General features: G+C 52.1%; 3 protein-coding genes and 1 non-coding gene across 9 annotated transcripts; 2 read left to right on the top strand and 2 right to left on the bottom strand.

Moving 5' to 3' along the window:
• Positions 1-5,415: 5,415 nt before the first annotated feature.
• ISCU (iron-sulfur cluster assembly enzyme) lies at positions 5,416-11,612 on the bottom strand. The gene is made up of 5 exons (XM_045846451.1): positions 11,455-11,612; positions 9,791-9,904; positions 8,629-8,739; positions 6,846-6,924; positions 5,416-5,934 (listed from the first exon to the last, which is right to left on the bottom strand). The coding sequence occupies exons 1-5, from the start codon at positions 11,566-11,568 to the stop codon at positions 5,849-5,851; spliced, it is 504 nt and encodes a 167-aa protein (XP_045702407.1). The 5' UTR covers positions 11,569-11,612; the 3' UTR covers positions 5,416-5,848.
• Positions 11,613-12,699: 1,087 nt separating this feature from the next.
• Positions 12,700-41,649, top strand: SART3 (spliceosome associated factor 3, U4/U6 recycling protein). Of its 4 annotated transcripts, none has more exons than XM_045841679.1 (19): positions 12,700-13,311; positions 18,035-18,161; positions 18,480-18,584; positions 21,982-22,166; positions 23,193-23,298; positions 24,702-24,826; positions 28,564-28,719; positions 29,425-29,563; positions 30,008-30,115; positions 30,833-30,910; positions 31,036-31,094; positions 31,597-31,706; positions 33,363-33,475; positions 35,117-35,193; positions 35,864-36,038; positions 37,882-38,336; positions 38,853-39,005; positions 39,837-40,027; positions 40,694-41,649. In XM_045841679.1, the coding sequence occupies exons 1-19, from the start codon at positions 13,000-13,002 to the stop codon at positions 40,869-40,871; spliced, it is 2,952 nt and encodes a 983-aa protein (XP_045697635.1). In that variant the 5' UTR covers positions 12,700-12,999; the 3' UTR covers positions 40,872-41,649. The 4 variants fall into 4 exon arrangements, with proteins under 4 accessions (XP_045697635.1, XP_045697651.1, XP_045697642.1 ...); XM_045841695.1 differs by having other exon boundaries at positions 12,907-13,311; positions 23,247-23,298; XM_045841686.1 differs by having other exon boundaries at positions 12,909-13,311; positions 35,864-36,032.
• A 1,597-nt stretch (positions 41,650-43,246) lies between these two features.
• Positions 43,247-51,159, bottom strand: FICD (FIC domain protein adenylyltransferase). 3 transcript variants are annotated; one of them, XM_045841720.1, is made up of 3 exons: positions 51,055-51,159; positions 49,182-49,540; positions 43,247-46,105 (listed from the first exon to the last, which is right to left on the bottom strand). In XM_045841720.1, exons 2-3 carry the CDS (start codon positions 49,480-49,482, stop codon positions 45,030-45,032), a joined length of 1,377 nt encoding a protein of 458 aa, XP_045697676.1. In that variant the 5' UTR covers positions 49,483-49,540; positions 51,055-51,159; the 3' UTR covers positions 43,247-45,029. The 3 variants fall into 3 exon arrangements, with proteins under 3 accessions (XP_045697676.1, XP_045697670.1, XP_045697681.1); XM_045841714.1 differs by having other exon boundaries at positions 51,037-51,125; XM_045841725.1 differs by having other exon boundaries at positions 51,040-51,125.
• A 2,761-nt stretch (positions 51,160-53,920) lies between these two features.
• LOC123823762 lies at positions 53,921-54,050 on the top strand. Its single transcript, XR_006786589.1, has one exon. It is a non-coding gene; the product is annotated as a small nucleolar RNA SNORA33 (small nucleolar RNA).
• The last annotated feature ends 14,191 nt before the right edge of the window (positions 54,051-68,241 follow it).

The raw sequence follows: 68,241 nt of genomic DNA, 5'->3' as shown, positions 1-68,241 counted from the left end.
GTGATGTTGATGGTGGTAGTGATGGTGATGATGGTGGTGGCGGTGATGTTGATGGCAATCACCATGACAGCCCTACGGCGACGGTGGTGAAAGCTAACATATATTGAGCACTTACTGTGTGCCTGGCACTGTGCTTTTTTATTTTTACTCTACATTTGATAATTCATTTTATCCTCACAATAATTCCATGACTTAGGAGCTAGTGTGCTGCCAATTTTCCAGAAAGGGAAACCAAGGCTCAAAGCAGTGAAGCACCTGCTTCCGGCCACACGCAGAGATCACGGCTGAGCCGGGACCGGAACGCAAGCCCAGAGCCCCCCATCCAAGGCTGTCCCCTCACGTCCTGAGGTCCTGCACAAAGGCGGCAGTGACACAGCGCTGCATGTGGGGTTTGGGCGGAGGGAGGTCCAGCCCCAGCCTTTGACCCATTGGCCAGGAAGGTCCCCGGGCCAGGAAGGGAGGCCCCTGGAAACTCTTTGGTACCAAAGCCCCAGGGGAGTAAGTGCCTTCCCTGCAGGGCGTGGGTGGGCTGCTGGGGTTATTCTGAGAGCCGCGGCTCTGAAGTGCCGCCAGCGGTGGGAGTGTCCAATGTGACCTTTCCGAAGATAGCTGGGCGGGGTGCTGCTGGCGGCATTTGAGGCTGGGCCCGGGAAACAGCCGTGCCCTGTGGTTGGCCAAGTACTGTGGAGCGAGCTTGCCTGTCAAGCCATGTGTGACAGAAGTCATGCCTGTGTGTCTCCTGCAAGGGTACAGGGGGACCACAGCTTTGCTTAATGTTGGAGCCCTTGCCCGGGGGGCTGGCCCCATGGCAAAGAAAACCAGGTTGGAAGCTTGGAGGTCACCTGTATTTAAAAAAATAGCAACAGTAGTACTACCACTAGTAACAACAACAGTAAGAGTAACAGTAGTTAGTATTAGCAGTGATGCTAATAGTACCGGTCCTACTAATAACCGTGATAACGGCAGGACAGAAAAGAGTGGTGGTGCCCTTGGCCTAGAATCCTGCTTCCACCACCTCCCGGCTGCGTGAGCTTGGACACATTACTGTACCTTTCTGGGTCTTCATCTGTAACCCGAGACAATCGTGGCACTGTGGATCGGAGCGCTGTGCCGGGGAAGGAGGCCCTAGCAACTGGGCCCGGGAGGTGGGGCTGAGGTTTAGCAGCTGCTGTGATGACCCTGGGCTTCCTCCCTGCCGCCATGTGCTTTATACGCACAGTCTCAGGTGGTCGTCCCATCAACCCGACCAGGTAGCACTGGTACCTTTTCCAGTGTGCAGAGGGATACGCTGAGGCTTGGGGTGGCTGAAGGCTCCTGTGTATCTGACTCCAGTGCTCCGGGCTCACGCTGCTCTGTCCTGGCGCCGCCTCCCTGTGGGGAGGTGGTCGTCTCCAGGAGGTGGCTTTTTGATGTCATCTTGGAGGGTGGAGCAAGCAAGCGGACAGGCCAGGAAGAGCCATTGATGAGGTCCACATCCATCGTCTGGTTAGGGCTTGAACACACGTTCAAGTCTCAGTGGGGCCTAGAAGTTGTCTGTGCTGTCACGAGGATGGACACACAGTCCTTACTCTTTTCTTTAAAAAAGCTTTATTATTATTATTATTACCGATCTTGGGCAGAGAGACAGAAGCACGTATTTGTTGTTTCCACCCATTGATGCGTTCCTTGGTTGCTGCTTGTAGGTGCCCTGACCAGGGATTGAACCTGCGACCTTGATGTATTGAGACGATGCTTTATCACTGAGCTACTCAGCCGGGGCCCAGAGTCTTCACTTTTGCCTCAAGTTCAAGGGGCCTAAATCATCAAGCGCTGCCTCCTCATTTGCTTGGCTCTTTAAGAGGGTTCCATGATAAGTAAGGCTAGTTTTGAGAGGATAATGCTTAAAGTGAGGTTCTAAAACTGCATTTTTATGTGGTCTCAAGTGGTCAAAATCCAGGGATAACATGTAGGAAAGGTTAGAGGCATGGTCAGAGCTGCGGTGTGGTGCTTGGAGGGGGGTGGGGGTGGGCAGGGCATCTCAGCGAGGACTTGAACCCGCCGCTTCCTGGCTGTGCCATCTGGGGCAGTCCCTCTCACCTCCCCCAGCCTGTTTCTGCACCCCCGTCCATCCGCCTCCCACCCACACGCCCACGACCATGGACCCATCCATCTACCCACCCACCCATCCACGCACACACCCAACCGCCCATCGACCCACCTACCCACAAACCCACCCATCCATCCATCTGTCCATCCACCCGGCTCCTCCATAAGCATTCATGGAGCCCCAAGTAAGTCGAGAACTGTCAGATGCTGGGCTCTCTAATGTAGACATTGGCATTCAACCACCTTCCACGATCACCAGCAGAAGACTGACTGACAGACCACCGCACACAGATGCCTCGCTCATAACAACGAGGCAGGTGTGCAGGAATTGATACGGAGAAATATGCTCAAGCGGAAAATAAGATGCAGAAGTATGAGAAGTACACTACCGTTTGTGTAAAATAAAAAAGGAACGGTCTGTTTCTCCATATACGTACCTGGATGTGCCTAGAACGGTTTCAGAAGGACACTTGAAAAATGTGCATCAGAGCCTGCCTTTGAGGAAGGAATTAGGGTGGGCAGGAAACGAATCACGCTGTTCTGTTTCAGGCTGTTTGCATTTTTTTTTGTAAAAAATACTGCATTATCTGTTTAAAATTGGAAAAATAATTTATATATAAAAAAGAAGACTCAGTCTCTGGGGAATGGTATAGGAAGAGAAGAAAACAGTAAATTATAATGCCGCCCATGATTCATGTGTGATTAGGAAAGGGTGGCGGAGGTTGGGGAGCACTGAGGGGCGGCTGACTCAGCCTGGCGGAATCAGGGCAGGCTTCCCAGAGGAGGTGCTGCCTGAGATGAGGTTCCCAGGCCCAGTGGAGGTGAAGGACAGACGCTTGGTGAGGGCATTCCCGGCAGCAGGAACAGCGTGAGGTCTGCAGTCACGGTTCAGTGTGGCTGGAACAAAGCAACCGGTGTGGTAGGAGGTTTGGAATTTGTCCCAAGGGCAGCAGCAAGTCATGGGTGGGTTTTAAGAAGAGAAGTGAGAGGGTCAGAGTTTTGCTGGGAAAGACCCCTCTGGCAGCCACGTGGGGAGCGGTCCCAGCAGTGAGGCCGGAGGCAGGGAGGTGGATGGGGAGGCCAGGGCAGAGGGGATGGAGACGTAGACTAAGGCAGATCAGATGTGGGCAGTGGTGGGCGGGGCAGAGAGGAAGGGGGATTCAAGAGTTCTTTGCGGGTGGGAGGTGACGCGTTCTCACAACTGTAAGCATCCTTCAGAATAACTTGAGCAAACTGCTTTGCTAAGTGCACAGCGCTTCATGGTGGTTCCCACCCATGAGGGCACGTTGGAGGCCCCTGGGGCGCTTCTAAAGAACCCCAGTGCCCAGGCTGCTCCCCTACCACGCCGATGGAACCGGGCTCCGCGATGGCTCAAGTGCACAGGCCCGGTGAGGGCTGCGCCGTGTGGTGGTGGGTTGGCCGAATGAAGGAGCTGGGCCCATCCTATAGGTTCACCTTCTTCATGTGCATGCTCAGGGCTCAGGCGAGCCTCTGATGCGCGGTCAGAACCCGCGGTGTGTTCTGCCAGAGGGAAACCAGGCAGGAGAAGCGTGGGCTTTCGGGTCACCCCCCCCAAGTGAGCTGCCTTGAGTCAGTTGACCCCTTGAGCCAAGTGTCCTCGTCTGAAACCGACCCCAGTGGGTTGTCATGAGAACGAGCAGGGTCACAGGTGTCAGGGCCCCTCACAGAGAGAGCGCAGGTGCCTGGTGGAGGCATCAAGATCCCCGCGGAAGAGTTTGAGACCCACCTGGAGAGGAGGAAACCCTAGGCTTCAGCTATCGAAAGGCGCACGACGCCCCCGTGTGGTGCAAGCTGGATTTGCCGGGAAACGGGAGCGCTTTAACGTCAATTTGAAAAACTGCTCTTTTATCTGCACCACCACATAGTTTGAGGTTCGGGCTATTCCGGTGATACTGTTTTGGTTGTTTATACGAGTAAGTGGCGTCTGATGTGTCCAGTTCAGCTTCAGCTCTCAGAGGGCGTTCACCAGGACAAAAACATCTCATTTAAAAAAATCCTAAAGGAATGTGGTGGGGAATTGTAGGGTTGTCACCTATAATAAAGAAGGGAGAGACCAGCAGCCTGGAGGGACCGTGAATTAAACAGTAGGCATGCCACACAGGACAACGCGGTGCGGCTCACCCGGGGGCTCTAATTCGAGATTCTCATAAAGGTCTGCTCTGTGGTCTCCATAGGCTGTGTGTGGAGGGAGCTGCCTTTGAAGTTCCCTGCCCTCCCGGGAACCCAGAGGACTTAAAAAAAAAAGTCCTGGCTGGTGTAGTTCAGTGGATTGAGCTCGGGCTGTGAACCAAAGGGTCACCAGTTCAATTCCCAGTCCGGGTACGTGCTTGGGTTGCAGGCCAGGTCCCCAGTGAGGGCCAGGTGAGAGACAACCACACATTGATGTTTCTCTCCCTCTCTTTCTCCCTCCCTTCCCCTCTCTCTAAAAATAAATAAATAAAATCTTAAAAAATATATATATATACACACATACATATATTTTAAAGGAGGTATCTTTAAGAGAAGAGAGAAGAGGCAGCTAGCTCATGACTGAGCAAAAAAGCCACATCAGAAAAGACACATCTTACTTTGGGAGAGTTGAGACTTCAGACTGCTCGCTAGAATTTCAGTGTCGTGTTTTCATGAGAAAATCAGGCCTCTTGTGGTGGACTTGGGTGCCTCAGAAGGCTCCAGCCCGCCCGTCAGCCCCAGGGGGTGGGGGGAGGGGGGCGGGGGCAGTGATCAGTGCCCAGTAATGGAGCCTGCACGGGGGAGGGATGTTTCCAGCTCCAGCTCGCTGTGCACACCCGCACAGCTCGGAATGGATGGTAAGGACACCGCACCTGCACAGGGCAGAGAATGGGGCAGAGGAGCTCCTCCCGTGGCTGGCCCACTGCGTGGGAGAGGCACCTGCCCAGACCCACGCCACCACCCTGGGCCTGGAATTCTGTGTCTTCAACTCACTCCCCGGCAGCCCTTGACTGTATTTGGTCCACAGCTTTGCAGCATCGTCTAAGCCGGCATCCGCCAGATGTCAGGACTTCAAAAGCTAGTGAAATTACACAAAGAATCTTCTGCTTTCCCCTTGAGTTGTCGATCTGTTATTATTTTGCAAAGAGCGAACAAGAGCGATGGCCGTCTCCTTTGGCCTTCACCCTCGCCCCCTGGAACGGGACATCAGCTTCGTACAGGTCTCCACACGCAGCCTCCCGCCCACCCCCACCGTGTGTGCAGGGGTGTGTGGCCACGGCCCAGCACTTGGGAACCCCAGGGGCTCTGGGCAGCACTTCGGGGTGCAGTATCCGAGAGACATGGCCTAACAGAGGGAAACATTGTCTGACTTTCTTTTATTTATTATATATATGCAGATCTGTTTTATGTACAACACTTGGTTCTGTCAAATAATCACTCCAAGCCATTCTGTCCGTAATCTCCCCAAACAGATTCAGGTAAAACACGTCTCTGAGCACTTCAAGGATGAGCGAGGCTTGAGACGTCACTACTGATGGCAGTTTTGAGGCCACACGCACAGTCCCAATTAAACATAAACCGGACCGAGGCGACAAAGGGGCTGAAAGAAAGCACAGGATTCCGAACGGTTAAACGGTGTATTTTTCTTGCATTACAGCCACAATGGGAACAGCAAGGCTGCGTGCGGCAGGGCACAGCTCTGCCTAGGAGCGCTCTGGGGGCTGCGTGGCGGTGGGCGGGCGGGCCGGCGGCTGAAGCGAAGTGTCCGGTGGGCAGCTCCACCACTGAGGGCTCACTTGCTCTCCGCATCCCCTTTCTTGGGTTCTTGTTTCAGTTTGTAATCGGCCAGGGCGGCCTTGATCGCATCTTCGGCCAGCACTGGAAGGAAAGAAAAAGGAAGGAAAGACAGCCTCAGTTATGGAATTTCTGGGGCCCTGAGGGCAGTGGGGTGGCTCTGGGCAGTGCTGGAGCAGGCCCGAGATCCCCCGGCGGTGGCTATGGAGACGGAGTGGGGGCAGAGTCCCTGGGGTTCCAGGTTAGTTTCTGAGTCTCTGCGGATCTACTTTCTCTTCTGTGAAAATGGACAACTGTGCTCTTCTTGCTGGGTCTGTGTGAGGACGTGCATGGCGTGGCTGGCACACAGTAGGGACACAACAAGTGTTAGTTCTCACGGGGAAGACTGGAGTGGATGCAGTGGATGCTGGTTAAGCTGGCTGACGTCCCTCCCCAGTGACCCTACAGGTGAACGCTCACGTGGGAGCGGGGCTGCGGAGGAAGCTCAGAGTCGGGGGAGCCGGAACAACGGCCCAAGGCCAGCGGACAGCCCGAGCTCAGGGCCCTGGCCGAGAAGGCCGGGCTTTGTCTGACGCCGCATGAAGACGCCTGCAAGCTAAGCCCTTTGTTCACGGGCGCTCGGAACTCCAGCTCCAGGGGAAAGGACTTGGGGTTGAGCGGACTCCTTGAGGACTGAGTGAGCCTGTCCCTGTCCCGGCACTCGGTTCTTCCGTGAGCCCTCCCCTGGCCAGAGGCCTGGCTCTGGGTTGCTTTTTACCTGATCTGGTCGGTAACCTCCATCAGCCTGTTAAGGTGCCGGGAAGCGCTCAGACCGAGGCCCGGCGCACACCGCCTCCCGCACGCTCCCCCACAGGAGGTGTGGCACCGGGGGCGCGAGCCCTCGGGAGGTCAGAGGGACAGAGTCCTGACTACAGAGGATCCGCCATCACTCCGCCACCGCAGCGGGGTGACTCCGGCACGAGCCCCCCGGCCCACACCCCGGAGGGCAGACTCACTGGAGCAGTGCAGCTTCACCGGCGGGAGGCACAGCTCCTTGGCGATGTCTGTGTTCTTGATGGTCAAGGCTTCCTCCACCTGAGGCGGGTGGGGAAGAGAAGTGGTTAGTGGTGCTCTGTCTGGGGAGACAGATGATGAGAAAGCCCCTCAGGGTAGGGAGTCAGGGGATGGTTTCTGCTAATAACCCCCAACGAAGGTGGAGGACCTCCTCAGGACCCCCACTTGTGTGTCAAGGCTGCGGGGGTGGGGGGTCTCAGGTGGGAGGTGTACACAGCTGCGCGGCCTGGCAGGGCCGGCAGGGCCGCTTCTGAGAGCCAGGAAGAGACCCCGTGAGAAGTCTCCCAGGAATCGGATTTGCCGGGAGCCGGTGACTTCCTGTGCTGCTTTTGTGAATATCGGCTTCTCCGAGGTCCTTATGTCAAATGTTTAGAATGAGCCCCTTCCACTAGCAGTGCTGGTGGCACTGGGAGGTCGCCGAAGCGTTGCTCCAGCACGGGACGGTGGCCCAGGGAGGCCCGGGCTGAGGGCTCTGTGTAGGCTCTTCCTCTGTGCACCCGAGGGAGAAGGCGCCTGGGGTGTGGTCGGGCCCAGGGCAGAGCGAGAGGCGGGAGGTTCCTCGCCCTTGGGGAACAGGGGCCCGCCAGCTTAAGAAAAGCCGATTTCCCCATCTTTCTGTTCCCCTAATCGGACAGTTCTGCTAACTCCACTGAATTATGACTTCAGTTCTCTTTCTGGAAACTCAGATGGGAGGATCTCAAGGTCAGAGGAAGGCCACCTCCCTCCATTTTCTGATCGCAACTCAAAGGCCCCTCAGGGCCAGGTCCCGGGAGCACGGGTGCGCCGTCTCCTCTTTGCCCCTCTCCCTGCAGACAGCCGATGACAGAGCACTGCGGAGCCTCCTCCTGCCAGGACAGGTCAGGTGTGTGCCGCCTGGGCCCGAGGGAGCTCACCAGCCAGCAGGCCCGGGGCCACAGGAGGCAGGTGGCGCTTGGCGCAGCAAACCGCTCCCATCGTGGCACTGCCCAGCGCCACACGCACTCTTCTGCGTGACTCCGCTCCTCACATGTGCGTCCTTGGGGCTCCAAGGACGAGCGGCCTGCAGCTGGGCTTTTCCGGGAGGGTTTAATGACGACTGGAGTTTGGAAAGCACGGCTCTGCACTGGGCTCGGGCCTTTACTCCCGCAGCTGCTGGGGAACGAGGCCCCGGCAAAGACGAGGATGGAGAAGACGTCCTGCCTTTCTCCCTCCGCCCGCACCCCTGTCCGCCTGTGCTTGTTCGCTCTGCCCCCACCCGCCGCGTGCTTTGGGTTCTTCGGTCCCTCTTTCCACAGGCCCGTTTCTCGTTCCCAGAACCCTTAGAAGCCCCTGCTGTCCTTCCTGAGCACACGGCAGAAAACAAACCGCTGTACAACTCCCCCTGGCCTGACTGAGATTCCTGAGAAGTTGTCACACCGGCAACCGCGGAGAACGCCCGAGATTCCTTCTGAGTTCTATTTTGTTAGATGGAGAGGTTGAGGATCTTTTTTTATATTAGAAACAAAACACCACAGAAACCCCCAAGTGAAAGTGATGAACAACGCCCCCCCCCCCGACTAAAAAACATTAATAAAATTATTCACTGTTCCCAAGGCGGAGAGGAATTTAATACAAATCTGGGCAGGGGAAATCAAAAGCCCTAGTTACTGTTCTCCCCCCGCCCCCCCCCAGGCCCTCCCCTCCCACAGCTGAGCGCCGAGCTGTGGAGCACGGGAGCGAGCTCTCCGGGTCTGCAGGCAGCCTTACCGTCTTCCCTTTCACCCACTCGGTGGCCAGCGAGCTGGAGGCGATTGCAGAACCGCAGCCAAACGTCTTGAACCTGGCGTCCACGATCTTCCCCTTCTCGTCCACTTGAATCTAGCAGAGAGACGGGGTGGGCCACTCACGGAGGCCTGCTGGGGCTCTCCCCAGCAGCTCTGGTGTGGCTTTCCCCGCTTTCAGCTTTGGCATTAACTACCGAGTTTGCTTTGAAGAGTGCAGTGATGGGATGTCAAACACAAGAGTGATTATATAGAATTATATAGGCCCAGCTGGTGGAGAGCAGCTGAAAAATGTGCCCCCCTCACAGCTTTGTGACCATAGCCTGCTTCTGGCTGCGCAGTTCTCATGGCTGTGATGTCAGACCGCCTCTGAAGACGTGGGGCGAGTCCCACTCACGGCTCTGGCTAATGCCATTCTCTCCACCGCCGTTAGTGGCTGCGGCACCTCGTTTCTGTTTTCTAAGATAGGCCCCGAGACTCTGGCGAGCCGCCCACCCACCGTGAAGGAGACTGTGGACAACGCCACGGTTTACCCACAGTGCTAGTCTCTACCTTCCTGTTGTCGTCTTCAGTTTAGGGGGGGTTTGATTTACTGGGTTTCTTCTCTCGCTGGGGACTGCTAGCTCACCAGTTGTGGTTTCCCTTTGGTCAGTGACATTCACAGGGCCTTTTACTAAACTGATGCTGGAATTTAAGCTGATTCAGTGGGTAGAACAGTGCAATCAGTTTACTGTATCAGAAAGGGTCGCCCTGGCTGGCATAGCTCAGTGGATTGAGCGTGGGCTGCGAACCAAAGTGTTGCAGGTTCGATTCCCAGTCAGGGCACATGCCTGGGTTGCAGGCCATGACCCCCAGCAACCCCACATTGATGTTTCTCTCTCTCTCTCTTTCTCCTTCCCTTCCCTCTCTAAAAATAAATAAATAAAATATTTAAAAAATATATATCATCCCATCTATTAAAAAAAAAGAAAGAAAGAAAGGGTCAGCGCAGTGTGCCAGAACTAGGATGCAGGCTCGGCTCTGACTGTCTGTAACATTGACTCATCCCCATTCACCGGCATCAAAGTGGAGAGCAAATAAAACGGTCCGTAAGCCGTGGAAGCACACACAGCACCACTGTTACCACCAACGACGAAAACCAGCTGTACCTGCAATTTCATTACATCCCCACACGCTGGAGCCCCCACCAATCCGGTTCCAACATTCTTAGCGGTCTTGTCAAGAGACCCCACGTTCCTGGGATTTTCGTAATGATCAACCACCTGAAATGAGAGCATTAGGAGAAATCACATCACTCCTTTTTGGTGCCGATTTGATGGTGAGCGCAACGCCAGCAACGCGGAGCTTGGCGGGCAGTCACTGAGTACCAGATGTCACCTCTTGTCAGTGAGAACGTTTGTGACCCAAAGCCTTTTTGCATGTCCTCTCCAATTACCTTGAGGTTTGTGATACTGGAGGAAAATCATGTTTTAGTTCCAAAGGGTTTTTAACTGTATGTAATTATTTGACCTTTACCCACCTAAATCACCAGATCTGGGCTCCAATGACACTTTTGTTATTTCCAAATAAAACTGTTCTCAAAGGATAATTTCTACTCAAAAACTCTAAAAGCAACTATGGTCCATAAATTGAAGGCTTTCCTAGAAGCCTCAAGGAGACTGTTACAGAGGAACAATGCTATGAAAGCGCCCAATTCTGTCTGATGATAAACTCAGTTCCATCACGATTTCAGGGCCCTGAAATCGCCCCGGTGCAGCAGCGCACCCTGGTGGCTAGAAGGCTGCCAGCCTGAACGCATTCGGCGTGCACTGTCAACAAAACACACCCCTGGGTGGGGGAGGAGCAAAGGCCTTGGAGAGGAACTGAAGCCAAAACATAATAAATGTCTACTCAAACTGGCGCACAGAAGGCTCTACTAGCCTTGAGGTTTTTAACCAGCCAGCCGTAAGTATACTGGTCGTCCATCCCTCTTCCGCCACCGATCCGGCACGGACGTTGACTCCAAGCCCTCGCACCTACAAGATAATATACAGTCGGGAGTTTTTGCCCCATGTTGACTTACTGCATTCTTTCGTTAATTGTTTTCCGAGTGCTAGAGTCTCCTGTCTAGGGGATTTTACGCCCCCGGAAGGCAAGGGCTGCAAATTACATACCTATCCCTATCCCCCCCACCCCAAACGAAACGTGAAAATGAAAACAGGACTGTTGGCTTCGCGTGTGACTCCACTCGGAGGCTATGAGCTCCTACAAGAACAACAGCGGCACCATAAATGGTCTCCACGGGTTAGGCACGAGTATCTTGTGTAAGGGGCTGCTAAGTAAGATATCCATCTTACAAATGGGGAAACAGGTTCAGCGAAGGGCAGCGACTTTCCCAAGGTCACCTGGCCAGGGCAGGGGCCTGGCTGAAGCCAGAGCCCGCCCGGGTGTGTGTGTTTTCCAGGAGTCGGGCTGGCAGGCCCTAACGGGACCCTCTTTTCTGGGGTGTTCAGGTGTTTAAAGGCTGGGATGCACGACGGCAGCCAACAGCAGGACCCGCGGACAGCTTTTGTTTCCTGCGTGGTTAGTGTCACTGCGCAGCGAGGGAAGTTGAGGCAAATTTGCGCGAGGGTGCGGCCCCTCTATCCTGAGCCGGGGGCCGTTGTTACCCTGGGCGTTGGCAGGGGATCCCCAAGCGGCGCAGAATCCCGAGGCCACTCCTCTCTAGAATGGGCCTCGGTCCAGCGCCGGCACGCACAAGTCTCCTTGGCGACCCTAGTACTCCTGGCCCCCGATCGCTGCGGACCCCACGCACCCCCTTGCCCACCCCTACCTTCTTGTGATAGAGCCGTGCCGGAGCTGATAGCTCCCGGGCGGGCAGGCGCGGTCTCTGGAGCAACAGGGCCGACGCCGCTCGCCTTAGACGGCCCACTCCAGCCGCCGCCATCTTGCGGCCTTGCGCCTGCGCAGGCCAAGAGCGAGACTAGGGGGCGGGGCGCTCCTGCTAGCCGACTCCGAGTTTAGTGCGCGCGGCCTCTAGGACGTCACCGCGATTTAGGACCTGCATCCTCCCGCTGCGTGCACGTGTCGGCGTTCGACCACGCCCCTCGGGGGAAAGCGGGTCGCAGAGCGGGAAAGTCTGAAGTCGCCTGAGGGCTCGTCCTCCGCGCTGGGGTGTGGATGTAAGAGGGTAGATCTCAGGCTGCGGTGCGGGACCCAAGTTTACATCCGCAAAGCCCACCGCGGAGGATCAACCAGTCCACCTTTCTTAACCCCAAAATGCAGCTAAAGACATTCAGGTTCAGAATGGCTTAGTAACTTGTCCAAGGTTGCTCAGAAAGTTAGGTTCATTTGGGATTCAAATTTGGACAATAGTGAATGAGCATCCTGGTTTTGCACCTTCCAGGTTATGTGACCCTAGGAAAATGACGTGAGCTCTTTAAGCTTCGGTCTTTTGTAATACGTAATTCAAGGACAATTCATTCATAGTCATGTATGTGTTGAATGCCCACCATGAGTCAAGATGCCGTACTAGGCCTTGGGGATCCAACGGAAAGAAAAACACGTAATTCCTGCCTCACCAAGCTTGCTCGTGAAGGAGCAAGGGAACAAATAAACACACCTATAGTTTCATGCCTCAAAATGGGAATGTTAAAAGATTAAAAAAGGAACGAGCTCCATGTCCTGATTTAGAAACATTTTTTTCTGTATAAATAACAGTAAACTCAAATTTTATGACAATACCTGGCAATTCAGAATTTCTAGTTAAATGCTTGTAGTGTAATTTATTATATTGGTTTGCAGAATATAAGCTTATACAACGAGGAAACTCACACGTGTATTTAAAATGCCTACTAGGCACCAGGCAAAACATAAAAGGGAGAATTCTCTTTGGGAAATGGGTTTTTCTCATGAATGGTGCAATCGATCCCCGAAGAGTTCGGGTTTTCTCTGCGTTTGAGGCTCACTTGATGGGAATACTTGAACCACACGCCAAGTCAGATGTAAGGCATTTATTTATTCTCACAATCATTTTGACCTTCTCAAGATGGCGCCAAACCCTTAACTACAGTCATCACGCTCCCACCGCGACTTCCTCTAATGGCCTCCACTTCCGGTCCAAAGACCCAACTCCGTCCGAAGTTGAGACAGAACAGATGCCGTATTTGTGAGACTTTTTTTTCTCACGAGAACTTCCACAAAAGTAATGAAAACAAAATCAGTTGAGTGTACTGAGATATTTCCTCATCATCCGAGGCTCACCTTTTCCCTTCCAGTGGCAAGAGAGCGAAGTTTCAGACAGGCGCGCGCCGCGGGCAGCTTGTACGCCGGCGGGTCCTCGGCGGCGGAGTGAAAACCCGGGAGTCACTAGCGCAAGATGGCGACGGCAGCCGCAGCCTCGGCTTCAGAACCCGAGGCCGAGCCTAAGGCGGGGCCCGAGGTGGAGGGCGAGGAGGATGAGGTTAAGGCTGCGAGGACCAGGAGAAAGGTGTTATCGCGGGCGGTGGCCTCTGCGACGTACAAGACTATGGGGCCAGCGTGGGACCAGCAGGAGGAAGGCGTGAGTGAGAGCGACGGAGACGAGGAGTACCCCACGGCTTCCTCCGCGAGCTCCCCGGGCGAGTACGAGTGGGAGTACGACGAGGAGGAGGAGAAGAACCAGCTGGAGATCGAGCGGCTGGAGGAGCAGGTGCGCCCGGGGGCGGGCAGCGGACGCCTTCCCTCAGGTCCCCAGGCCCCGGCCCTCCTCCACGGTCCTGAGCGGTCTTGCAGCCGCTGGGGCCGCCGAGCCTCTATTAATCACGGTAACGCCCATCTCTGGGCGTAACGCCCAGCACTGCTCGCCTGGGGCTTTGCCCGCGTCTTCCCCGTGAACCCTCGCCGCGGCACGGTGAGGCTGTAGTGCGGTCCCCGCGAAGGGAACTTGCTCGCTCAAGGTTATACTTCCTGCAAGTGGGGGAGTCAGGCTTTGAACTTGGGGGTCGATTTCACAACTCCCGCCCCTGAGTGCACCGTTCGGCTGTTCCCCGCAGCTGCGATGAAATTCTCGTGGTGTGGTAGGGAGTACCGGTGATCAGGAGGATGATACTGGAAATGGATAAGGAGAGAGTTCAGCGGGTGGAGGCTGAGACCCGCTGTGGGTGTTGCACACCTGCGTGCACCTGGGAGGATTTCACGTCTTCTGAGTTTAGCTTCTTCGTCTATAAATTGGGAGTAACAGTTCCTTCGCCATGTAGTTGTCCTAACAGCAGTTAATTGTCACTTGTTAGGTGCTTTCTCGTCTGTTAACGCCTGTGTAATCCAGGGTCCCATCGGGAAATGGTGGCACTTTCAAATTAGGGTGATTTGAGCAAAGATTATTGGAGGGACTGCCGTGTTTATTAAAAGGCTGGGCAGGGAAATTGGGGGAAGGTTGGTGTCCCAGGGCTAGTCCCAGCGGGACCTGTGCTCACCCTAAGGCCCGAAGAGGTTAGGGGCGTGGCCGGTTTTTCAAAAGGTTGTGTGGCTAGGGCGCCCGAGAGCAGCGGAGACCTATGGTCAAAGGGAGCGGCCCGTTTCTTATCTGGGAGAAATACCTTGACCTGCCTCTTCCTCCTCTTTCTCTCTCCAAACATCTGCTGATGTCTTCTCTTGGGCAAACCCCGCTGGGAGCAAGAGAACCGGAGACCCCGTCTATGGGGTCCACACAGCAGGGCGGAGGGGAGCTTGGGGGGGGGCGGGGTTTGGAGGGACAAACAGATGAAGCACATTCTTGATCACTGACAGCCGAGAGAGCAGGTTCAGAACAGGCTCAGAACGAATGATAACATTTGTTCGAAGTCATTCATAAGGGTGAACTTTCCAAGGCTGTGGACCTGATGCTGCACTGGATGTGAAATCCTTCGCCTGGGTCGCTCAGCCTTGCTGGGTGGGAGGAGTCCTTGTGATGTCTTCTCTGGTAGTGGTACTGTCGTTCGGTTGTGAAATGGTGATATCCCCCTCCGTGGTCGTAGCTCAGCGATTTTCAGCTGGTGTGCCGCAAAGAGTTTTTAAAACATGGGATACCTGACTGTTCAGTGGGGGGCACTGACCTCTGTTTCCTTATAGTCAAGTAAAATGACATCAGCTGACGCAACAATAGCTGTCCGGTGTGAATGAATCAAAATACCACCTTTTTTTTTTTGTCAGATTGGCACATTGTACTCATGTGCATTTTCTAGTGTGCTGCAGGTTCTGCTCTTAGTGGTCTGTGTGTGCTGTGAGATGAAAAAGGCTGAACATGGCTGGTGTAGCTTGTCCCACTTAACTGCATCTGGGTGTCAAAGGGACCGGCTTGGGTGGGCAGGTCGTTGCCGTTTCTGCTGTCTATAAAGTAGATAACCCGCGTTCAGTCGGTCTCTTGTTCGTGCAGCAAACGCACTGCGGTGCCCGGTGCCAGGCTGGCTGTGTGTCCCTGGAGACTTCTAGCCTTGGGCCTTTCAAGGAGCCCCTGGACTGACGTGGTTCTTACTGTCCGGTGAGGACGGGGAGGAGGGCTATCTGTTCTAGTGGAAGGGGAGGCTTGGAAGTGGAGAGGTGAATCCCGGCGGAGGGTGCCCCGCTGACTGGAGAGGAGGGAGCATCAGCGTGGAGGTCGCTGGGGCACTGGTGCTCTGCAGTTAGTTGCTGCCCTACCTCAGGCCACGGGGGGTGGGATGGAGCTCAGAAGGTGACCACCCAGGACGGGATCTGCTTTATCTGTCCTCTTTGTCCTGGGGCCTAGAAATGGACTTTTCCAGACCTCCGCCTCTCCTCATTCTAATCCCACAGCCTCCCGTTGCTGCTGTAACTGCCCTCATGGTGGAGCGTAATGTTGAGCAACCCCAGAGAGGCCCGTGAAAGACCCAGGTGGCATGTATGCGATTTCCGGTTCTCGTCCCCCGGTGTGTTTCACGAAAGCCCTCAGTTAGCTGTGGTGCCCGTCCACGTTACAAAGGCGGCGCCTTCTGTCATTTGTGTCTGTCCTGAGGCTGCAAGTGGCACAGCGTGGATTCTCGCAGCCACCTCAGCGCTTGGGCCTGTGCTGTCGGTCCCTGGTGGTAAAATGGGGCCTCCCCCACAGCGCCTCCCCCACAGGGCTGTTGTGGACTTTGGGGACACCGTGTGTGCGAAGCTGCTGGCAGAGTTGGCACGTAGTAGGTGCCATGCCAAGGCCTGCTCCCCTCTCCTTTCCCTGCCTTGCCCCTGGTGGCGGCACGTGGCTTCCCACAGGCCTCTGTGACTTCTCCACCCCACTCCAGGTCGGGCTGTTGGGGCTGGGGACTCGGCGGGTCCCTTTGTGCACTAGGCCTCGCCGCCTCTTCGTTTGATGCACCCTCTGTTGTTCCTGACCTGAGGCCAGAACAGACCAGCGAGTGGGCTCGCTCACTCGTCAGTGCCGACTGAGCTCTGTGGGAATGTCTCTTTTAAGTGCATCAGCGTGCGTTTATGTGCAGACTTTCAGAGCACTGCCCATATATATATATCATCTTCATTGTTTTGGCCTAAAAATCAGAAATTTAGACCGAAAGTCATCTTAGAGGTAGTTCTCTACTTCAGTGACTTTTATCCCTTTTTCTCCTGACCCACGCACGGTGTTCCTGTGAAGGGCACTTGCAGAGATGCTCCTTGTACTCACTGGTGAGCACCCTCCCACCCCCCTTCACGCCCAGAAAACACGTTCAGACCCAGGTGAGTGGGAGGTGGTGGGTGACAGGGAGAACCTAGAGTGTTCTTTAATGAGGAAAGGACATCTTTCAGAACTTAATTTCTTTGTTGTTAGTTGTGTGACACACTTCACAGTCAGTTTTGAAACACGGGTGTGTCGTGAGAGCCCACGTGAGAGCCAGAGGTTTCGCTCCAGCTCCCCAGGTGCAAGTGTGGACGCCGAGAACCAGGGGGGGTTGGAGCCCTGGCGGCCTGCCCTGGCCCAGTCCTCTCTCGGCACATCACACAATCTAGGGATGGGTTCAGCCTGTCATGTTTGATGAATCATGAGCAAGAGGACCTTGCTAAAAGTCTTAAGGTTTTTAAGGAAATTAATAGGTCATGTTCTTACTTGTTTTGATTTTTCTTTATCTTTTTGTATGTGAATTGATACATACAAACACAGTCATATCTGTAAATGATAAAGTGTGGCGATCACACGAACACCACGTATCTCCCCTGTCACCCCACAGCCTCACCCCACTGCCCTTTTGAGAGGGAGAACTTCCGTCAGTGCTGTTGCAGGTGTGTGGGGGTCGCTCCTGGCCCATTGCTCTGCTTGCCCCTCTGCCTTGCCCTTCCTAAAATCCAGGTAACTACTCCCGCACATCGATGTTTCTCCCCTTCTCTTCCTCCTTTCCCCTCTCTCTGAAAAAAAAATAAGTAAAAGCTTTAAAAAAAGATTAAAAAAATTATTTTTAGAGAGAGGGGAAAGGAGGGAGAAAGAGAGGGAGAGAAATATCGATGGGTTGCCTGTTGCGCACCCCTAACTGGGGACCCGGCCTGCAAGCACACACCCAGGTATGTGCTTGGACAGGGAAGTGAACCGCCACCCTTTCAGTTTGTAGACCGGCGCTCAATCCACTGAGCCACCACCCCTACTTTTAAATAGTACTGTGTGGGGTATCAGATACGCTTAAAACTTTTGCCATCACAGACATTTCAGAAAACAAGGAGAAGGATCATTCATTGTGCTTACCCACTTTCCTGCTGTTTCTGTTGTTCTTTCTCGCAGATGTTTTTTTCTTTAATCATTTCCTTTGTTTGAAGAGCAAATTCTTTGAGTTTCCTTTTGTCTCAAAAGTATGATAGCTTTTTAAGCATTTATTTAATGTGTTTTAAGTTTTAGTTTGAAAAGTTTCAAGTGTAAAAATAAATCTTTTATGTGCCTTTCATACAGCTTCAACAGATATGAATCTGTTCTTGTTTTTACCACTAGGGATCTTTCTCTTTTTCTTTTTGTTTAGTAAGAGGAAAGAACTGTTACCTATTTTACCTTGCACATGCTAAAGCATATTACTAAGTTATCTTTAAAATCTTCACAAGAACCTCTGAGTTAGAACATGGTAGCATCCCGATTGTAGAGATGAGGGAATGGAGGCTTAGAAATGTGAGTAACTTGCTGAAGGTTATCCTTTGTGTTTGTTTGTTTCATTAGAATGTCCCCTGTGTTTTAGAGAGAACCAGGGGTGTTCTGCCAGGAGTTGTAACAGACTTGAGGGAACTTGACGGTGATGATAAAAAGCCTCTTGCATTGATTTTTTCCTCCTTTTTCCTGAGTGTAAGTGTTTGGTTTGTTTCAGAGGCTGTTTCAGATAGCATGTGTATTCTGTTTGTGAAGATATGTGCAGTGTCACCGATGATGAAAAAAGCTAAGTTATTTTGATGGTGGCATTTTAAATGTCGACTTCTGTTTCTTTTCCCTCCAGCTTTCCATCAACATCTATGACTACAACTGCCACGTGGACCTGATCCGGCTGCTCCGGCTGGAAGGCGAGCTCACCAAAGTGCGCATGGCCCGCCAGAAGATGAGCGAGATCTTCCCTTTGACCGAAGGTAACACCGCAGCAGTCAGGCTGCTGTGCCGGGCGGAGTGTGCCACATATACAATGCCCAGCCGGCGTGGAACACTGGGAGGGTAGGGGTTTGGTCTTGTTTGGGGTTGTTCCCCTTCTGCATGCATGCTTGGTGCAGCTGGTAAGAACTGAATTTCCGGGAACGCCGTGAACTGCGCCGGGGTGTGTAATGGTGCGGGAAACACTTGCGCGCTGGTGGCTCACAGTAAACTCCCTGCCTTCCGAGCGCCCTCGGTGAGGGAGGTGGTGACCCCTCGGTGAGGGAGGAGGTGACTCGGGAGGTGCCGTTGTCTTGCAGAGCTGTGGCTGGAGTGGCTGCACGACGAGATCAGCATGGCCCTGGACGGCCTGGACCGAGAGCACGTGTACGAGCTCTTCGAGCGGGCCGTGAAGGATTACATCTGTAAGTCTCCCGGGGGCCCTTTCCAGGTGTGGGGCGGGGCCGCCCAGGCCTGGTCTCTGTGGTCCCCGATCACTACCCAGAAAACAGAGCGTCAGTCTACAGCGAGGAAGATTTGAATTCAGTTATCGTCATCGTCTGTGGTTTTCCATTGAAGGTGTTTGGTTTTAAAACACAGGCATACCTCCTTGAATTGTACTTAGTTTAGCTGTTTTAGACTTCCTGGAGACTTTTTTTCTTTTTTTTTTAAAGATTTTGTTTATTTCTTTTTAGAGAGGGAAGGGAAGGAGAAAGAGAGAGAGAGAGAGAGAGAGAGAGAGAGAGAGAGAGAGAGAGAGAGAGAGAAACATCAATGTGCGGTTGCTGGGGGTTATGGCCTGCAACCCAGGCATATGCCCTGACTGGGAATCGAACCTGCAACACTTTGGTTTGCACTGGGAATCAAACCTGTGACACTTTGGTTCGCAGCCCTCGCTCAATACACTGAGCTACGCCAGCCAGGGTGAGACTTTTTTTTTTTTAAATGCAGTTTTCAGGGTTGTGCCAACCCTGTGTTGGACAAGTCTCATGGCACTGTTTTTTCTAATAACCTCAGATAAGCATTTTCGACAATAAATATTTTTAAGTTAAGGTATGTCCATTGTATTTTTTCTAGACAGTGCTTTTTTTAGACATAATACTTAATAGACTACAGTATAATGTAAACACAACTTTTATATATACTGGGAAACCGTCAACTTCCTGTGACTTGCTTTGTTCTGATATTTGCTTCATTGCGGTGGTCTGGAGCCGAGACTGCAGCATCTCTGAGGTCTGCTGTACGAGTAGAAGGAGTGTCTGTAGGAAGTGGATGGATACAATCACACTGCACGTTTACCTGGCAGGGAAAATTTACATGCTATTTCCAGGTGCCTGAAGATCACCTTTCACACATTGAATTGGTTTTCAGAAGTTTTGGACAGAATGCAAATAAAAATATTTTAAAACTTCAGAAAATAATTCCATATTTATAGGAAATTGCAAAAATAGCACAGAAGAGCCCTGTGTACGTACTTTATCCAATTTCCCCTAGTGTCTTATAACACTAGTTCAAGATCAAAAGTGGGAGACTGACCTTGGTATTGTGTGTGTGTGTGTGTGTGTGTGTGTGTGTGTGTGTAGTTCTGTGAAATTTGACCCCTGCATGGATTCCAGTAGCCCCCACGGCGTCCGAGGTACAGAGCCCTCCATGAGTGCAGAGCCCGCCCTGTGTCCTGGCGCTGCCGTTTCAGCAGTGCAAGTGAGACATAGATGCCTAGCCTTCCTCTAAGTCCCTTCACCCTCCCCTGTCGGTTGTGAGTTCTCTAAATACTGTCTCTGCGTACACTGGGGGCCTGATCAGGCAGTGCTATGGACAAGTTATTTAAAACTCCCCCATTTACTTAAACATCCTTCCTCCCCATCCGATTCTCCTCCCTCTCTGCTGTGGGCGTTCCCCTGGGTGAGAAGCATCACTTAGCAGAATAGAGACTGCCCCGAGGGAGAGACTTTCTCTTGTACCTTTACCGGTCAAGAATGTCAATTTTTTACTTTTTTATGATCCAAATAAAGGAAATAATAGGTGTTTTGTGAATTTAAAATTGCACTCAGTCTGCTTTTAAACCCCGTCGCTGTGGCTCTGCTCAGATGCCACCGCCCCTGTGGCCTCGAGAACCTCTGACAGTTTCACCTGCGCAACATCGCACGTTTTCTGCTTGTCCTGTTAACCCTTTCTGAGCGTCTCCGAGTCACCGCTCACAGCACCCGTTCTCCACCCCCCCCCCCATCTCCTGTTCTTCCCCAGGCTGTGATGTTCTTTGGTCCCTTATGGTTTTGTAGTTGTTCCCGCCCCCAGGCCTGCTCGTCACTCAGTGCTGGTGACAGCACGCCTTCCCTCCCACCAGTGGCTTCAGGGCGCAGGTGGGCAGGCACGAGACAGCTGCGCTCCTTCGACTGTGTCTCCTACGAGGTTTTGAACAGGAGCCCGAGGGGTCCTCGTGCTGTTTTCAGGAGCTTCAGTCTGTGGATGTTGTATCACTGGTTTTGAATGTTGAGAAGCCGCTTTTGCCTGTGTTTTAGGTTTTTTGTTGTTCTTTAAATTAATATTCTACTCTTTTACCTTTTAGTTTTTAACTATTTTTTTTTCGTATTTAAAAATGCCGAAGATAGCCTTCCTTTATTCCTTGCACATACTCAGCAGTAATTGCAGGCTGTCTGGGAGGCGGCCGGTGCCCAGTAGCAGGACGTGGCCGTGCCCTTCGTTCGGCTCTTCAGAGGTTTTGTAAGTCCTCTGTCCTGGAGGAGCCTCGTGCAGAGGCTTCCTGTCTGTTTCGGAACCTTTGTCTCTCAGAGTCACTGTGGACTCTGCACCCTTGGGTTTCCTGAGTTTAAAATACTGTGTGTAGTACTTGTCTGTCTCGATCGTTTTAAGTTGGGAGAAGCCGTAGCGTAATCTATTGAAAATTACCTTCTCCGAGTGGAGGAACCCTTCGTTCGTCTGTGAACTTGACTCAACCTCTCACTGAGGCCTTCACCTCCAAGAGCTAGCTCATTTCCGTTGTTAGTTTGCAGCCCAGCTGGCAGCTCCTCTTTGGTGAGTGGAAACAGAGTAGCTAAAACGTTGGCTAAGTTCTTGAAATAAGCCTACTTCCGTGAAAAAGCATGTCTCAGGAAAACGTATGAGGTTATATGTAAGCCTCAGACCGGCTTCTCTTTCTAGTATTTTTATTTTACAAAGTTAGTGCATAGACCTCTGAAGTGTCTTCACGTGTTTGGAAAGTACAGGCAGAACGTGCACGGTCAGAGCTGACGCGTGCTTACAGGGCCGACAGGGCCGTGTGCGTTGTCCGGCCTCACAGCTGTGGGAGCGCGTGCGCCAGCAGTGGGGGGAAAGGGACAAGCAGCCGGGCCTCTTCTGTCGTCGTCGTTTAAACGCCGTGAGAAGTAGGGATGTAAAACACAGACTTCTAGTAACAGGATTGTTGCTTTTAATTTGTTTCTTTCACTTTGAAAAAGTCTGGGCTTTGAAATCTTTATGAAGATTGACTCAGATTGGTAACTATTTTCATTGAAATTTATTACTGGGTTCCTTCAGTTTTAATAAATAAGCTTTATGATCATGGTCATTTTATGTATTTTACCACCTGGCATGTAGTGTCGTGCAGTAAAATCACAACAATCAGACCTGCCTGGTAGGAACACTGTGTAGATACACCCTTTCAGCCTGCAGTATCAGTGTAGATGTAAGTTGGGTGCTTACTGATGATGCCCTTTCTGCATGAATGAGTACGTTTTTGGTGGGGTTCCTTTCTTTTTGTTATGCATCATTTTTGATATTTGGGTATTTTACATTCTGCACTAATAGAATACTTCTCATTTTTAGGTCCAAACATTTGGCTAGAGTACGGCCAGTACTCGGTCGGTGGGATTGGCCAGAAAGGCGGCCTTGAGAAAGTCCGCTCTGTGTTCGAAAGGGCCCTCTCCTCCGTCGGTTTACATATAACTAAAGGGCTGGCCATCTGGGAGGCTTACCGGGAGTTCGAAAGTGCCATTGTGGAAGCCGCCCGGGTGAGTGCCCTGTCCCCCTGGCCAGCGCTTGCCTTTGACTGGTTGGGGCTGGTTTTGTAAGTGCTCTTAGAAGAGCACAGCTCATAGTCCCGCAGTGAGGGTGTGGGCAGCAAGTAGGTGAAGTCCATGTCTGTGTGAGCTACGTGATTTCTCCAGCTATACAGCACATGACCCAGTAGTTTGTTCCTGATACTTAAAGACACTGCTGTTTTAGTTAGTGGTTCCAAGATAAAGTACAAGAATAGCTCTATCACTGCCCCCCCGCCCCCAACACATTCAGTAGAAACAGACATTTGACCCCATCACAGTTGCATTTTCAGACTACAATGTATGGTATTTTACCGTCCCTCTCCACTGTGCGAATGCATAGTGGGTTATTGTTGATGCGTAGTATAGCCCTCTGACAATTAGATCATTACTGTCACACTAGCCCAGTCCCTGCAGAAAAATCAGCAGTGGTGCCATCGGTGGCCTTGATGAAGCCATTTGGGCTAGCTCCTTCGGCTGGCATCTGTGGCTGTCCAGGGTTGGACGTAACCCTGTGTGGACTCGGTTCCCACCGTCCTCCTGACGTTCTCGCACTTTCTGGCCACTGCACTTTTACTCACGATGTTCCTTCAGCTGGTAGTCATTTTCCTTCTCCCCGCTTCCGGAGTGCCTGCAGTGCATCCCCCATGCGGCTCCTCCAGGAGTCTTCCCTGACTTCCTCCCCTCGTAATAGCAGAACTCCACCCTAAAAACCAGCTGAAAGCAAGCCACACTGCTTTGGGCTTTGATACTCCGGACGCTTATATGAGACGCTGCCTCGTTGTAGTCATTTGTTACGTTCCTTCTTGTTTTCTTCCTATCGTAAACACTTAGTAACAGAGATGACTTTCATTTTTGTACTTCTTGCATTTGACACAATACCTCATGTTTAAGAGGTTGTATTTTTTCTTTTTAGTTGGAAATGAACAATGTGTTAAAATATTTCTTTGAGGTAGGAAGAACCAGAGTGTGTCATTCACTGTGAATTTACTTCTTTAGCCCATGGCTGGCTTCCTTTCCCCTTTTGACTGGGAACAAACCTTTGATTCACAGCTGGAGAAAGTGCACAGTCTCTTCCGGCGACAGCTGGCCATCCCGCTCTACGGTAAGAGAAGCTGACTCGTCAGGCGCCAGCCTTGCGAGGTTTTTAAGTGCTTTCGGGTATGTCACGTAATTGGGCCTGTCCCAGGGTCCTGTGGGGCAGATGTGGCTGTCGTTCTTACGGCCACTGGACAGGGTCTCTGTGGACGAGGCCCGCGGCAAAAATGTATCTTGACTCATTAATGCTCACGTGGGTTATGAGGGTCAGAGGCAGGACGTCTGACTCCCGGTCAGGAGGCCCCGGTCACTGGTATGGGGGGGTGTCTCTGAAAGGAATTAGGGAAACCGACTCCCTGCCTTTTCTGGGGGACTCTGCTGAGTCCGAGTTACATTCTCAGCACTTCCTCTTCTGCGGCAGCGTGGGGATTTTACACGGGCCTGTATCATTCCTCTGCGGGGCGATTTGGTCCAGGGGCACCGTCAGTCGGAAGTGTTCACATCTGAATTTATTGGGGTGTTGGTAAGGATTCTCCTTTTGGGGTGAGAGTATTTTGGCGAGCCAAGCCTTTGAAGTCCTGGAGCTCGAGCTCGAGCGGCTCGGGGAGGGGCGGGCGCCACCACCTTGTCCGTCCCTTGGGCGTGGTGTGTGCTCTGCCCCCCAGAACCTCTGCATAGCTTTACTTGAGCCTTGGCGTTATTTCTCTTTTTACTTCATGGTTGATTTTGATTTGATTTAACAAATTATAAAGTGTCTGCAGGTGAACCCTTGGGTGATAGGCAGAAAATGCTAGAATGGAGCTGGCTTGTAGATGTCCTCTCACGTACCGGTGTGAGGCAGCATAGTGTGCTGAGTAGAGCATGAACTCGAGCCAGACTGCCTGGGGTCAAAGCTACCGTGCTGTACCGTTTCCTGTAGACAGTGGGTATAACCCTTAGTGCAGCTGGAGATCCCAGCAGACCCACCCAGAGTCGTGAGGGTGTGATGGGTTAGGAGGTGCCGGGTAAGTGTTAAAGCATTGCTATTGGTTTCATTAACTGGTTTCTTTTTACAGATTTTATTTATTTTCAGAGAGGGGAAGAGAGGGAGAGAAACAACCATGTGTGGTTGCCTTTCATATGCCTCAAACTGGGGACTCAGCCTGAAACCCAGGCATGTGTCCTGACTGAGAATTGAACCAGCGACCTTTCAGTTTGCAGGCCGGTGCCCAGTCCACTTAGCCACACCAGCCGGGGCTCATTAACTTGGTTGATTAATTAGTTGGTAGGACTGCCTGGGACAGTACTTTGAGACAGTCTCAGGCCAAGTCTGAGCTCAGTAGAAGGGTTCAGATTTGATCAGTAAGAGCTGCTGTGGCCACAGACAGGGGTGGGAGGGGTGAGTGGCACCCCATTCTCCCGGTGTAGTCTAATTTTGGGCTGATAAACCCCAATGGCAAGACCCATGGGACTGAATCCATCTGTCAACAGATATGGAGGCGACATTTGCAGAGTATGAAGAGTGGTCGGAAGACCCGATACCGGAGTCGGTGATTCAGAGCTATAACAAGGCCCTGCAGCAGCTGGAGAGATACAAGCCCTATGAGGAAGCGCTGGTGAGTGTTGGCTCTTTCGCCGTAGGCTTCCAGCTGTAAACTGTTCCCTAGTCGATAGTTGCAAGGAAAACGATGTCTTTAAAACTTGTTTTATTGTGACATGTATAGAGTGTATAAGTGTGTTCTACAGTCGACATACTAATAACAGAGTGAACATCCGTGTACCCACCACCCAGGTTAAGAAATAGAGCATTGCCAGTACCTTAGAAGTCTCCTATGTGCCCCTCTCCGATTGCCTCCTCTTCCCTCTCCCGAGAGGTAATCACTTTCCTGACTTTTGTGATACTCATTCCCATGCTTTTCTGTATAGTTTCACAACCTACGAATGTGTCTGTAATCAATAGTTTTGCTCATTTTTGAACTTGTATATAAGGGGATCACACTGCATATTTCCTTTCAACATGTGTGGGGTTTCACTGATAAGTATAGCTCCAGTCCACTTGTTTTGCTCTGAGGTTGGGTATGACAGTTCTTCCACGTTCTGAGTTGGGTTGTCCCTGGCTTGTGCTGGGAGTGGCGCGTCGCTGTGACCAGTGACGAGTCTCCTGGCGCACGCGGAGAGAGTTCTCTGAGTGTGCCCCGAGGGACAGGACTGCTTTCCAGGCCGTGGCTCTGCACTCCCGCCAGCAGCGTCTGAGGTTTCTCGCCGCTGTGGCTAACCGTGCGTGTTGACACACGTGCATTTCGCCAGTCTGTTGAGTCTGAAACTGGTGTTTTAGTTGGCATTTCCCTGATCACCAGTGAACTTGAGCACCTTTTCACATGTGTTGGCCATTCAGGTTTTCTGTTTTTGGTGAGTGCCTGTTGAAGTTTTTGGACACATTTTCCTTTTGGTTTATCTTTTTTTCTAATTGACTTGTGGGAGTCTTGGAACTTAATTCTTCCTTTCGGTTGTATGTACTGCAAAATGTTCTCCCCAAGTTAGTCATTTGTCTTCTTTTAAAAAGGGCATCTTTTCATGACCAGCCTTAATTTTAACCTAATTGGGTTTATCATTGTTTTCCTTATGGTTTGTGCTTTTGTTATGCTTAAGAAATCTCTCCATAGTCCAAAGTCATTAGTAGACTTAGCTCTGTGTTCTTCTGAAAGTTTGCCTGTTTGTATTTCGAGTTAAGGTCTCTGTTTGCAGTTGGTGTTGGTGTGTGGGTGAGGCAGGGCTTGTCCCGTTCCCATGGAGAACCTGCTGTCCAGCCCTGACTCCGATAAGCCCGCCCTCCCGTCCCTGGTAGCGGTCCCACGTCTCTCAGAGATCAGCTGGCCGTTCACGTGTGCCTCTGTTCCTGGCCTTTCTGGGCCGTCTCCACGGGCTTACGTGACCCTGTTGTGATGGTGATTTTATCAGTGTTGGTCTTAGGTAGCGGGAGCCCCTTCCTTTCTGTTCCTCTTCTGGAGAGTCTGGGCTTTCTTTAGCTCTTGATTTGTGAATTTCGAATCAGCTTCCCAAGGTCTGTGTTGTAAAAAACTGTTGGATTTTTTTATTGGAATTGTATTGAATCTGTAGATCAATTTGGGGGAGAATTTACACCTGTTAAACATCATATCTCCCCATCTCCGAACGTGGTGTAGGCCTTTGCTATTTGAAATAGACTCCGGACAGGTGGGGCAGTTGGTTGGACCATAGTTCATGTGCCAAGTTTGGGGGTTTGGCCCCCAAGGGGCACATGCAAGAACCCACCTCTGAGTGTGTGAGTAGGCGGAGCAGCAAACCCGTGGCTGCCTCCGCCTCCATCTCTCTCTTTCCTCCCTTCCCTTCCCTTCTCTAAAAATCAACATAAAATTCATGATAAAAATGAATTAAAGGCAGCCTTGTATTTCTGTAAAGCTTTATACAATTACAGATTCACCTGGTTTCTTGAACACATTTTTATAGATGTATTTCTATATATTTGATGCTATTGAAAAAGGTATCTTTTCAAAGATTTTCCTAGTTGTTCCTGGTATATAAAATGTAGTTTGTTTTTTATATTAACTTTTATCTATCTAACATGCTAGATTCTTACTAGTATTAATTTTTGGATTTTCTGTGTTGTATGTTTTCTTTTAACAATAATATTTGTGAGTGGTGTTCTTTTATCTTTCTTGGTTTTAGAGTACTTTTACCTTCATTTACCACGTCTCAGACTCAGTCCCTTGTTTTCTCGTGTTCCCTGCCTTTTTGCTTGACCCACAGGCGGTATCGCCAATGTTGTGTCGTCCAGTGCAGCCTGTTCATGTGAACTCTGTGCGTGTCCCACCTTCTTTCCCCCTCTTCCCTGCGTGTGTCCTGGAGTTTTCATCTGGAATCACTTTTCTTTTGCTTGTGGTCCACCCTGTGGAGTCTCCCACACTGGACGTTTGCTAGTGAAAGGTTTTCTCACTTTTTGTTTGTTTGACAAGGTTTTACTTCGTTGCTCTCCCTGAAAGTTGATTTCTCAAGGTATAGAATTCTGGACTGACAGCTGTGTTCTCTCAGCAATTCAATGTATCTCTCTGTCCTCTGGCTTCTATGTTGCTGTTGAGAAGTCAGGGAACTCATGTTTCTGTGAAGGGGACCCTTATTTTTTCTCTGGCCGACTTAAACATCTCATTGGTGTGGCTTGATGTCCTGCAGTTTCATTGCAGTGGGTCCAGGCGTGGATATCTTCGCATTTCTCCTGTGGCGGCCTGCTGGGGTTCCTGGCTTTGTCTTCGGGGTCCTGTGCACAGTGAGCAAGGGCACAGATGTCGGGAGCCAGGGCCTCCAGCTTGGGCTGTAGCTCTGCCACCTGGTAGCTCTCTGGCTGGGGCTGGACTTAGCCTCCTGTGTCTCATTTGCCTTGAGTGTCAGACGGAGATAGTTACTGCCTCGAGGGGTTGTTGTGAAGTTCAAAGTCTTTATATATCTTAAGCCAGCAAAAGCTTAATCTTCACTTAGCTTCACCACCTTCACTTAGATTTCCTCCTCAGTATTTCTTGTTTCTTTACCAGTGTGTGGATGATTTTCAAGATGTTCCATGTATTTAATCCAGCAGTTTTAGTTGTTTTCATTGGCATCCGGTGTCTGGGTAACAATTTGTCATTACTCCTGGGAACTGAGGCTCTGAGACACCGTCCTTCTGTGTTTGGGGCGCATGTGCGCCCTCGCTGTCCGGGATGTGTCCCCCTTCTTCACACGTAAATGGTGTGTGTGTAACTGGACTTCACGAAGGCTCATCATCAGGGGCCTCCTCGGCCAGCTCAGTTTTGGTTTGACTGTCGGCAGATAGTGGCTGAGAAGAAAACTAGTTGACTAAGGATTTTGTTGAAAAAGACTTTTGACGGTGTGTCTTCGGATCCGTCAGCATTCAGCATAGCCTCTTCCCTCTTCTGCGTGTGCCTGAGCGCCGGCAGGAGCTGCTGCTTGGAAAGGGAGCACTCCAGGGCGGCCGCTTCCCCCACCCACGAGCCCGGGAAGACAGCTTCTCTTTCGGAAGGATGGCTCGCATTGGTCATTTGTGTTTCTCTTTCATTCAGTTCCTGATGGGTGGGGCATTCAAATTCCCTGTGCTTTAGGGATGGATTTAGAAAAGGGTTTAAGGGGCCTTTGTAGCTGTTGCCACGAAGGGGCACTGTGGGCTCTCCCTCTGCCCGTCGTATTGTCGACCTGGATGCCCAGCGGTTCCAAGTGGGGGCTGGTGATTCCCATCCCGGTGTAGCCGGTCTCCCCACAGCCGAGTGTGGAGCCGTGTCGGGCCTCCCGGCAGTGTCAGGCAGCTCACTACCGGTCTCTCTCGTCCCAGTTGGAAGCAGAGGCACCGCGGCTGGCCGAATACCAAGCGTACATCGACTTTGAGCTGAAAGTCGGCGACCCCGCCCGCGTTCAGCTGATCTTCGAGCGCGCCCTGGTTGAGAACTGCCTGGTCCCAGACTTGTGGATCCGCTACAGTCAGTACCTAGTAAGATAACCGCTCCGATTCCGCTTTGCTCTTCACCTCCGTGGGGGCGACGTGAAGCCAGTCCGCGTGCCTGGAGGCGGCTGCGCGCCGCCGGTCCTGCCCGTCCTCCTCTTCCGTCTGCCCCTCACTTAGGAAGTTCTCCGAGAGGTTTAACTTAGTTTAAACTGACCAGTAACTAAAAAAAGTTACATAGCCTTACTATCGAGGACCTTATAACAGATTTTTTTCTTACAAGCTTTTATCCCGGAAAATGTAACCGTGTAAATGTAGACAGACGAGTCAGATGAGACCTCACGTGCCCCTCGCCCAGCCCAGCGTCAGCAGTCACCCGCCTGCGGGCGCGAGCATCGCGTCATCCGTGCCCTCCCCCGCTCCCCCATCCCACGCTACTTTAAGTTAAGTCCGGAAATCACGTGTCCTTGGTAAATACCTCAGTATGTATGTATGAAAGATTTGAACCTGGATCCAAACAAGATCCACACGTTAGTATTGGCTGGTGCTCTTCAGGCTGTTTTAATCTGCCGGTTCCCATTCCCACCTCTTTCCCCTCACTCCCCCTTGTGATTTCTTTCTTGAAGAAACCGGTCACCAGGGACATTTCTGAGGAAATTCCTTTTGTCAGTTGGTTGTGCTGGAAATGTCTTGTGGGCGGGGATGTCTTAACCATAAAATTTTACCTCCTGACCCTGGAATTCTTTACTGCAGGACCGGCAGCTGAAAGTCAAGGATTTGGTTTTGTCTGTTCATGGTCGCGCCGTTAGGAATTGCCCCTGGACCGTTGCCCTGTGGAGCCGCTACCTCTTGGCCATGGAAAGACATGGAGTGGACCATCAAGTGATGGCTGGTGCGAACAGTGTTTCTGTGGGCAGACCTCAGGGCTTTTTGTCCCAAGTCAGAAGCCAGAGTCGGGCACAGTCTCGGAGCCGGCATCCCCAGGGCGCTGCGTTGGGGTGGTGGGCAGTAGCAGCAGGAAGGGCTCCCAGTGGGAGACACACTGGTGTGACTTTGGCTCCCAGGAGCTTTGTAACAGAAGGTTAATGTTTACTGTGAGCTTCCAGGAGTCTTTGCTCCAGACTTGCTTTTCCTGGAACTCTCGTGCCTTTCCCAGAACAGTTCGGGCATCTAGTAGCTTTTCTTTTGAACATTTCTTTCTAGCTCATTTCACTCGGTTGCATCTTACTATGTTAAATCATAGTGTTTTAATTCGGTAGAGGTTTTTATAATAATCTTGATAATTTTAGTTTCTTTTCGAATTGGCCACAAACCCTGTCTTTTTCCTCAACTCCAGCGACCTTCGAAAAAGCTTTGAGTGCTGGCTTCATTCAGGCCACCGATTATGTGGAGATCTGGCAAGCGTACCTGGATTACCTGAGGAGAAGGGTTGATTTCAAACAAGGTATCTAAGTTCATGCGCTGTACGTCAGAACTGCACTTGTTCTTAGCGTATCTCTCGGTGAGCTGTCCTAGCGCCCAAATGCACTGTGGTGGGGCAAGTGTTGTAGACCAGCCGTTGGTAACTCCCTCTCGCCTCCCCCCCGGCCCCCAAAATTTTAGCCATTAAGTCTTTCACAACCGTGCTGTGGATTTTAAAGGAAGAAAGTAATGGTCTTTGTGCGTTATGCTGGCTCTTGCCAGCTTCTTTGGTCACATTTTGTAGTACAAAAATGTGACAAAATGTGACTACTTTGGTCAAAGTAGTAGTACAAAGTAGTTCTCTAAGGAAGACTGCCGTGTTTCTGTTAAATCCTTTGAACCTTTGCAGGATTCCCCTTCCCTTCTCTTTTCACCCCTCAGGAAGAATAGCAACTAGAACCCCGTGTAACTGGCTCTTGCACGCTCACGCACGTGGCCTTCAACGTTCCGCGGGCCGGGGAGGCCCACCCCCGGCGCCCCGAGCTCGCTGCCGTCACTGTGCCGCCGTGCTGTGCTCTGCTCCAGCGCTGCTGTCCCCCATGCCCTGGTGGCGGCGGGGGCTGGACATTTTATTTCTCTGTCCTCGGCATGATGCCAGGTGCCCAACAGGCAGGCCCCTGTGAGTTTCAGTGTAGGACTTAAAATAAAAGACGTGCTGCGTGGTTTCCTAGAGCCAGACCTCCTCCGCCCTTTCCCGCAGACTCCAGTAAAGAGCTGGAAGAGCTGAGGTCCGCCTTCGCCCGGGCTCTGGAGTACCTGAAGCAGGAGGTGGAAGAGCGTGAGTGTGCCTCTGACCCGCTGCGCCTCCCGTTGTGTCTCCTGCTCTTGGGGGACCTGCCTTTCCAGGCAAAGGCCCTGCGTCTCGAAGTAGCTTTCTAATGTCGGCTGATTCTATTTTTAAAGGTTTCAATGAAAGTGGGGATCCAAGCTGCATGATCATGCAGAACTGGGCCAGGATTGAGGTAAACATTCGACAAATTCGTTGGTTTTTCTGGATGGGATGTTTGTATGGTAATCATTTTAAAGATGAGGCAGCCGAGGCTCAGGGAGGTTCAGTGACCTGCCCAAGGCACTTAGTAAGTGGGAGCTGGCCTTTGCTCCTAGACCAGACTGACTTTCTGTACACTGCCTCTCACAGTAAGCACTTGCAGTGAAACTTCACAAAAAAATAAAACAGAACAAAACAGAACAAACCAGGTGCCTGACTGGTACTGTGAGCGCCCACAGGCTCCCGCTCTTTGTTCTGGACAAAGAGGCAGCCTGGGGCCGGTCACTGCAGACAGGCTGCGGTGCTCGGGCTGGCCTGTAGCCGTGGAGGACGGCCTGGGAGTGCCCAGGGCTTCGTGGGACACTGAGAGTTAGGGGCAGCTTTTGAGGCAGGGCTGCTGGAAGTATGTTTGGTAATGGGTGTTGGTGTCATAAGGTTCAGGTGCTTTCCTGACTGAGCCCTCTGATGTGTCTTAGGCCCGGCTGTGTAACAACATGCAGAAAGCTCGGGAGCTCTGGGACAGCATCATGACCAGAGGAAACGCCAAGTACGCCAACATGTGGCTTGAGTATTACAACCTGGAAAGGTAACAACCTGGGGTGGAGGAGGCAGGGCTGTCCGGAGGCACCTGCCTTTGGTTGAACTCTGCACGTGGCTGGCCTGGGCTTGCGTCTTTACCCTGGCCCCACCTTCACCCTGGCCCCGCCTTCTTTCATCCTGTCTCTCCCATTAGTGGGCGGGGCTAGAGAATCAAACCTAGTATTTTGTGCCTGAGCTGTTACAGCTATGCGTTTCTTTTAATTTTCTGTTTTTCTTTGTGTTTTGTTTTGTTCTGATTTTCTAGACATGAATGTTTTATTTGACTTTTTCGGGAGCTATTTTTTTTTATTATATTTTCTTTGCCTATAAAAGTATAAAATACTAAAAAGCGCAGAGGAAAAACCCCAAGTTATCTACCCCAAATTATCATGGACCCAGATGTAACCACCATTAGTTGTTTGGATATATTTTTTGAGACTTTTATGCTTAAATTTTTAGAAAATTAACATGCAGTTACAATGTACCTGTTATAAACCTCTAAAATTTTAAATAAATAAGCTATGTGCAGTAATACAACATGGGGAAGACATAGAGAATATGACTTTTTTAAGTCACATTCAGCTTTTTTATTAGTCATTTAGTCAGCTTTTTTATTCCGTGGATCTTGAACAAAGACAGTGGAACGTGGGAGAAACTCTGTCCAGCAGAATCCGCCTGTCCCCTGCAGGCGGTACATAAGTCACCCCGACACCGTCTTTCTGCTCTAGTGCGAAGGGGGGTGGCGATTCCCTCTAGTGGGGAACACCCTGAGCCCTTTTCCCAAACGGCTTTTACTGGGAATGGTATGTGTAGGTATATGCATGCGTGGCTCATCAATCAATGTCAGAAAGGCTATAGTCATACAAAAACAGGTATTATCTACAGATAACAATGGAAGGAACACAGATTTGTCATAGGGCAGGGTCTATTAGTCATGCTGACACCAGAGGGTCTTTAAGATGTACTTCATGAGATACGGAGCTTACTCCTTATTCCTTGAACTTAAACATCTGGTTTATATCCCCAGGGCCATACAAAAACAAAGCAGAGCAAGCTTCAGAAGATACAATGTATTTATCAGGCCTGGTCCTCAGGGAGCCCTTGGTGTTCCAGTGGAGTCCTGCCTGCCACCTGCGTTTTCACCTGGGTGTCTAGGGAGACCTACTAGCCCCTTCAGGACTTAACTCTTAGGGGCTGCAGTATCGGACACAGAGTCAGTCATCCCCAACAGTGAAAGTTCCCGTAACCCCGCCCCCAGAGGTGACACTGTTAAAGCTTGTTGAATATTCCTCTGCATGAGCAGTTCTCAAGCCTTTTAGTCTTAGAACCCCTTGGCACTCCTAAAATTGGAAGATCCCCTAAAGCTTTTGTTTATGCAAATTATCTAAGACTCTAAATATTTACCATTTTAGAGAGTGAAAATGGTGTTCCATGAAAAAATTAGTTTAGATTCCACCCCAGATAATGACAGCCTTTTTTTTGCCACAACCATGGTACTTGGTGTGCGGAGGAAGAGCTTCATGGGATGGGGCTGGGAGCTGGTGGCTCCTTGTGGCGGAGCCTCCGACCCTGTGGCACTGACCTGCTTGAGAAGACTGCCCCTCTCTGTGTGTGCCTCCTGCTTTGTGTCTTGGTGGCAGCACCTGTTGGCTTTCTTCCCTAGGGCACACGGTGACACGCAGCACTGCAGGAAAGCTCTGCACCGGGCTGTCCAGTGCACCAGCGACTACCCGGAGCACGTCTGCGAAGTGTTGCTGACCATGGAGAGGACAGAAGGTGGGGACGCTCGGTGCTCCGCGTCTGGCTCGGAGCCTGTGAGGACAGGCGGTGTGCATGGCTGCAGCCCTCCAGTGGTGCTCACCGTGGGGCCGGCTGCTCCCAGCTCCTCTGGAGCCGGGCACTCCCTCCCCATTGTTCAGTTCTGGCACGGGCACTCGAGTTTTCTGTGGAGGGCCGTTCTGTGCATCACGGTCTCGAGCAGCATCCCTGGCCTCTCCACCCACTGGGTGCCAGTAGCACTCCCCTCTGCCCCCAGTTAGGACAGCCAGAACTGACTCCAGGTGCTGCCGAGTGTTTCCTGGGGGGTCAAGATCACTCCAGGGGAGAACTCTGCTCGAGAACGTCATGCACACCAGAGGCGCACAGAGCGGCAGATGGCCCCTTTGTGCTCACCTGCCGGATTTTAGAGCCTCAGTATCACGTTTCTAACGGGGAAATAGTGAGTTTATCCACGGGCATTGGTCTGGATTTTGGGTGGAACCCCTCAGAACTTGAAATAAAACCCCTAAACAACAACCAATTGCAAAATACCCCAACATCTATCACTTGAGATGCTTTTCAGGTTTTTTAGTCTTAATAATGGGTGTTCCAAAAGGTTTATTTTTTTTCCATATGATGGCTCTAGTAATGCTTAGTTGCCTTTAACTTCATTTGAAACACTTTTGTTAGATTGTATTGTGACAGCTGTCATATCAGCATGCATTAAAAAACAAAACTGTCCTGGCTGGTGTGGCTCAGTGGATTGAGTGCCGCCTGTGAACCAAAAGGTCTCTGGTTTGATTCCCAGTCAGGGCACATGCCTGGGTTGCGAGCCGGGTCCCTGGGTGGGTCCGTGCGAGAAGCAACCAGTTGACATTTTTCTCCCTGTCTTCTCCCTCCCTTCCTCTCTCTCTGAAAATACATAAACTCTTAAAAAAAAAACTTACCAAATGGTGAATTTTTGTGCAGTCATTTTAATATTGAAGGTGGAAGAAAATATGCAACATTTTTAGCATATTAAGCTTTATTATTTCAAGAAAGGCAAAAATGCAACTGAAACAAAGAGAGATTTGTGCAGTGCATGGAGAAGGTGCTGTAACTGACCAATTTGTCAAAAGTAGTTTGTGAAGTTTCGTGCTGGAGATTTCTCGCTGGACGATGCTCCATGGTTCAGTAGACCAGTTGAAGTTGAGAGCGATCACATTGAGATATAAATTGAGAACAATCAATGTTATACCACGTGGGGGAGAGCCAACACACTCACAGTACCCAAATCAGTAATGTTATTGGTGAAAATGAAAATTTTCATTTTACAGGAAGAACTAAACAGACTTTTTGGCTAACCCCATATAAATGTCTTCACATCTTTTGATTGGATTGTGTTCATAATCTGCCAGGGAGTGCCCGTGATAGACGATACTCTAGTTTTTAAGTCTCTTTTCTAAAAGAGAAGGGGTGATTTAAACCCCCCGGAAGGACTGTTGGGATTCTGAAATCTCCAGCCTGCGGAATGAAGGGGACTTAAATGGGGAGCTCACCGTCCAGTTCTTGCCGTCTGATGGGAGAGATGTCTTCTGGAATGTGGGGAAATCAAGAAAAGCGTATGTTGTTAGATCCTTCAAAACCCCCAAAAGTGAAAGTCCGCTGCTTTGTCTCCAGGCACCTTAGAAGACTGGGATATCGCCGTTCAGAAAACCGAAACCCGGTTGGCGCGGGTCAACGAGCAGCGAGTGAAGGTAATGGCGCTTCTGACCGGAAGTCTCGGCGGCTGCTCCCGGCTGTTCCCACAGTGTTCGGGGTGAATGCTTTTGTCGAACCCTGAGGTCTTTCTAAGATGTGTCCTAGAGAGTGTTGTGAAATATCTGAACCAGTATTTAAACCAGTCCTGTATGATTTCTTAGTAAGAGGTGAAAGATGTATACAATCTGAAGAGAAATCAGAGTGTGTGTAGTATTTTTTTTAGAAAGCCTTAAAACTTTAGCCCCAACAGTGAATACTTTCTTAATGTAGCAGGGGAATTTTGGCCCTAAAACTTTACTAGAATAGATGAGAAAAAGAATAAAAAGGCGCTTCACTTAGCCTAGTGGTTGGAGTAGGAACACCCCCAGATGAATTAGGGCCCTGGCTTCAGAGATTGTTGTCCTTCTCTTGGTTCGTAATTCCTGGGGGATCGTGAGAGGTGCTGAGATCTGGGGGCAGACGCTGAGGGGCCCGAGGAGCCCGAGGGGCCTTGGTAGGGGGGTTGCGAGCACGCCCTCCGAGGTTTTTCATGGTCTTGTGCTGGCATTCCGGTCATGAGTTTCCCTGGCCCGTCCCCTGTCCCCTTCCGTCTCTCTTCTCATCACAAGTCAGTGGGGGTGAGGTCGCTGCTGTGTCCGGTGATGCGTCATGTGCCCCACTTTCCAGGCTGCGGAGAAGGAAGCAGCGCTCGCCCAGCAAGAAGAGGAGCAGGCTGAACAGCGGAGGAGGGTGCGGGCCGAGAAGAAAGCGTTGAAAAAGAAGAAAAAGACCAGAGGCGCAGACAAGCGCAAAGCGGATGAGGAGGATGAGAAGGAGTGGGGCGACGACGAGGAAGGTAGAGGTTTGCAGAAGTTTTATTTCAGAACATCTCAATGTTCTAGAGAAGTTGCACAAAAACTTTTCTTGGGTCCTTTGAAAACGTCACCCTTCCTGTCCTGCTGGGCTCTGTGTCCTGGGCAGGCGCTGCCCTGCCCAGAGGCCTGGGCCTCCCCTGCCCCCGAGCTGTTGCCTCCACTGCCCCTGTGTGGTGTCCTCCCCGCCCCGCTGGGGCTCCGTGCCCCGAGCTCTTCCTGTCTCTGCCCCACCTGTGGACATCCCTCCATCCCACTCAGGGTCCTGTGTTCCCTAGCGCCTCCTGGCCCCGCCCTGCACCGACACCTGCCTTGTTGCCCCGCCTGTGGTTTTGACTTGGTGTAATTCTCCAGCCAGTGTTTCTGTCAGCCCCGCAGCTTCAGGAATGGGCAGCTGTGGGTCCGATTTATTTCAGCAAAGTCAGTCAGGGTAAAGAGTTGTCTGTAGACGTTAAGGAACTCGACATTTTTCTAGTATGACGTCATCAGCCAGAGGGAAGTAATGATGGAGTCGTGATTCAGTTGACCTTCCTTACACACTTTTCTGGGGCTTCAGAAACGACCAGTAGCTCATGGCCCTTCGGAGCGCCTGGGTTAGCAGGATGAGGCAGCTGTGTGGTGCCTGCGGTGGCGAGGCACTGGGCCTCGGGGAGCCGAAGAGGGCGCTGGTGGGCCAGCTTCCTGCAGGAGAGAGGTCACGGGGAGGTGACGTGTGCACCTTGGCATCTGGGGGAGGGCCAGGGCCGAGTGACGGTCAAATGAGTGAGTGTCAAGTGAAAAAAAGAGGAAGCCAGACAGAGCTGGTGCAAGTGAATCATGAGACGCAAAACAGCCTGGCATTTTCTGTGAGCAGCGGTGACTGGGTTTGGGCTGCGGTGCCGGCTGGGGCCGGGTGCGGGGCTGTTAAGGCTGGATCGGCAGGCAGGCCTGTTGGCTGGGCCCTGCGCAGGGATGTTCTGTTCTGTTCTTTTTTTTTTTAAATCCTTGCTGGAGGACCTGCATTTGACTTTAGAGAGAGGGAGAGAAACATTAACGTGAGAGAGAAACATGGATTGGTTGCCTCTTGCACACACCCCAACTGGAGACTGAACCTGAAACCCAGATATGTGTCTTGACTGGGAGTCGAACCAGCAACCTTTTGGTTTATAGGCCAGTGCTCCATCCAAGCCGCACTCAAGGATGCTCTTGAATGTAGCATACGGCAGTTGGACTTCATCAGGAAGTGGTAGGAAATGGATGGAAGGGTCTAGAAGTGGGGGGCCAGTGCCAGTTGGGTTGCAGGACCCTCCCTCGGAGACAGTGGGGGGAGTGGGTGCAGTAGATTGCTGTTCAGCCCTCCTGACGGACACGAGACGACAGTGGGAGTTTTTAGGAACGGTAGACCCTTCGTAGAGCTTTCCCCGGCGCGGCCCACACGTGGAGCACGTACTTCAGCCACCTGAGGTGCTCGTTTAAATGCAGGTCCCCGAGCCCCATCCTGCCCTTGGTGACCTGGGCTTCTTGGAAGAGGGGCCTTGGAATTGGCTGGCTGAACTTTGCGACTCCCTGACCTTTCACATAATTAAACACAGACAGTGAGGACTTACGTTGTCACATCTACTTGATTTAGCCCATTTATTCAGATGTAATTGGGTCCAGAAAGCCGTGGAATAAGCAGGTGAGGCAAGAACGGCGTGGCAGGCGTGTGCGCGCAGACATGCAGAGAGGTGTGCGTGTTGATCGCGTGCCGCTGAGGCAGCCCAGCCGTTTGTAGTGGGACGAGCGGGAGCCTGGACCAGCTCGGGGCAGAGAAGAATGAGTGATGGTTGCTGCTTTCCTCCCGACGCCCTGTAGAGCAGCCTTGTAAACGCAGAAGGGTGGAGAACAACGTCCCTCCCGCCGGGGAAGTGCAGGACCTGGAAGCGGAGACGGGACTCTTCGGGAAGAGCGCGCCTGTAGACGTCGCCCCCCCTTCGAAGCAGAAGGAGAGGGCGGCCGCCCTGAAGAGGGACGTGCCCAAGGTGCCCCACGACAGCAGCAAGGACAGCATCACCGTCTTTGTCAGCAACCTGCCCTACAGCATGGAGGAGCCGGGCGTGAAGCTCCGGCCACTCTTTGAGGCCTGCGGGGAAGTGGCCGAGGTCCGGCCCATCTTCAGCAACCGGGGCGACTTCCGAGGCTACTGCTACGTGGAGTTCAAAGAGGAGAAGGCGGCCCTGCAGGCCCTGCAGCTGGACCGGAAGAATGTGGACGGGAGGCCGATGTTTGTGTCCCCGTGTGTGGACAAGAGCAAAAACCCCGATTTTAAGGTACGTCTGTGGGGAAAGGATGCCTTTCACGAAGGGTTGTTACAAACAGGCTGAGCACTTTTCTTCGTGAAGCAGCTGTTACTTACAACGTCCGTGGAACGGGGACCGAGCTCGCACACTAACCCCGGGCTCTGTCTGGAGCTGGTTAGCGGAGGTCCGGCTCACGGCGCGGGCACTGCGAGCGCGCACTCGCTGATACCTGGCCATAAACTGGGGGACTGTGGTGACGGTGACCGTCCGTTAGCACTAGGACTGACGAGGACTGCGCTGTGTTTCTGTGTTATGTTACTTCACGGGGTCCTCACCCAAACTCTGAGAGTAGCTACTCTCATTCTTGCCACTTCACAGAGGAGGAAGTGGAGGCTTGAGAGGTTAAGCGACGTGCCCACGGTGACCCAGTTAGCAGTTCCCCGCACCCGGAATCGGCTCGGCTCTGCCCGGCTGGGACGTGGGCTTGTCGACGAGGACGCCGGGCTGGGCATCGAGCCGTCGGTGTTCTCTCCATCCTTCCTGTAGGTGTTCAGGTACAGCACTGCCCTGGAGAAGCACAAGCTGTTCATCTCGGGGCTGCCCTTCTCCTGCACCAAAGAGGAGCTGGAAGAGATCTGCAAGGCTCACGGCACCGTGAAGGACATCAGGCTGGTTACCAACCGGGCTGGCAAACCCAAGGTCAGCGTCCGAGTGGACGGCCAGCGCCTCGCCTTCTGAGGCTGGGGGACCTGTCCCTGTGTCTGTTCACAGGTTATTTGGTTTCTAGAGTGGATTCCTACTTTGTCTCCTAACGAATCAGTTAACGGAAGGATAGGTATACTAGGCTTATTTGCATTTGGAGTCGGGAATCTTTTTGTAGCTAATTGTATTAAAAGAACAAGGCATTAAAAAAAAAACAAACCTCGACCATGAAGTAGCAGGGGAGCACAGTGCAGAGCCCACACCGGGCCTTGGGCTGAGCGGCTGTCCTCTGTGTCTCCCCACTCCTGCCCAGACCCTCCTTTCCTCCGGCCGCTGCCCGGGCCCGTCACTGGGCTCCCATCGTGCGGCCCTCTCGCCCCTTCTCGGTCTCTCGTGAGATCCCTTTGCGCCGCATTCAGAGTAGTGTCTTAGCATGAGTTTGGATGGCCTTTTCCCCCTCGTCCAGGTTAATCGAGAGTTAAAGGGTGTGACCTGAGGGGGTGACGAAGGCACAGACGCTAGGGCACACCAGGGCTGCGCCCCGGTGCCCAGGCCACCTCAGCCGTCTGCTGGATTTATGCTGGTCTGTCTGCCCTTTCTGCTGGACAAGCACAAGAAGTGCTGAGCTTACCACAGGTTACGGAGGGCACAGTCAGGACAGACAGAGCGCAGAGGACAGCCTAGGGCAGGGGAAGGGGCCTGTAGACGAAGGATGGCGGTGGTGGGGAAGGTCACTGGTTGACGGGGTGCCTGCTGTGGCCCCCCAGCCGGAGGGAGGCAGTGGCGTCCTGGCTCTGCAGCCCCCGACCTGGCTCCGGCGTCTTTCAGGGCCTGGCCTACGTGGAGTATGAGAATGAGTCGCAGGCCTCGCAGGCTGTCATGAAGATGGACGGCATGACCATCAAAGAGAACGTCATCAAAGTGGCCATCAGCAACCCGCCGCAGAGGAAAGGCCCAGAGAAGCCAGAAGCGAGGAAAGGACCGGGCGGCCCCATGGTGCCGAGGCAGATGTATGGAGCGTAAGTGTGTGCCGCTGGCCGGTGCAGACCCTGCCCTGGCTGGCGCCGGGGTCCGCTGCTTTCCTGTCGGGGTGGTTCGTGGGACGGAGAGTCGGGGCCCCCTGTCCTCTGTGGCCGCCGGAGAGGCTGTCCAGAGCACAGCCCTGAGGAGAGCGGGCCCTGAAGTGGGGGCCCCCCATTCTGGTGTTTGCTGGTGTACACTTGGGATTTATTTAAGGCTGCGCTTTTCTCTGTCTGGTTGTTTTCAAGTCGTCTTTGCCAGTTGAATCTGTACGTTTAAAGGAGGCCCAACAACCGTACGCTTGCCAGGGTGATCTATGCCTCTGGCTGTCTTTGTGTGAAGCTGGTTTATTTACCTGATAGGGCAACACACACAATCGCCAGGTGATTTGCTGAGGTGTGAGGGGATGCAGCCATTTTCATCTGCCCATAGGCAACTACGCTGCAGAGGTGTGGTCTTTGCCAAAATTGAAGAAAAGGCCAAATTGGTTAATGTAGTTTTTACCTACTAATCAATCTAGGAGATGTAGGCTTTGTCTCATCCTTGTAGTCTTTTTTTCACCTGTGAACTTGGAGTGATTTCAGCCTCCCCTGGCTTATTTTCACAAATAAACCGGGGTCCTGAATTGTCGCATTAAAGGGTACATTCAGTGTTTGCTCTTCCAGGCGGGGGAAGGGGAGGACCCAGCTTTCTCTGCTGCCTCGCGCCCTGCAGCGCCCGAGCCCCGCGGCGGCTCAGGCCGAGAACGGCCCTGCCCCGAAGCCGGCGGTCACCGCCTCAGCGGCCACCGAAGCTCCCAAGATGTCCAACGCCGATTTTGCCAAGCTGCTTCTGAGAAAGTGAGCGGGATTCTGAGGGAAGTGGAATGCCTTACTTCACGCTGGCCAGGAGGACCACCGTCACCCAGCGGTACCCTGGGTATGGAAGGGCCCGGGCAGCGCCCTTGCCCACGTAGTGTCCGCTGGTCTAGACAGACAGGGAACGGGTGTCCGAGGGCAGAGGCGGTCAGTGTTCCCTCATATTGAGGGTGGCAGGGGGAAGCAGTCACTCCACAGGTAGGGCCCAGAGGGTAGTTTCTAAGGTATTTTTTTGTCTTTAAGAGTGAAAAACAGAAGTGAAACTTGGACACGCTGTTTTGAGACACACTTGTCCAGATGTTTTCGGCCAACTCTGGCCTCTTTTATAAGACACTTGTCTCCCACTCTGCATAGTACGTGTGCCCGCCACTCTTTAATTTTCAAAAGACAAGACGGCAGATGCTAGTAACTCACCGGAACGGCCTATTTTAGTAAGGGGGTGGGGCCAGGGGAAGTCACATAAAAAATATTGGATGGATTTTTGTCCAACGGGGCTGTGCGTTTTTATATTATGTATTTGTAAATGACACGTCAACCCATTGTTTTTATGTTTCCTGAAAGCAGAATATCTGTGGCATTTGTTTGATGTAGGGGTTCTGTGTGCCGTCTGCTGTGGACCATTTTCTTTGCCTAGTGAGTAGTGGACTGTGTTCTTTGTCTAAATACTGAGTTTTAGCCCTTTGGTTTTGTTTAAATGCCATGTCAAGTGCAAACTTAAGTTTTCCCCGTTTAGGTTTGTTTATTAAACCGGCGTTCTCTTAAAACCCTCTTGTGGAGTGGTACTCAGCTCTGCGTCCCGACGTGGACCTTTTGACAGGGGTGTGCCTGCCTGTACCTAACAGACGTGCGAACGGAACTTCTGTAAGCCAAGTGCCACGTCACCGTGTTTCAGTCCTTTCAGCTGTGATGTGTCGTCAGCCTTAAACTTCAGTTTATGGCAGTTCGCACGTGAGCTTTTAGGCGTTCCCACCTGTGCTCTTGCATCAGGGGTTGACTGCCTTGGTAGCCGACACTGGCAGCTCAGTAGGGAAACTTCGTAAAGGCACTGCGAGGGGAGCCCGGGGACTCTCAGGTGTGATGGGAATCATCAGCACAGCTCTTTTTTTAACCCCCACCTGGGGATATGTTTGTTGATTTGTAGAAGGGGGCGGAGGAGAGAAAGAGAGAAACACTGATTGGTTGGCTCCTGTAAGGGCCACCGATGAGCCACCTTTTGGTGTAAGGAGGACGCTGCAACTGGGCCCCCACCCAGCCAGGGCAGCTCAGCTGTTGTTTAAGTGTCTGTGCATCATTCAAGCCTCAGCGGTATTTAACATAACATTTCTTTAAGTGGAAAACTTTAAAATGGTAAAGATTAGAAAGATAAACTCTTTATGTGCCTCCCGCCGATGGCAGCACCTCTCACCCCAGAGCCCTCTTCCTTCCTCTCTGCCTCCACCCCCGCCCCCTGTCTGTATTATGGTGAGGGCACCCAGTGGTGGTGTAGCGTGTGTCCCTAGGAGATGAGAACTGAAAGGCCGTGGTTTCATCAGTACTCTAAGAACATCAGCAGTAATACCCCAGTGCCATCAACTGTCCAGCCAACTTCCCGTTTCCTGTTGTTTCATAAACGTCAGTTCCGTCCCGTAAGTTGGGATTGGTGGATCGTAGCTGAGTCTTTTAATCTGTAGGCCCCCCTCTACCGTGTCTCTCTTTTGCACAAAGCCAAAAATGTGTTAGGAGTAATCTGAATTGAATGCAGGCAGTGGGCATTTTTTACCCCATAAGCAGCCAGAAGAGGCTGCATCATGCTCTGCAACGGCCCCTCCCTGCCCGAGGAGGCCCCCTCCGTGGGGAAGGGTCTGGGCTGGTCCGGGGCCGGCCCTGCAGAGCCGTGAATATTCCCCGGCCAGCCCGGGTTCAGGTGGCTTGCTCTCCGCCGCTTCACAGCTCGCCGTTGTGTTCTCGGCAGTCGGCCGGGCCTCTGGCCCCTGGCATGCTCTCGAGGTCAGCACAGGCTTCGCACAGAGGTGAGCCTCTTCGGACCTGAGCAGGACCCGGGCTGGTTCGGGGCATGGACTCTTCTAGGTAGGAACGTTCAGGAATATGTGACCGGGCTTGTGTGTTTCCCCAGAAAATCACAGACTCGCGGTAAATAGAAACATGAAAACCCACTCCCGCCACTTGAGTCCTAAGGGAGAGGTCAGTGAGCCGGGTCCGTCGGCCTGGGTGGGCTGCTCACTCAGCCAGCTTCGCCCCGTTTCCCGCGGGAGTGCCCGCCTCCCGTCTGCCCCCCGGCCGGGACTGTGTACTGAACGGGTCTGCGGCCCCCCGACAAGTGGAACTATCTCCTGAAGAAGACAGCACAGTCTGAGGCGTTTATTTAATATAATAAAATACTTTATTAGAGTCAGTTATTTGTTAAAGTAATGTCCTTCACATTTAGCTAAAGTGCCCATTTCAATAGTACAAAGCAAGAACTTCCATCAGGCTTCCTTGGTGTGCTTATAAAACCACGATGTAGAAGATTTAAGGTCTAAAAAATACCTTCATGGTAGCGTACAAGGATGAGAATATAAAGGTTTGAATAACTCACTTGAGCCCATTTCATATATCTTTCCATTCATTTCCCTTAATCTTTCAGAAAACCATTCTGAATGTGCTTACCACACGATTAGATAACCACGAACACTTGCTACCTAAGAATAGCGACTGATCCCCAGACCAGAGCTGGCGCTGCGCACCCTCTGCGCCCCTCAGGCACTGGCGGGGTGCAGGGCAGTGCCGGGCCCTGTCCCCGGGGCAGGAGCCCACGGCTCTGGCCGGTCTCACTAAATAGCAGCAGTTGTGTTGGCTCCTGTGCCGTATGTGATTGAAAGAGAAGAGACTTTCTGCTTCCCCAGAAGGACATCTCAGCCGTAGTACATACGACAAGTTGGTGGAAAACTAAGGCCACTCCAAGGCGATCTGTTCTGTTTCCCCGAGGGTGCTGGACAGGACAGTGGCTGTGGCTGGTTGGGGGCAGGTCAGTAAGTGGATCCAACAGCATGACAAAAAGGGGCATGTCCCGGCTGTGGTCAAAGGTTTCTCGTGGTTCAGTACAAACTGATGCTCCAATCCATTACGAGAATGCTTATTTAACCCTGGCTGGGTTGCTCAGTGGGTTGGAGCACTTCCCGTACACCAGAAGGTGCATACGGGAGCCAACTGATCAACGTTTCTCTCTCCCTCCCTCTCAAATCAATAAACATATCCTTGGGTGAAGATTAAAAACAAAACAAAACATGTACTTGGTGGTGATGTGGCACGTGTTTTCTCAGAGGTGCTCTGCAACGCCCAGTTACAGATGCCACACTCGGGGAGAGGGCCTGATCCGCAGCGGGCCTCGTTCCGGGGACACCCGGAGAACTTGCAGACCTCTGGGCTGAGTGCTGCAGATGCAGGGGAGAAACGTGGACCCCAAAGGGAAATCCAGTTCCCCTATCCTTCATTAGAAAAATAGTATTAGTATGGGAAAACAGCCTCCGACACTAGAGTTTGCAAACTCTGGCTCTTGGAATGAGCAAGATACCGAACTAGAAATGTTGTCAATGCTCGTGTCATTTTCCGTCTCTGTCTGCCCTGCCAGGTGGGAATTAGTCACAACACCGGCCTCTTTGTAGGGAAGCAGAAAGCTCTAAGAAAGCAAGCTTTCAATCATTTCCCAAAACCTGGGACCAGGTCAAGTCACAGAACCTGTTGGCCAGTCTTGGAGAAAGACCTGGAGGAGTTAGTCCCGTGTGTCTGGATCTCATCCCAGTCTTGGCCTCTCCCCACCTTCGTGCAAATTCTGCCCCAGAACTTGTTCTGGTCACGTGCAAAGAACATGGGTGCCCCCAATGCCTGCTGGGACCCCCGTAAGCATGGGCCACCAGCATGGATGGCAGACACCACACAACATTTCCTAGCTCAAAAGAAGAAAATAAATAAGTTGGCTGAATTATAAGTTATCCTAGAAACAAGTCTTAATAATTTAGTTTTTTTCTTTAAAAAAAAATTGGAGGTAAAGAATGTTTAAGTTCCTTATCTGTTTCCTTTTGCTTTGGGAAACGACAAGGTTTCTAGAAATGCTAGGTTTTGGTTTTTCTCCCCCTGGAAACCCTGTCACTAAGGGAGGCTTTAAGGGTTAAGGTTTCACAGGTAGTGTCTCCTTGAACCCAGAGTGGTTGGGTTTGGCCTCGGGCAGTGCCACTGGGTACTCTGTTGTGGCAAAGAGCAGGGTGTCCAGGGTGGTCTCTGTACACTTGGCAATGAAGCGAATGAATGGCCTCACGTCGCCTTCGTTGGCGACTTCCAGTACGTGGTAGTACTCGGATCTCTGCTCCTTGCGGATGGTGATGGGGGGGTAGCCCGCCTGCATCAGGATGAGGTTCATCAGCAGGCGCGAAGTCCTTCCGTTGCCGTCGATGAAAGGGTGGATGTACACAAGTTTATAGTGGGCCAAGGCTGCAAACTCCACTGGGTGCAGATTCATGGCGTCCTCGGAGTTGAGCCACTGTATGAACTCTTTCATCTGCTTCTCCACCTCCTGGGGGTGGGGAGGGATGTGGTGTCCCACGAGGACCTGTGTCGTCCGAAACCTGCCGGCTTCCACGGGGTCCACGTAACCCAGCACCCGCCTGTGGATCTCCAGTACGTCGCTGATGGTGACGGACCCGATGCGGGAGACCAGTGTCGTGTTGACATACTTCATTGCTGCGTGCATGCCGATGACCTCGTTCTGCTCCTCCAGGCTCTTCCCCGGCACAGCGTAGCGGGTCTCCAGGATGTGCCTGATTTCTGAGAGGGTGAGGGTGTTGCCCTCGATCGCCACCGTGTGGTAGATGTGATGGTAGTACGTTTCCTCCATGACCCTTCGCAGCGCGGAGTTGCCCTTGGGGATGGACATGACCTTCTTCACTTTGCTGTCGATGATGCTGAAGTACCTCTGGTCGATCTCCTCGACCAGCGGCAGCGTCCGGTCCCGGTTGATCAGCGCTTTTTTGTGGTCGGGCGAGATGGTCAGCGCCCTGGTGTACAAGTAATCTGCCTGGATGATGTCCTTGTCCTCTTCCGAGAAGATGCCAAACTCGTTGAGGGCGTCCACAAAGTCTGGGTCCATCTTCAGGGCGTGCAAGAAGAGCTTGTGGGCTTTTTTCCGCTTGCCTTGGCGTTTCATTTCCAGGGCTTGGTTCAGAGCTGCTTTGGCTTCCAACTTCCCGGCTGGAAAAGAGCCAAAGGAGCACAGTCAGGGAGGGTGGGGAGTGGCAGGGAGGGCCGGGAGTGGCAGAGCACGTCCAGGTGAGTGGTCAGCTGCTGGGCCCCAGGGGAAGCCATGGCCTCGGGGGCTCGGTCCAGCCATGCTGCTGCTCCTCCCAGCATGCTGGTACTCCTGTGTGTGTGGATGTGTTTATTCCCCACAGCCCCATGGGGTGGTAGGCTGGCGGTTTTTCATTTGTCCCACAGTCCTGGAGGCATCACCTTGCCCCCTGCCTGCCGCGTGGGGAGTGGGCGTGTACCTCTGGCCACAGCTCCCAGCACTCGGCCCTCCCTGCATCATGATGGGGTCTCCCCTGCTCTGGGGGCCAGGCTGTAAATAGCTCCCCACTGGTACTAGCCCCTGAAGCCTCCCTCCTTGGGCCCTTTAATTCTCTTAACCTAGTGGTTTTCAGCCGCACCCTGTTAAACATCTAGTCTTTCTTCTACCAGCTCTCCCACCAAGTGAGTGTCAGCCACACTTCTTGGGCTTCCTTTAGTTCCTCAAGTGCCCAAGACTCTTACCCTCAGGCCTCTGCTGGAGCACTCTCCCCTCGTGACTGTTCTTTGGATCACTCCTGCTCACACTCTGGTCTCAGCTTAAGTACCCCTTCCTCCAGGGAGCCTTCCTGGTGTGCTCCTGTGGCCTCCTTTGCTCCCCCATCACCACCTTGGTGGCGCTGTATGGGTCACCTGTCAGCTTGTCTAGGCTGGGAGGTCAGGGCTGACTTCTTCACTGTGACACCCTGTACCCTGCACATAGGACGAAGTAGACACTAAACATCTGCATTAGCAAGTGCTGAGAGTGACGTGGGCATCATGGGGGAGTGAGAGGACTCCATCGTTTCTCCCCTGTAATGTACAAAAAGTCGGGTAACTGAAAAAAGGATCCCCTGTTCAACACACACACGTGCCTGAAAGATCCACACCTGGGATGAAAGTAGGGAAGGTGGGATGGGGGAAGGGCAGGGATGGTGGCCACAGATGAGGCTCAGCACCCACCTCGGCTCCAGCCAGTTGGCAGCGGTGGGGGAGTCGTACCACAGCGCTCACACTAGAGCCTGGACTGTAAGGCAGGCAGGGCAGTTTCCCTCAGGGACAAGACAGCTCCCTCCCTGGCTCCCCCTGCCCCCCACCAAAACCAGGTAGAGGCAGCTGAGAAGTCTTAACACAGTGGTGTTGACTGCCTCTGCTGCTGGTGGGGCGGGGGGCAGAGCTGTGAGATCGCAGACTTGCCCCCGCTGCCCCACACCCCCTGGCGGAACCTGGTAAAGAAGGCTGGGAAGTGAAAATACAACATAGCAGCAAAAGCGCAGAGCGGCAGCAATCAAACCAGTATGGTCCTGGCAGAAAAATGCACAGGTGAACAGAACAGAATTGAGAGTCCAGAAACAACCCCCCACACAGGCAACTAATTTTCATAAAAGGAGCCGAAAACATACGATGGAGAAAGGAAAGTCTTAGTAAATGGCATGGGAAAACTGGGAAGCCACACACAAAAGGATAAAACAACTGACAATGTGCACAAAAATTAACTAAAAATGGATTAAAGACTTGAATATAAGACCTGAAGCAATAGAATATATGGGAGAATATATGGGCACTAAACTTAAATACCTTGGTCTCAGGAGTTTTTGTGAACTTGACACCAAAGGCATGGGAAGTAAAAGCAAACAAACTAACAAACCACTGCATCAAACTAAAAAGCTCCAAAGCAAAAAAGAAAGCACCAACAAAACAAAAAGGCAGCCCACTGAATGGGAGATATTTACAAATGATACTTCCAATAAGGGGCCAACATGCAAAATAGATAAAGAACTCATACAATTCAACAACACATGAAAAAATTTTGATTAAAACTTGGGTAGAGGACCTGAATAGACCTTTTTCCAGGGAAGACATACAGGCAGCCAACAGATACATGAAAAGATGCTCAGCGTCATCCTGACCAGTGTGACTTGGTTGGACATCGTCCTGCCTAGTAGAAAGGTCGCTGGTTCAATTCCCGGTCAGGGCACATGCCTGGGTTGCAGGTTCCATCCCAGGTCCAGGCGCTCATGAGAGGCTACTGATGGATGTTTCTCTCTCATATCAATGTTTCTCTCCCTCTCTTTCTCCCTCCCCTCCCCGCTCTCTAAGAATAAAGTCTTTTAAAAAAATTGCTCAACCTCACTAGTGGTAAGGGAAAACAAGTTACAACTATGAGATACCATAAGGAGTTGGGGAGGACGTGAAGAGGGAGCTCTCGCACACTGCTGGTGGGAATGTTAGTTGGTACAGCCCCTATAGAAAACAGATGGAGGTTTCTCAAAAATTTAAAAATAGAGTTATCATGTGACCCAGCAATCCCTCTTCTGGGTATCTACCTGAAAAATGTGAAAGCATTCATAAAGATATATGTAGTTCTATGTTCACTGCAGCATTCTTCACAGTGGCCAAAACACGGAAACCCAGGTGCCCTTTGATGGACGGATGGATAAAGAAGGTGTCGTACATGTGTGTGATGGAATACTACTCAGCCATAAAAAGATGACACATTGCCATCTGCCTCAGCATGGTTGGATCCTGAGAGTATTATGCTAGGGGAAGTAAGTCAGCTGGAAAAGGACCAGAACCATATAAATTCACTCACGTGGGATATAAAACATAAAGCAATGAATGAACAAACAAAAACTCATAGATACGGACAACTGAATGGTGGTTCCCAGAGAAAAGGGGGACGGGGGAGGGCAAAGACGGCACAGGGGGTCAAGTGTACGGTGAGCAGGAGGCTGCAGATTCTGGGCGGTGAACACAATGCGGCATACAGATGATGTGTATAGACTTGTACACATGAAACTTACATAACCTCATTAGCCAATGTCACCCCATAGAATAAACAGATGTCATATTACCAAGTTGTACTCCTAAAATTTGTTATTAACAAGGTACCCCAATAATTTTAACAAGTGTAAACACAAATGATAACAGACAAACCAAATGTGGCATAATCCAAACAAAGCGAACAATCAACTGTGGAGGAGAGACAGCCACTCCCTCTTACCTGGGGAGGACTTGGCCTTGACCACCAGCAGTGCTGCATCCTTGGAGGTGACACTGAGTTCTGTGGATGGTCTGGCATATCTGCTGACGGCGTGCTGTGCCCTGTCCAACCTGCCGCTGAGCAGGTAGAAGCCTTTGAGCAAGGCCAGACCCTGCTCCTCCATGGCCTCCAGGGGCAGCAGCAGGGCCAGCAAGGACCCCAGCGCCAGGCTCAGCAGCATCACCCACAGGAAGCGGCCCCACATGGAGACCCATTTTGGTTCAGTCACGGCCATCACTGAAGCCATTGGCACGAGTGTCATCTGGACTCAGGGGTGGCCCCCTTGCACATATCCACAGTCGTCCGAAAGAGAGCCAGATCTGAAAGGAACCAAGAGTCAGAGGAGATGAGGCATGTTTGGGGTGCATTTCTGACTCCAGCTAGGGCTTGGAGACCCCCAGGCCTCTGAATTCACTGTGACCAGGGGGTGGGGGCAAGCAAGGAGTGGGTATAAACGTGGAGGGGCCAGCCTGGAAGGATTGGAGCCCTCTGCAGGGTGGTGTCTGAAAAGTAATGCTGCCGTTGCCCAGCATTTATTAGGCACTTACTGTGTGCCAGGCCCTGTGCTAAGTAAGCTCTAAGGGCCTACACATACCCTCCTGCAATCTTCAACAAGAGCTGATGCTACAGGCGCCCCACTCTCCAGATGAGGAAACAGGTTTGGAGAAGTCACCCAGTGAGAAGGTGAGAGCCTTAGGACTTGAATTCAGGACCCTGTGGCTCTAAAGTCTACCCTCCATCACAAATTCTGTGGCCTCGGACCCCAAACACTGAGTGTCTGGGGCAAAAGTAAGAACCTAACACACCCAGATTGGCCAAGGCAGTTTTGAGGCCCATTCCTTGATAAGTGCAACTGTTTGGTGACCTGATGTATTGTCACATGGCTGGCCACCTCTTCCTGCCCTCACCCTGAAACTAGCCGCATTGCCAGTCCCCTCTCTTGCCTTTTCTGGGATGCCACCTAGAGTTTGGGCAGTCAAACATCTCAAGAACAACTCAGGGTGTGGGCCAGACCAGTGACCCCGCGCCCTCTGTGACAGGGGGTTTGTGTTGGGGGATGACAGTGAAAGTGGGGGGGGTCAGGCATGCTAACAATAAGCATTTATTGGGCAACTGGTGTGCTGAGTGCCGAGCTGAGCGCTAGCCATACGTTATCTCGCGTAACCCTCAGTACCCTAAGAAGGACAGCCACCCCAGCTCCGCTGTACAGAAGAGGGAAACAAGAGACAGACGGGGCAAGTCAATTCCCAGGAGGCGCACAGGGAGTAAACAGAAGCATCGGGTACGAATCCCCAGTGCGTCTGAGTTCTGGGTGCCCGAGGCGTCACCTCTACCGTATCCATAATCAGGGCCCGTGCACCAGCTCCTGGTGCTAGGCCTTATCGCTCAGGGCTGTAGGTCTAACGGTGGGGGCGCGGGTTGAGCGCTGGCTCGTTGATCCAGAACACTGGAAATGGCTTGCTACGCGCTCTAATGGGGGTTCACTTGGCCCACTGTGGGGTTACGGAGACTGGAGGTACGGAGACGGTGTGGGTCACTCTTCGTCCAGGTGGTCTGCGCGTTATCCCCGAGGGACGGCCTCCTGGGGGTGGCTGGTGTTCGCCGGTGACGCGGGTGTGCGCGGGGAGCTGGAAGTGCGTTCCGGGAGGCGCGATCTCTCACCCACCACTACTCTAGGAAGCGGGAAACTGAGGCCCAGGGAGGGGAGAGCGCTGGACTGTCATTCTGGGGAGCCGCCCCTTTCCGAACCCCGCCCAGGGCTTCCTGTCCTACCGCACCCTTCCCTGCCCTCTCCTTCCAAGTTCCTCGGGCTCACCACCTCCTCTCCGCGCACCTTTGCCAGGCCCTGCGGCCGCTGTCCCGGCGTTCGCTAGCTCCGCGGCAGGATACCACAACCTCCTCGCTGCCGGCCTTCTGGGCCCGCCCCCTCCAGCTTGCCATTGGTCGGCTGGTCACTCTCGTCGAGGCGGGTAGGCCTCCTGCACTGGTGCGCTCCTCGCACTTCCGGGTTCTCGCGTCGCCTCGGCTTCCCGGGGAAAGTCTCGCCGTGGTCCACTCCCATTGGTTGGTTTCTGCGTCGGTCTCGTGTCGCAGCAGCCAATAAACAACAGGAGGGGTGGGGCCTGGGCGACCGGCTGGAGTAGTGGGTGTGGAAAATCCCGCGCTGATGTGGTTTTGCAGGCACGGAAATTGGGAAACTCACAACGCCGCTGGTTTGAAACAGCTGACCGTCCCACAGGTCTCCTTCTCAGGCATCTCTCCTGGCCTCAGTTTCTTTAGGTGTAATATGAGGATGTTGGTGGTTTGCACCTCTCTACCCTATTAGTCTGACTTCACAGCCCACTTCTCATCCTCCACCCTGTGCTACCAGAACTGAGCTTTCTCCTTTTTCTCCCCTTCTCTCTTTTCGTCCCTGACTTTTTTTTTTAAATTTTTTTTAAGATTTTATTTATTTTTTAGAGAGGAAAGGAAGGGAGATAGAGATAGAGAGAGAAACATCAATGTGCGGTTGCTGGGGGTCATGGCCTGAGACCCAGGCATGTGCCCTGACTGGGAATCGAACCTGCGACACTTGGGTTCGCAGCCCGCGCTCAATCCACTGAGCTATGCCAGCCAGGGCTCGTCCCTGACTTTTAATTTGGATCCTCCAGAGAAGGGCCTGGCTGCTTGTTTTGGCTTCTGGGGGGGGGGGGGGCGGGGGAGGAGGGAAGAGAGGAAGAGAAAGAGAGAATTTTTTTCCTTCATGAAGAAAGCTGAAACCTCCATCTTTTTCTTTTGTATTTATTATTTTTTCCTTCTTATTGAATATATTGGGGCGACACCGGTTAACAAAATTATACGGGTTTCAGGTGCACAATTCCACAGCCCATCAACTGCACACTGTCCATCAATCACCATTTATCTCCTCTGTACCCTCCTCCACCTCCCCCCACCCTGCAACCACCACACGCTTTGAAACCTTCATCTTCTTCTCTTTGAAATCTCCATCTTAATTCAGGAATATTGAAACCAAACATCCAGGACCTGTGGCATGCCCAGTAATTCTAAACATTAAGATGTCATGTCAACCGATGGTCATTGGTGTCAGTTCAACGCTAACAGGAGCCCCCAGTTTGGGCCGTGGTGAAGTGGGGGACCCTTCAGTGAAGACAGCTCCGTCGTGCAACAGCACAGCTGTGGGACAGCAGGCTGTGAGGTGGCCCCATAGAAGCGGTCCCACTGCGGCAGCCCAGCGCCAACCAGCACGGCAGCTCCACTTCCCTCTGGTGAGCCAGCTTGCCTGTCACAGCTCAGCTTTGGCCCGCTGCAGAAGGCCTGACCCTTCAAGATCTGACCTTTTCCAGAACACACATTTCGCTGGATGTCACCCTCGGAGTTACACAGCCCTGAGTTCAAATCTCATGTCTGCCACTTGCAAACTGAGTACCTTCAGCGAATTGACCTTGCTGATCCTGTTTGGCGTAAGACTGGTGCAATGCGAAGACGGTCCATCCACTAGGGTTTTTGTGTGAGAGCCAAGTGGTGAGTGTGTGCTATTGCAATTATTCCTAGAGAAGACACCAAGTCATTGCTTATTTGTTACCTGCAGAAAAAACTGTCAGAGCTGCAGCTTGCTCCATCCCCTGGGGAGAGACCCCATTGCCGTTTCATAGGGCTCAGTCGGATTCCAGTTTTAGGGAAGCCGCTGACTCACAGCACAAAAGGGGGTGTCCAGGCCCAGGCCAGATGCGTGTTGTCAGGAAAGACAGCGTGTGGGGGACATCGGGAGGTGAGGGACCAGGCAGCTTTGGCCCTTGCTGTTTGGGCTCCCTGTTTATATTATAACTTGGCCCCCAGTCCGCCCAACTCCCAGCCCTGGGCATGGGGAATGGCATGTGGTGGTAGATGCTTCCGAAATTTTGTTGTCTGGAATTGAATAAATCTCTGCAGTAGGACCAACCATGAGGTTTTTAAGAAACAAAATCAGGATGGTGGTTATTTCTGGGGCTCCCTGTTTCCGTCTTTTGAACAAAGATCATGAACATCATTCTCTCCATGTCACCTGAATTCCACTCCTGATGGTTCAAGCAGTAATGTAAAACCCTTTCCCAGAGGAGGGCCTGCGACGCAACCAGCTAATTATGGGGGTCGGTTGGTGTAGTGCAAAGCAGTGAGGTCCTGGGGTCAGGCAGATGTGTGTTCAAGTGCAGGGCCCATCACTTACTAGCTGTGTGACCTTGAGCAGGTCACTTAGCCTCACTGAACTGGGTATTATGGGGCTTGTGGACCTCTATCTCCTCCTAGGCATAAGGTGATGTAATCATCCACTTTTAAAGGTACCATCCTTTCTTCATTCCTTATTGGGATGTCAGTGCAAACTCTTCAGGGAGTTTAGGCTATGGTAGAGAATCCAGGAGCTATATAACAATCGTCAGTGAATAAAACTGTCTGGGCATGAGACAATAGGGAAAGGTGGTGAGTGCGGAGAATGTGCGAGCCCCTGTCTCATCCAAAGTGGGCCGCAGCTTCTCAGCTTTAGCATGCATTTATTATGCTAGCATGCAGTCCAGAAGTTGACAGGTTTTCCATTTTTTTTTCAAAAGAAGTGTCGGGCCTAGATTTTTAAACAAAATCTCCAGATTTTTCAACAATTGGCATGTTTGTCTGCCAGTTACAGAGAACTGCCAGATTCCTGCTTAAAAGCTTTCAAAATGGGCAGGAAGCCAGCCAATGAATCTGCTTACCTGGATGTGTTTCTGCAGAAATTTAGAGAAAGCAGGCAATAGTGAGGCCATGTTATGAGCTTTCAAGACATTGACATCATTAAGGTCCCTGAAAATGGCTATAAGAAAAATAAAATAAAATAGTCAGGAGATGGTAGCAAGGGAATGCAGGGAACAACACCACAAATGACTCTCAGCGAATGATTGCACCGCTGTCTGCGGGCACCAGGGGGCAGTAATTCACCTGGCATCACTGCCCCCATTTAATGCCCATTGTCAAGAGAGCGCACTCAATTTTCTTTCTGGATGTTGTCTGCATTCAGTTGTGTTAAATGCACAAAATATGGCCCCTGAAATGATATTGAAAAGTTATCTTTCTCCCTCTTAAGTTTCTGTATTGGGTGGAAATTGCCTCCCAGTGGCCCACGGAGGATTTTTGTAAAACCTAACCTTGACACTTGACAGAGAACCTAAGAAAGTGGCTGCATGGGAAATGTGTTCATTATGCAAAAGAAAATAAAACCCTTTATGCATCTTTAAGAAACAACATCCAAGCACTTCCTGGTGGCAGAGGCAGATTAGATTGCTGAGAAAACCCTGAATCCCCAACTTGCGGCCGTATTGCGTTGGGGTGGCTCCAGAATGACTCACCTGTGTTTAAAAGAAGATACACCCTACTGGTTCTCTCCCCCCTTTCATTCCCAGGCTCCTCTCACATCCTAGCCTGCTTGGATGTTTCTCTTTCCTCTTTCTAACTCAGAGATGCTGCAGAAGAAGAGACTTCAGCAGCATTCCCCCCTGACTACTAAAACTCCTTACTAGGAATACCCAGTGTGGTCGGGTTCAGCTTTTGAGGCACTGCCAAGAGACGGAGGTTGGGGGACCCTGTGTGGGTGTCCCTGAGCTGATGGCTCATGCCCTGCACTCAGGGTGTTCCACGTTGTTAAATAGCCAACTGCTCTATTTCTTAAAAGCTGGACGGATCATTACAGATAAAACAAAAGGCACAAGCAACGGGAAGAAAAATGCCCATGCACAGCTGTACTGGGTATTTTTCTATGCACACTTATTTTTAAATGTGCAATATTTCAGACATGCGGAGGGCAGAGCCAATACCCTGGGTATCTGTGTGCCTGCCACCCAGTTTAAAAAATACCCCATCGTATTCCCAGTGCCCCGAAGCTCCAGGGCAGCCCCTCCCCCATTACATTCCCATCCCTCCTCCCAGAGGTAACCTCCAGCTTGACCTTGATGCTTCTTAGATGCACGCATGGCTTTGGCTTTTGCCAACATGTATCTATTTCTAAATAACATATAGCAATGCTCTGCGTATTTTTGCATGTTCTGTATACTCTATGTATCCTCCTGCATTTGCAGGGGGTGGTTCAGCATTACATTTTAGAGATTTATATTCCTGTTAATACACTTAGTGCTGCTTCATTAATTTTACACTGCTGTGTAGTATTCCATTTAGAATTTATTTCCCATTTACCTCCTGATGGGCAGGGGATCGTTTCCAGTCCTTCCCTGTTACGAACAGCACTGCAGTGGAATTCTTGTCTGACTCGGGCACTCGTGTGAGAGTTCCTGTAGGGTGGAGTTCCTCAAAGGTTCACCTGGGGAGCTTTTAAAAGAACACCTGTACCTGGACTCACTCCAGACCACTAAAGTCCTCCAGCCTCTCTGCTCTTCCTGGATCTTGGCTCTAAGTGGAAATAACTGTACTCGTCACATTATCTCATGACTGGTAGCGGTAACTACCATTTATTAAGCACCTACTGTGTACTAAGTAATTTATATATATTAGTTTATTGGGTTATTGTAACCATGCCAGGAAGTAGGTATGATTAAACCCGCCGTATGGAAGGTGAAAATGAGGTTCAGAGAAGTTAGGTAATTAGCCTGAGGTAGCACAGCAAGCAAATGGCAGAGTCAGGGTTCAAAACCAGTCTTCTTGACTCAAAACTTATGTTTTTAACCATTGTGAGACCCTACAACTTCAGAGCTGACTGGTTACATTTTGATTCCTCAGTTTTACCGGAGGGGGAGGACACTGAGGTGGGTAGAGGACAAGGCCAGAGGCGGGACACAAACCCAAGTCTCTAAAGCCCGTACCCATCAACACATCACTTTCTTATGTAAAGGTACTTTAGGGAAGGGAGCGAGGAGCAGGGCGGGAATAATCTCGATAAAGCCGTCTTTCTTCTCAAGACAACTTCTGGCTATTCCGTGGGCATCCGGGTGCACTCTGTATCCACGCTGTGTAATGAACAACCCCCTGGTTTAGCAGCTTAACCCAACAATGAACATGTTTTATCTTGCAGTCTGAGTGTGTCAAGACCCTGGGAGGCGCTCGGCTGATAGTCCGACTCCAGGTGGGTCTTGAGGTTGCATCGCGCTGTTGGCTGGGGCTGCAGGCATCCGAGGGCTTGAGGGCCCATTTCCGAGGCGGCTCACTCACGTGGGCGGCAAGCTGGTGTTGGCCGGTGCCGGGGACTGGGGCTCCTCCCCATGTGCGTGGCTCCACAGGGCTGCTTGGGTGTCCGCACAACACGGCGGCCAGTTTCCCCCAGCACGAATGATCCAAGAGCCCACAGTCTTTGATGACCCAGCTTTGGAAGTCACACACTGTCACCTCCACTGAACTCTCTGGGTCACAACGCAGACCCACCGTGGAACAAACCAGCCTGGAGGTGAAGGTCATTGGAGGCCATCTTGGAGGCTGCCTACCCTACACCCTCTGCACCTTGCCCTCCTCGGACCCCACGGTTCTGCCCGACAGCCTGAGGGCACGGGCTGCAGGCTCCTTTGGCATCGGGTGGCCGAGTCGTCGGGGCCTGGGGGCAGGGAGCTTCTGCAGGTCTGAGACCCACCCGTGAGAACAGAGGGCTGTTTAATGAAAGCGTTCAGGCCGTGTTACTCTCACGGGCCCGAGACGCTGTCTCCTGCCACCAAATGACGCGGGTGCTGCCGAGGCCGTTTCAAATCACAGCGTCTGAGAGATGCGAGCACTACCCTCTCCTCTTCCTGCGTGGTGCCGGTGGCCCAGGGCAGCCCCTTGGCCGGCACGGAGTGTGGACCCAGAGGAGCCCCTCTCTGGACCCTCCCCCTTCTCAGCAAGGGACGCCCCCTCCTGCAGCGTCCATGGGCGGGGGGCGGCGGAGGCGGCCAGGGCACGGGGGCTGCCGTGCAGAGCGGCTGCCGTTCACCCTGGGTCCAGATTGCAGTCCCTCTGGATGTACCCCAGAAGCTCTCAGTGGAGCTTTGTGTTGCCATAGTAACGTGGAGCGGAGGAAATTAACATGAGTACTTGGCTAGCCAAGAAAGCCAAGCTTTTAATAAGCATTCTCCTCTTTTAAATAGATAAGAATTCCTAGGAGGGCTTTAGATGGACATCAAAGGGTCTTTTTTTCAGGTGCTGAGAAAACGCTCTTTAAAAAAATCATTGTGAAATCAGGGCTGCCCTAATAAGGGAGATGCTCGCGGCTTTGGGGAGCTTAGAGGAACTGGGGAACTAAGTTTAGAGCCAAGGCAACTTTTTTGGTTTGTTAGTATCAGCTTTCTCGAGATATAATTTGCATAGCCCACAATTCATTGCCTTAAAGTGTACCATTCGATGGTGTTTAGTACCTTCCCAGAATTGTGAAACCTTCACCACAGTCAGTCCATTTGGGGACATTTTCCTCGCCCCATGGAGACACCCCGTGCCCATGAGCCATCAGTCCCTGCTGCTCCGCCAGGGTCCTCCCTCGGCCCCCTGCAATCTGTTTCCTGTCTGCGTCAATGTCTGTGTCCTGGATGTCTCCTATAAATGGAATCATACAATAGGTGGTTTTTTGTGACTGGCTTCTTTCAGCATTTTCATTCTTTGCCTCCTTAAGGTTCTCCAGGGTTTCACCCACGACAACGGTGTCTCTGATCTCTTTGGGAACAATGCATTGCCTGGGGGTGCAGCTGCCACATGAGCCCATGGGCTCAAGATGGAGAGAAGGGAGGGGATTCCTTCAAGGCCGGTGACCCTGGCCCTCCCTCTTCCAACCCGAGCCTTCCCAGCTGCTCTGAGACTGTGATGGGGAAAGTGGCCCCTCCGGAGCCCGGTTGGACAGGCGGCACGCCAGCGTGAGCTGACACGCTCACCACGGCTCCCTCTTTTGGAGGCTGGGGCTGGAGGAGGAGGATCACAGCCAGCAGCCGCCTGCCAGGTGCCACCTACCAGGAGCATCCCACGTGTTAAGATGATCGCATTGTGACGGGCCTTTTTCCTGTTTTTTAAAAATTATATTTTATTGACTCTGCGATGACAGTTGTCCTGATGTTCCTCCCTTTGCCCCCCTCCACCCAGCATCCCCCACTCCCTCAGGCAATCCCCCCACGATTGTTCATGTCCATGGGTCATGCATGCAAGTTCTTTAGCTACTCTATTCCCTACACTGTAATTTACAACCCCATGGCTACTCTGCAACTACCTATTTGTACTTCTGAATCCCCTCACCTCTCCACCTGTTCTCCCCCTGCTCCCTCCCATTTGGCAACCTTCTGGTAACTGACTTCTTTTCTCTTGCTTTTAAGGTTCTCTCTTTATCTTGAACCGTCAGCATTTTAATTATGATGTGTCTTGGTGTGGGTCCCTACTCATCCATCATAATTGGGACTCTGTGCTTCCTGGACTAGCATGTCTATTTCCTTCACCAAATTAGGGCAGTTTTCTATCACTATTTTTTCAGATAGATTTCCAATTTCTTGCTTTCTCTCTTCTCCTTCTGGTACCCCTATGAGGCAACTATTGGACCTCTTGAAGTTGTCCCAGAGATTGTTTATACTAGCCTTATGTTTTTGGATTCTTTTTTCATGTTGTTCTAATTGGTTGTTTTTTTCTTCCTTATGTTCATATCATTGATTTGATTCTCAGCTTCATCCACTCTACTGTTCTTTCCCTGTAAATTGTTCTTTATTTCAATTTGTGTATCCTTTGTTTCTGCCTGGGTCTTTTTTATGCTGCTGAGGTCCTCACCAAGTTCCCTGAACATCCTTATAATTGGTGTTTTGAACTCTGCATCTGATAGATTGCTTATCTCCATTTTGTTGAGTTCTCTTACTGCAGTTTTGATCGGTTCTTTCATTTGGGCCATGTTTCTTTGCTCATTCTGGCAGCCTCCCTGTGTTTGTTTCTATGTATTAGGTAGAACTGCTTTGATCCCATGGCTTGGTAGTGTGGCCTAACGCAGTGGGTGTCCTGTAGTGTCCAGTGGCACAGCCTCCCCTCTCACCCAAGCTGGGCACTCAAGGTGTGCACTTCATGTGAACTTAGTACACTCTTCTCCTGTAGTTGAGCCTTGGTCGCTGTTGGCAGGTCAATGGGAGGGATGTACCCAGGCCAGTCAGCTGCAAGGACTGGCTGTGACCACTGACCACCAATTTCCAACCTCTGTGGAGGATCAGTTGTACAGGAGCAGGGAGGCTGTGCTCCGATGTGGTCTGTGGCTGTGCACTGGGTGTGTTGGCCCTGGTGTTTCATGGGTGGTGCAGGCCAAGGTCAGCTCCCACCTGTGTTTTGCCCAGGGCCACCCTTCCTGAGCTGAAAAGCAATCTGAGATGGCTGCTACTTGTGCTGGGTTTGCAGATTCCCAGGTGAAGCCAATCTGTGACTCTAATCTGGCTGCAGCGAGGGCTCACAGAAGCCAGCTGTTGCTTGTTTGAAAGGATTTAGGAGCTGAGACCAGCCATTCTGATGGACAAGCAGCTTGGGTGGGCCCATACATTGGGGGTGAGGGGGGCTCTGTTGATTTATAAGGTGGGTCACACTGTGTTAGCCAGGCTGGTGCCAGGCTGGTGGAATCTCAGGCATGGCACCAACCTATCAGGTCTGTGCGGGGAAGGCTCAGCAAAGGGATAGTGGCTTCTGCTCGCCCCAATGCCAGACACTCAGTGTCTCCCTGCATACCACTGGCACCCTTCAAGCTGCCTCCCCAGTGCTGGAGCCCAGAGGGAGTGAGTCTGAGTAGGTGAGTCCGTGTGTGGGTGCCCTAAGAGGAACTGCTTAGGGCTCCAGCAGCCTCCTCCACTGACTCAGTCCCTGCTGGTTTTTGCCGCCAGAAGTTGTGGGGACTTCTCTTCCTGGCACTGGAACCCTGGGCTGGGGGGGCCTGGTGTGGGGCTGGGACTCCTTGCTCCCGAGATATTCCTCCCGAATGTTTATCCACGTGGGTGTGGGGCCAGCCTGTGCCACGTCTGCGCCCCTCCTACCAGTCTGGATGGAGGTGGTTTCTTCAGTTCTGTAATTGTTAGACTTCCTTTCAACTCAGTTTCTGATGTTCCTGAGTGATGGTGGTTCTATATTTTAGCTGTGATTTTGATGTGGTTGTGCAAGGGGCGAGTCATCTCTGCCTACGTCGCCATCTTGACCGGAAGCCTCTTCCTTTTCTTTTGCTTTTTCATGAGAGTCACTTCCAACTGCCCCTTGGGCTTCCTGAACATGTTTCCCTGAGCCTGTAATCTGGGTCAGTTTTCTACAATACTTTCTAGCCAACACTCTAAACAATGCATATAGAAATACTTCCACTTTTCACCTTCTGCTAGCCTACACATTGCCCTTGTTTACTGTTATTATTTTACTGTGGTAACACGCACATCGTTACAAAATTTAGCACCGTGATGAGTTTGGGTGGACAGTTTTGTGGTGTTGAACATATTCGCACTCCTTTCGTTTCCTCAGCTGAAACTTCCTGCCCGTTTTGCAGGAGCCCCCTTTCCACCCTCCCCTCGCCTGGGAGACCCCCTTCCGCTCGGTGTCTTTGGGGTGCTGACCCCTCTAAGTGGCTCCGGTAAGTGGACTCAGACAGTGTCTCTTTGTGACTGGCTTATGTATTTCCCTGGGCACAGCGTCCTCAGAGCCATCCACGTGGCGGTGGGTGGCGGCATTGTCCTCCCGTTGACAGCTGAATAACATCGCCAACGCTCGCTTTTAATACACGCCTGTGTACAGCTGAGGGGCCAGCTTGATATCCTCTGTTGTTGTTGTTGTTGTTGTTGTTTTAAAGACTCCCAGGGCTCGCATGCCAGTCACAGACATGGTCACGGCCACTGCCCTTGAGAAGGAGCCAGGGAGCTGGGGCCGGGGCACTAGCTGTGGGTTATGGGGATGCAAGGGGGGTTCCCTGTGGTGGGAACTTGGTCATCGTCGTGGGCCCTGAGTTAGGCTGTCTCAAATGGGGGTCCTGGCCCCCAAACTTAAGGAAGGAGGTGAAATAGGCTGGACCCTCCTCAACGTGGAAACAAGAACAAGGGGAAGTTGTGTAACCCCCTGGCAGGATTTGCAGAGAGTGGCTGCGAGCCACATGTGCAGGGATTTTTGGTGGCCGAGAACCAAGTGTTTGAATGAAATGGGCCACCTGTTGGGTCACTTTGTCTCGGTCCCGTGGTTAAAACACCGGATCTGAAGCCTGACCCGGGCTCACATCTGAACTCCACCACGTCCCAGCTGTGCGATCTCAGGCTGGACCTCCCCGAGCCTCAGTTTCCCGGGCTGTAAAACGAGACCAGCAATAGTACCTTTCACCCTGTCCTGCAGTTTCTCTTAATCAACTCTCACACATACGGCTTCGCCCCAAGGCAATACTGTTGGTGCCACAGCAGGTGCAAAGGGCTTTGAGATCCCATTTAAAACGGGCTTGTCCCACCAGAAATGCAGCTTCCCGAGGCCAGGGGTGTCTGTGTGTGTGGTTCACCGCGATGTCCCCAGCCCAGCACCTGGCCCGTCACGGATGTGTCACAAATGTTTGTTGAATGAATGCAGCAGTGAGTGAGTGAGTGAACAGATGACCTGAAACCATCCTCCACGCTTTGGGAGATGTTGAGATGGTCACAGAAGGTGGCGGGCCTGGCTTACCAGGGTAAGCATCTGATGAATGTTTGCTATTAGTTTTGGCTCGGGCAGTCTGAGGAACGTGGGGCTCTCCGGCTGGAAGACCGCCCTCCACCCATTGCCCCCGCCAGCAGCCTCCCTCCCACCCCTTCGGTTCCGGTGAGCCAGAGACGTGGTTGGGCTACTTCTGAGCCCTGGGCCCAGATGGCTGGGCAGGTCTGAACCCTGACAGTTGGGGAGAAGCTCTGGGGTCTAGAGAGAGATGCTCACGGTGTGTGCGGGCTCGGGGTGCGTGACGACCCGATCGGGCCTTAGCTATTATTTATTCTCATGGCAGCAGGCGTTTTGGTGAGGGCGATGGCAGGTGTCCAGGCTTCCAGATGTCCGCCGTGAATGCTCCGCGCTGGCTGAGCACCCGGGAACACGAAACCCGCCGTCCGTGGACTTGCCCAGAGCTTGATTCGCTGCGTTTTTGCTCTTGTTTAGTTATTACATTAAGTCTCCTGTGATTACAGAGCTGACAGCTGGTGGGGATTTGCATATGGCATGAAATTAAGTTAGTTCATTTTAATGTCTAAACCGAGCAGGGCACGAATTTGTCTGGTGGAAAACTGTCTCCCTTATCTTCATGGGCACGTCTGCTTTGGGCGGGGCTGCTGACGTCTCCCAGTTGGATTTCTCCCTGGCAGAGGATGGGGCATCCATGGCCCCCTTGAGAAATCCAGGAGGGGTTTTCGACTTGGGGCGTAGAGTATCCTCTGTTATGTTTCAGGAGGAATTAAGACTCAGGGGCCTCCACGAAAACACCGGCATTCTAGTCCCCGGCTTTGTGTCTCTTTTGCTGTGTTGCCTTGGGCAGGTCACTTTCCCTCTCTGTGCCTCAATGTCCAAATCTGTCAAACGAGGAATTGGAAGTAATACGCGCTTCTCTATAAGGGGGGCTTTCGACACTTGGAGCGGCACAGTTCTCCATGGTGTGTGACTGGGTGAGATGTTGTACGGTGTTGAGTGTCCTTGGGCACCCCCGGCCAGCACCCTCCCCCAATCGCTGCCCACCAGAAAACACCCCCGTACACCTCCTAACGCCTTTGCAGCAGTCTCATCAGTGATACTAATACAAATGCTCCAGCTCCCTGCCTCTCCCCCGGTCACCTCTCACATGGGACCTGCACTGTCCCCAGAGCTCCCTGGGGGGTTGAGCCAAGGCTACCCTCTGTGTGATTTTACTTACTGGCTTGCCATGGGAACATTCCCTAATCATGTGTACACAAATTCTTACCATAGAACCTGCTTCTGGAGAACCTAACCCAAGGCAGCCTCCAGGGGGCGGTATAACCCAGCCCGATGACCTCCGAACTAGATGATCTCACCGATGTGTAGTTCCTCATTCAACAAATCCTTGGTGTCTGACAGGTGCCAGGTCCAGGGCTGGGTGTTCACCTGTGGACACGAGATGCATCTGCCTGAGCAAGGCTGACAGACCCTATAGTGACCTGGGGGGGGATGTCCTAGGATGACAACAAACCAGGGCGCCACGAGAGAGAAGAAATCAGGGCAACAGGCTTCATGTTGGCTGCCTGGGGGAGAGGAGGGTTTCTGTGAAGGAAGGACATCTGTGTTGGTACATAAAGGAGAACAAGGAATGAGTGAGCCAGGTGGGGGCAGGGAGAAGAGTGTGGCAAGTGCAGGAACGGCATGTGCAAAGGCCCTGGGGAGGACAGGGCGTGGCGTGGCGCAGGGCCAACCAAAGGTCAGAGGGGCTGGAGTGCAGGCGGAGCGAGGGGAGACAGGCGTGAGCTGGGGTGGAGGGCTAGGTGGGGGGCAGAGCCCGGGGACCTTCCCGATGATGGTGAGGAGTTCGGATTGTGTTGTAAGGGTGATGGAAGCCCTTGAAGCATTTTGAGCAGGAGCAACATGATTTAATTTACATTTTAAAAAGATGACTCTGAGTCCTCCAATCTTGTTGTAGCCATGGCCACATGGTGCTCGGGGGCTTCTCTGATGCTCCCTCGGGAACTGCTTGCAATCTCTGCGTGTGCCACCTGGAGGCACTAGGGAGTCAATGGCCCGTGGGTGGCCCTGACCAGTGGGAGACCAGAGCTGGGGAGCAGTGTGCCCCCATGTCTTGCCCTAGGTGGATGGCTCTGAGCGGCATTTTGCAGGGCTGCTCTAAAGACCCCGTGGGAGTGAGCCGCTCCTTACCGGTGGCCATGGCCAGCTTGACAATGCAGACTTGGTCGGCGCTTCCTCCTTCCCCAGGCACTCCCCAGCCTCTCAGCCCTGCTCCCTGAGAGCAAGGTCCTAAATCAACTACACAGAAGTCAACTGCGTTTGGTGAAATTGTTTCCAGTGTTTACTATTGCAGTAGTCAGGGTGCTCCGGAGAACCAGAACCAGAACCAGTAGGAGATCGATCTATCCATCCATCCATCCACCCACCATCTATCTGTCCACCTACCTACCCATCACGCAGAATTGGCTCCCACCGTTATGGAGACCGAGAAGTCCCGTGATTTGCCATCCATAAACTGGAGACCCAGGAGAGCAGGTGGTATAATTCAGCCCGAGGCCGAAAACCCAAGAACGCATGAAGCTGATGGTGTAAACGCAGTCTGAGGCAGAAGATGAGACACTACGTCCCAGCTCAATCAGAGTTGGGAGAAAGGGGGCCGATTTCCCCTCCCTCTGTCTTTTGTTCTATTTGGGCCCTCAATAGATTGGATGGAGCGCCCCCGCCCCCCATCAGGCAGGGCCATCTGCTTTAGGGAGTCCCCCATCCAAATGCTCATCTCATCCAGAAACACCCTCACAGACACACCCAGAAATCACGTTTAATCTGCATGCCCCGGGACCGTCAGTCGGACGCCTGGAATGGACCTTCGTCCCTGCAGTGAACAGTGAGACTTGTACCCAAAACGCTGTAGGCGGTGCGGACAGTTCTGGGCAGTGAGTTTCCTGTAGGGTGAGGGCTGGGGCGAAGGGCGTGCCCGGTGCCCAGCCTAATCCCTGGTGCCTAACTGCCCTCCGGAGCTACTGCAGTGATTTGCCCCTCCGAGCTTCCCCAGTGTCGAATATCATTAACCTTTAAGATTTTGGACAAACGAATGGGGGGAAAATAGCACTTTATAGTTTTAATTGACAGACCTTTGATGATTAGTTGAGAAGCCATTTGCATATTTTTGAAATTGCCTGTTTGTGTCCTTTCCTCAGTGCTTTTGATTTGAATTCTGCAATTTTTAAAAATGGATTATAAAAGCTTTCTCTCTTTTAGAAAGTAAGTCCTTTGTCATGCGTGTTGTAGATGTTTTTTCCTCTGTTATTTTGCATGATGTTCTATTTTTTTTATAGAGTGGTTTTAGTTTCAAATGATTATAAATGTTCTTTGGGGCTTTCTTCTAGGATGCTTATAGCTTCACTCTTGAAAAAAAACAATTCAGCGGGGATTTATTTTGGATATTATGTTCAACCCTCTCAGCAGCTGAACTACTTGTTGCCATCTGGGTGGAAGACCGGGCCTTTGTCCCAGTCTGCTGACGGGGAGAGAGAGAAGACCTGGGAGGGCGCGAGGGATTTGCCTCGGGCCATTTGATGGATCGAGAATTTGAACTTGGCTGTTGGAGCCTCAGTTTGTGTCTGCATCTTAGGACCCTGAATTTGGGGTCCAAGCAATGCATTTTTTAAAAACCCTCACCCGAGGGCATGCTTATTGATTTGAGAGAGAGGGAGAGGAAGGGAGAAAGAGGGAGGGAAACAACAACGCAAGAAACATCAATCAGTTGCCTCTCAAATGTGTCTTGAGGAGGGACCGAACCTGCAACCTAGGCGTGCGCCCTGACTGGTAATTGAACTCATGACCCTCTGGTTTATGGCACGATGCTCCAGCCATCTGAGCCACACCAGCCAGGGCTGTGCAATGCATTTTGATTTTTTTAAGCCGCTATTGTAGAAGAGAAAAAGGAGACCCCACCGTGACCCCGAGGACTTCCAAAATGCCCCGGCCCCCTTCTCAGCACGGCTCCTTCTCTTGCCACCTGCTCTCTTTCTCAGTCTGTTCCCATCTTAAATCTTTCCAGCTGTGCGTGTCCGCAGTGCTTCAGCTCTTGTCCCCAACGACCCAAAGTTGTAGGTCCCGGGACGTTCAACGCAGTTGTTTATGAAGGTGAGAAACTCAGAACATCCCCCTGCTCGCCAGCAAGAATCCGCGACCTGTGCAATGGCAGAAAAGAAGTCATCACAGTGCTGTGAGCGTTACTCAAGGCCGTGTTCACTGTGTGCTGAGGAGCACTGAGTCGACCCGTGGAGGCCACGTGGGGCGCGGCCTGCGGGTGCGGGGAGAAACTGTGGGCGGGGCAAGTGCGGAGGCCCCGCCTCCCTGTTGGGGGGCGGGGCAGCTGCCACCCACCTCCGGCTGATTCTGCCCCGTGACTACGCGGGCCAGGTGTGCCCCATCGTCCCGCTTTTTCCAGAAGCCAGAAATCTGCCTTTGAACATGAAGTCTCCGGAATCCAAACTTTTGGCAGCCGGGTAGATCCGAAGAACATTACTTGGGCGAAACAAAACACAGCTGCGGGCTGGATGATGCCAGAAGCTGCTGGTTTCGGAGGGCGAGTTACCACAGCTCTGATGGGGACGCTGGGGACGGTGATGCTGACAGTGATCTTGTTGCAGAACTTGGGTATCTCAGGGCTCATTGTAAGTGCTTTCTAAACACTAACTCACTTATTCCTCAAGACCGCCCTCTCAGGCAGATACTATTATCGTCCTCTCTTTGCAGATGAGGAGAGGTCCAGAGAAGTGGAGTTATCTGCCTCAGGTCACACAGCCAGTAAGTGTGGAGGCAAGATCCACACCCTGGAGTCTGGCCCCGGAGCCCACCCACCCTCCTCCGCCTCCTCCGCGGGCCTGGCTCTTGATGCAGGATGGCTTGATTTTTGTTTAAACACACGCACCAGGTCTGGCGGGAGACACCCGAGTATGCTGACTGCTTATTTTATCTTTGGGTGACTTTTTTTTGGGACAAAAATCTGCATTGAACCGTTTTTGTACCCGGAACATAAACAGTGTAACAATGAAATAATCAAGGTCAAAGAAGGCCAAAGGGCCCCATTGTCTTCCTCCTGAGCCCTGTCGCCGTGGAGTCTCCACTCCCATGCCTCTCCCCAGCTGTCCCCGAAGCTGCACGGCCACTTGGTGTGGGACACCCCCAGAGGTGTGCCTCTCCATGCAGGCCAAGGGCTCAGTCTGGCTGTCACTCAACCAGGACCTGGGGTGGAAAACCAGCCCCTCGTTGTAGGACGTTTGTTTCCAAGGGGCCTCAGTCTTGGGCTGGGTTTCCCAGAGGAAGACCTGGAGGTAGGATTTACAAGGTCTGTCCGGAAGGTATCACATAATATGAAAGATAGACACATTTATGGAAGAAGATACAAGATACAAGAAACACTGTACAGAGGACAATGATGCCTCAGTCCCCTTCAAAGGAAGTACCTTGGGACCTCACACAGTTCTCCCAGTTGCCATCAGCTGCTCCATCATATTTCCCTGAATCTCATTGATGGTCTGAAATCTCTTCCCTTTCAAACGTGATTTTAATTTTGGGGAAAGCCAGCAGTTGCAGGGCACCCAATCTGGGCTGTAGAGGGGCTGAGTCACCCTGGTGATTTGAAGTTTCGCCAGAAAACTCTGCATAAGACTGATGCGTGAGCAGGCACATTGTCATGATGAAGCTGCCAATCACCAGTTGCCCATCGCTGTGGCCTTTTGAATCATCTGAATAGTTTCCATGGAGGAATGTTCAAACTTAATGCACAATTTGATGCATATTTGTTGTTCTACTCGCTCAGTTGTTTTGAATGCAACGGCATCTACCACCCCCACTGGTCAGTGCAGTGAAGTCACCATTGTTCATGCATGCTCATTCCAGTCCACTCTCCTTGGAGCCAGGTTACATTGATGTTGCACAACCCATTCTCGTTACATTAACAATGGCTGGACTCCTCCCGGACAAACCTCGTATGTGTCCCATGGGAGATGAGAAGGGAGCTGGGGAGGCAGGACAGGGAGGGCGAGAAGGCACAATTTCAGCCACATCCTGTCCCCTGGAGAGTAGCCTCAGCCCGGTCCTGTGGGCGTGGCCTGGAGGGCATCACCTCCCAGAATTACCCACGCCTAGGAAAGGGCGCTGGCTTCACACGCATGTGCCCGGCAGCCAGCAGTGAAGGGCTGCCTGGGAGAAATGCCTGGGCATTTCCAGCCCTTTGCAAGTGCCAGCACATAGTTGCCAGCAGCCCTCTGTCCAAGGCTGGGGAACCCTGGGGAAGATGAGAGCCCAGAGGCCCTATCGTCCAGGGCAGATCTGGTTTAACGTGGGGGACGCTGGGATGGGATGTCCCAGAAACAGTGCTCTCAAAGTCCAGGATTGACCTGGGGCTTGTCCTTCCCTGGGTGACCTCGGGCCAGGC

This window comes from Phyllostomus hastatus, unplaced genomic scaffold (genome assembly GCF_019186645.2).
Source record: "Phyllostomus hastatus isolate PE091 unplaced genomic scaffold, TTU_PhHast_1.1 phas_contig_1162, whole genome shotgun sequence".
Taxonomy (NCBI): domain Eukaryota; kingdom Metazoa; phylum Chordata; class Mammalia; order Chiroptera; family Phyllostomidae; genus Phyllostomus; species Phyllostomus hastatus.
This window is presented reverse-complemented; position numbering and strand designations above follow the sequence as displayed.

What these genes read in the sequence shown, in the direction of transcription:
- ISCU (XM_045846451.1), bottom strand. Translation starts at nt 11,568, where the DNA reads ATGGCGGCGGCTGGAGTGGGCCGTCTAAGGCGAGCGGCGTCGGCCCTG. An exon ending in CACGGCTCTATCACAAGAAG is followed by an intron (nt 9,905 to 11,454) that starts GTAGGGGTGGGC and finishes CTCTCATTTCAG; the next exon opens with GTGGTTGATCATTACGAAAA. An exon ending in AGTGGGTGAAAGGGAAGACG is followed by an intron (nt 6,925 to 8,628) that starts GTAAGGCTGCCT and finishes CACCCGCCTCAG; the next exon opens with GTGGAGGAAGCCTTGACCAT.
- SART3 (XM_045841679.1), top strand. Translation starts at nt 13,000, where the DNA reads ATGGCGACGGCAGCCGCAGCCTCGGCTTCAGAACCCGAGGCCGAGCCT. An exon ending in TCAACGAGCAGCGAGTGAAG is followed by an intron (nt 35,194 to 35,863) that starts GTAATGGCGCTT and finishes CCCACTTTCCAG; the next exon opens with GCTGCGGAGAAGGAAGCAGC. An exon ending in CCGAGGCAGATGTATGGAGC is followed by an intron (nt 40,028 to 40,693) that starts GTAAGTGTGTGC and finishes TTGCTCTTCCAG; the next exon opens with GCGGGGGAAGGGGAGGACCC.
- FICD (XM_045841720.1), bottom strand. Translation starts at nt 49,482, where the DNA reads ATGACACTCGTGCCAATGGCTTCAGTGATGGCCGTGACTGAACCAAAA. An exon ending in CAAGGCCAAGTCCTCCCCAG is followed by an intron (nt 46,106 to 49,181) that starts GTAAGAGGGAGT and finishes GCTCTTTTCCAG; the next exon opens with CCGGGAAGTTGGAAGCCAAA.